This window comes from Indicator indicator, chromosome 20 (assembly GCF_027791375.1).
Source record: "Indicator indicator isolate 239-I01 chromosome 20, UM_Iind_1.1, whole genome shotgun sequence".
Taxonomy (NCBI): domain Eukaryota; kingdom Metazoa; phylum Chordata; class Aves; order Piciformes; family Indicatoridae; genus Indicator; species Indicator indicator.
In genome coordinates this window covers 14433091-14505179 of record NC_072029.1, presented here as the reverse complement: position 1 = coordinate 14505179, position 72089 = coordinate 14433091, and the positions used below count along the sequence as shown (strand labels likewise).

At 37.7% G+C, this 72089-nt stretch overlaps 2 protein-coding genes across 2 annotated transcripts in view; one reads left to right on the top strand and one right to left on the bottom strand.

Annotated features, from left to right (window-relative positions):
• RNF32 (ring finger protein 32) overlaps positions 1–5423 on the top strand; it is a 48375-nt gene extending 42952 nt beyond the window's left edge. The window contains 4 exon segments of the mRNA XM_054390100.1: positions 6–147; positions 2024–2091; positions 2094–2179; positions 5303–5423. Of these exon segments, the coding sequence (XP_054246075.1) occupies positions 6–147; positions 2024–2091; positions 2094–2179; positions 5303–5423 (417 nt within the window).
• A 6580-nt stretch (positions 5424–12003) lies between these two features.
• Positions 12004–67868, bottom strand: LMBR1 (limb development membrane protein 1). The gene is made up of 17 exons (XM_054390275.1): positions 67806–67868; positions 56614–56686; positions 54236–54275; positions 51744–51883; positions 45458–45561; positions 30094–30220; positions 29591–29659; positions 27877–27941; positions 26836–26908; positions 21626–21706; positions 20520–20596; positions 20184–20261; positions 19245–19318; positions 18929–19019; positions 17380–17446; positions 12960–13121; positions 12004–12355 (listed from the first exon to the last, which is right to left on the bottom strand). Exons 1-17 carry the CDS (start codon positions 67866–67868, stop codon positions 12273–12275), a joined length of 1467 nt encoding a protein of 488 aa, XP_054246250.1. The 3' UTR covers positions 12004–12272.
• Positions 67869–72089: the final 4221 nt, after the last annotated feature.

Genomic DNA, 72089 nt, shown 5'->3' with positions numbered 1-72089 from the left:
CTCAGAAATTAGGCCTATCTGAGCTGGCTTCCTTGCCACCAGCTGCAGAAGAACAGGTACAAGTAGGGCAGAGGTCCATACAGCATGGAGACTGCATACACCCTTGGGCAACATGCAGGGAAGAATTTGCACCTTGACCTCAGGTACATGGATAACTTGTGCATTTGTGTAGACTACATATTTGTATTTCTTTTTTTTTTTCCAGAGTTATGGCTAAAAGTCACTAGTTGGAGAAATAAAGGAAGAAAAGATTCAAGTGTAAGATGCCACTTCACGTTTAATAGCTGAGCACAGCTACCAGTGGCCAACTTTAAAGTATTTATACTTAACATAGCAGCTAAGAGTTGACAGTGTGTGCTCATTTCTGAAGTTATGGCAGCAGTGGAGAACATCAACTTTCTTCTCTGTTCTTGCAAAGGAAGTATAGGATATTTTCTGCTGCATTTAAAGTCTTGTTAGATATGTATGAGCCTAGCCTTCATTCACCAGAATGGTAAATATTCACTAATTACACAATTTAGGATGCATTTTGATTTCTCACAAGATTTTTTAATTGCAATTTAGTTCAATCTTTATTTTCTATTTGGAAAACAGAAGTAGTGCACTCTTAATACTCTTCTCTTTAGGTTATCTGAAGTACTTGCATTTTTACCTTGATGGGTTTATTCAATGCATGTGTGTAGGATAAGCACAAATGCATCAGGCCTTATTAGATTCTTTCATCTATCATCCTGAAAATATTAATCAAAAGGGACAAGTGACTGATTGAAGAGGAGTGCTGCTTCTGAGAGGTGATGATGGTAATTAGAAAAATTATCCCAACTGCTTGCAAGTTTCTTTCCACATTTTAGGGTTGTTTTTCTCTGCCAGTTGTCCTTTTTAATTTTTCTTGAAGGCTTTTTGCAGCCAAGCCTGTGATGTGAATCAAGGTCTTATAATAACCTTTTGCTCGCTTTTACATCGACATTAACTGAAGGTGTGCAATTGTCCATAGACAGGTGGGATGGATCTGGCAAAAGACCATTCTGCCAATTTCTGGCTAGCCTGAAAGTCTAAAGCTTGACAAGAGAGAGCAAAAGACAGCATTCATTAAAAAGGTTACTTCAGATTTGGTACAAAAAGGGAAATGCCTCTGGAATTCTTTTTGTCCTTGTGTTTCATTAGCTTTCCTCCTTCAAGGCAAAAAAAAAACCACTGTATCTGAAAGCTTTCCCTTCAGCTGGCTGCTAGCCATTAATCCTTTTGTGTTTGCCAGCTCAATAGTGCACACTACTTGTTCTGGTTTTCACTCCTTTTCCAGTTTTTCCTTCCTCTAAGAGCCAACTGGCTTTTTTGTCCAACTCTGTATCTTTTGTGAGGATGGAGATCATCAGCATTTGGTGGGAATTTAGGTCAGATAAAGGTGAATTTTTCTTGTAGACTGTGAACATGCTTTCTCTTTTTACCGGGGGAGGCAGGGGGGGAAGGTTGGGTTGGGTTTGGGTTGGGGGGCGGGGGGTGGGGGGTGTTGTATGTGTGAAATGCTGGATTTGACCGTGCATCACTTCCCAAAATTTAACATCTCTGTGGAGAAAAGGGGAAAATTAATCTGCTTTCATTTTAAGTCTTTCTTTTATAATCTTTTCATCCACTCAGTAACAGGTGGCACTTGTTGCTTTCTGCCAATCCATGTCTTGCTAACACAAAACTCACATACAGGTTGAAATTGTTATGTATTAAACAATTTCTGTAGAAGACTGATTTTATTCTCACCAGAAAGACTGCAGTAGTAACAGAGGCACTTTCAAGCAGTCAGAGTATTTCTTATCAGTGTCTTTTACTTTTCAGCTTTTAGAATGGTTTCATCTAAGAGTTGGTAGTTGGTTCGGTTAATGACATTTCATGTGAGTATGTGATGTACAAAATTCTCTTAGCATTTTCATCATACCATAAACATCAGGTAGAGTGTTCATGACTGATGAATACACTGGTTTTGCATCTGTAATCGATCCTATTTCATCCGTTCCAGTGATATCAAATATACTGTAAGCAATCACATTTATGTTTTTTCAGGCATGCCTGAAAGCCTTTGAAAAATTTACAGGTAAGAAGTTTTTTGTCCTGTGTGTAAAAACAAGAAGTGTCAGAGGAGAATGACACACGATGGGGCATGCCTGTTTAAAACAAAGCACACTGCTAGGTAAGCCTTACTTCTGCTACAGGTGTTGTGAGTGGACAAAAGTTACTTGTGAACCATGTTCTTATCTGACACCTGGTTTAGGGAGAAGCAGACTGACAGACGGCCCACGTTTCATCAGATGAGTGTAAGCCATGGGAAGGTCCCCATATAAAAGAGATTCCATATTTAGTCCACAGCACTAGGAAACCATTCTCATATGCAACAGTTCAGGATTTTGCAAGGATTAAAATGGGCACTACTTTATCACCTTCTATTAAGTTTTTCCATCTGGATTAGCCAGGTTTAAATGAATGCTGCACAACTGTGATTAAAGGATATTGCTTACTTGTCTTAGTAGTTTTCAAGTGGGAGTTGAAGATGATTTTTCTTGCTGTTCACTCCAACACTTTTGTGGTTTGGTTAACGAAAACACAAAAGAAATTTTTCACAAGGAACTATCCCTTTCTGGATGCTAAAAAGCTGTTCTAAAAAATTAATTTTGCCTCTCAAACTTGAGCTGTGCTTTTAAAATGTCCCTTCCCCCTAATCATTAGTATAATCAAATGGCATCACAATTGGGGGAAAAAAGAAAAAGAAACAACAAACAACAAACAAAAAGAAAAAGAAAATAAACAAACAAAAAAAAGAAACAAAAAAAAAATTTAATAATCCTGCTTCCTCTGCAAGGATCACAAAGGTTAAATGTCAAGTTTCATACAAATAAATATCCCAAAATAAAAAACAAGGTCTGAAATATGAGTACTGGGAAGGACACATATTAATTGTTTCAGAGTGCTACAGTAGCCCTTATTACACCCATCATTAAAATTTTTAATCATCTAGATCAAAGGAGATAAGAAAGGTCACTGAAACCAAAGCAGGCTACTTTTCAGCACTGCTGTACTCAGAAAGCAGGGTGTTGCTTCAGCATGTTAGGTAGCGAATTTCTTTGATCCTACCTATAAATGTCACTTCTGTATGTCATTTAATTGTGGTGTAGTCCTTTATTGGTGCAATTAAATCTTTTCAAATGCATTACATTATCTCCAGCTTTGCTAAAAATCACTGTGAAACGATGTACTTGACTTCAGTTTCTTCCTCTCCCCTCCGCCTGATTTCTCCCAACGATTTAAATTTAAATCTCCCCAAACAGTATAATGGTCCTGGAATTTGTTTAGTCGTTTGACTTCCTTTATCACATGGAGATGGTAAACATTCTGTTGCTAACTTGAAGTGGCTCCAAGCAGCAAAACTAGGAGGATATTAAACCAGTAAAAAGCTTATCAACTGATTCATTGATATGCTGTAAATTCCAGCCTTTTCATTTTACTTTTGAGGGTTGCCATAAGTCAACACATTAGTAAGCAATTTGCTGACATTGGACCACTTTAAAAGGCTTCCCTGTGGACAAAGTTCACCTTTGTTTCATCATTTTATTTTATCATAGTCTTGTGCTGCTGTACAGATGACTGATGTAGTTTTGCATTCCAATAGAGTGTTTCAAATAGCTATGCCATTCTATTCAAGTTTTAAGAAGTCACAGACAGAAGTAGAGAGGTTTAGAAATCAATTCAATTAATCAGTTTTAGTTGTTCAAAGGGGAAAAAAAGTTATTCAGTATTACACTTCAAAAACCAGCAGGATTTAATACTTAAACCTAGAACATGTTAACATTACCGAATTATTGACAATGTTTAATGTCCTTCCTGGTCACATTGATGGGTCACACTGATCTGCCAGATAAAAATTTAAGGTTAAATTTCAATTACACTCATTGCTTCCTAACCTTAGACTTTGTTTGGTGATGGATGGATATGGGTTGGGCCAGGTCACACTGCAGAAAATTCAGGAGTAGCTAAAGCAGATAGTATCTTAACAACAGGGGAACTTAAAAGATCACTGTCTCACACAGGAGGACTTTTTTCTCTCTTTTACAATTCCTGCTCAAGGAAGCTTATGAGAAGACTTTCAGGATCACATAGTGAAACAGGGAAGAGAAACACATGTGCAAGCTCAGGGGAACGATGGAGGGCTCCTCTCTGGTGAGGGAAAAAGGCACAGGGAGAAACAGAAGCCAGCAATCCCAGCTCCTCCTACCCACTGCATTCACCTCTCACTTCAGCAGCCTGTCCAAGCATAGTCTCATTCACAAAGACAAGCCAAGTCCTGGAACCCAACCACATATTGTGTGTTGTTCTTCACACTGGGTAAGGGTAGAGTTAAGAGAGAAGTTGCTTTTCCTCAGACTTTGTGGCCTGAGAGGGTATTAGAAAGCACTGCCATGGCCACTGTCACTTTCTCTTACATTCCCCTAGCTTTCTTATGAAAACTGTTTAGGTCTGTTCAAGTTTGATACCACTTTAAATGAAGACCAAATATAAATCAGGTCCAAAGCATTTTCAAACAGATCAACCACGACTTGACATTGAACAGAAACCATTGCGCCATTAGGTGCAATCTTAACCTGTTCTTCCTGAAGTCGGATTTTAAAAGGAAATCACTAAGAGCAGTTGAAGTTTCAAAGTGGGGTAGATTCAGCTCTAGAACCGAAGTAACAGTTCAGATAAAACTTACCAAGACTGTTACTACTTAATTAAATATGTAATCACAGTAACATATTACACTTAACCTGATTAAAAGTGTAGTGCACTAGTGTTTCACGTCCCCTTCAGGAAGCACATAGCATCATCATTTGGGATTGTTCGGAGGCCACAACCTGTAAATATTGAAGGAGGCCTTTGGTGGGACTTTTGCTTGTTTGGGTTTTTTTGTGGTACACATACCACTGAAGGTCAGTGTGCATGTTTGCATAAGACAGAATCTGACTTTTTCCTTTCTTGTCAGTGAACACTCACGAGGGGAGCACGATTACCCATCTGCTCTTTGCTCGACATAGAATACTCTCACACACCACAGAAGGAGCTGCTGTTCCCATATCACATTGTGATTTAAATACCTCCTCTATACAAGGGGGCTCAGGGGGTTATTTTATTAAGCTAATGCTGATATGTCAATTTAATATAACAAGGTAACTAAATCTGATTTGTACTGACATCCTTTCAATATACTGCTGTGTGAGGGAGCGCTTGAAAATTCAAGAAGTCGTAACAGGTCTCAGCATGAATAAGTTCATAAAATAAAAAGAATACACAGCTGTTCACCTTTGTTCCATCATACCCATCCTCAAGCATTTGAAGAGTTTTCCATGAAGAACATATTTGTCCTTTATGTCGCCCATTATCAAGAGAAAATCCTCAGCTGTTGACAGCTGTAGCTCATAGTGAACTGCCTCAGAGATCGGAGATGACAATTAGGGAACGAAAGGAGAGGAATGCAACTTCTCACACCAACTTCTGACAGGATAATTTAGAATGTCACTAAGATTATTTTTATCTTTCTTTGCTTAAAACTTTAGAAAAGCCAAACTCCATTATGAATCACACTAACTTTATTGAAAACACAGTAAAAAAAAAAAACCTCTTCCTACAAAACATTCAGTGTAACATTTGAAACAAAGGAAAAAACACACCACCACTGCTTTGCACAAAAAATTCAACCTAGCTGAGGCAGGAAGCACTGTCATTTACTTTTGTAACACAGCAAAGTATCCACAACTGAGAACATTACAAAACATTTTTTCTTGATGACCAAACTAAATCAGGAAGGGTTTGGTGGGGAGAAGGTACGTGCACAGAAAATAGTGCTGATGAAAGTCATACTAAAAGCATTGTTTTTCAGCTGTTATTTTACCTTGGTCTATGATATCCATGTGAAAGTTGAGCTCAAGACTGGAGAGTTTTACAGAGCGGTAAGCACAAGTCAGACCAAGAAGCCACGGCTGATTCCATCTCTCAGCCTCACACACACTTTAAGACTGTGTGCAATTGTACTTTGTTTGTTTGTTTGTAAACTGAAATCTTAACCAGTAGGAGAACCTGAAAGGGCATGATAGAAGACACCTGTTGCCACTCTTACAGCACCAGCAGCAGCAACATCCATAGAAACGCTAGTTCAGAACTGTATTTTTATTGTCACATCACCAAAGCCCATGTGAAGCTGATCCTGTGATGAGGTGGCCAGCAGCACTGAGAAAAGTCTGTCTCCTCAGCGAGAACTGTAGAGACAAAGCTTTGTGAAGACAAGAGTAATGTGTGTTTTCTACTTAGGTAACACTGGGTCAGGTTCCTAATCCCAAAAGGAAAGCAAAGGAAACCCTGCCATACTTTGTGTACAAATACATGTTCACATTTTAAATCCACAACCCAAACCTATCTTTGTTTTCTATCCATTTGTTTTTAAAGCAACAGAAGTCAGGCCAAACAACACAGAAATACTTTGAAAACAACCTTTTTAAAAAGTGGCTCAACTTTTTGTTCTATAAAGCCAGCCACGAGGAAGTTACTTATACAGATTTTGTGGATTGAAGTATTTTGGTCTGGGAAAGCTTATGGTTAAGTGAAAACAGAAGTCATGCACCAGGTAATTTTCTCGTAAAGCATTTAAACATACTCATCTTATTCACACTACCAGTACCACTGGCATGCCTCTCTGAGTGATCCTTTGATATGGAGATAGAAGGTTCAAAACATGCTCATACACAAGGTACATAAAACACACGAAGTCTCACTGTGGCACCATGCAAAGTTTGACCTCGATTGAAAGATAAAAGAGTCACACAGGGCTGACACCACAATGCTGCATCTCCATCTCCAGCCCAGTAAGGCTGCAAGGCCCAGCAGGAGCTGCAGTCAGTCTGCACACCACAAGGAAGAGAACTGACAAACGCTTCCACACACAGTCACCTAACTCCTCAGGCTGTCTGGATGAGCACACTGCTCTCTCGCTGAGAAGTGGATCAGTCTCCTCACACTACTGAAAGTTAAAAGAATATCTACATGCAATACTAAACCATTTTCATCTCACTCCAAATTTACATTGGCTCTTGGTTAATTCATTAGAGGCCCCACTCTACAGGCAGGATTGTTTCAATGGACTCTAGTGCTAAAAAAGAAGATTAAGGACAAATGAATGAAAAAAATACTAACATTTTCACAGTGGAAGAACATTTCTAACTAGGGAATGTCTCTGCACAGACTATGTGAGAAAATAAATACATTAAAATCAAAGCCAGTGCCCTGATACTTCAGTAGCCGGTATCTATGGAAGCACTGAGTATGAGGAAAGCAAAACAAAGCACTGTTCATGAAAGGAGCTTCATCCAGTGATGCTGACTATAAAACTTCATGTAATGGGGGGTGAGGGAGAGGTCTGAAAGCAACAGCAACACTTGAAGTTAGTATACAAGAAACATTTAGAAGCAGTGCTTCCCAAAGTGCTTGTGTAGGTACAAATGAGCAGTCAGATACCTAAAGCCTTTAAGAATTGAGATTTTCTAATTTCTATGTTATTTGAGGCCTTCATATGGACAGAGTTTTAAATAGTAGGATTCTGAAGTCACATTTAGTATTAATTCCCTGGAAGATGTTTTCTCCTTCCTAAGATCCTGACCAATATTGCTGGGCTTTAATTGTTAACATGAAATTTGCAGGAGATCCTCTATGGATATTGACCTGGGGGGACATAGCTCTATTAAAAAACAGGCAGCATTCTTGAGACAGGAAGGAGCCATTCCAACACAGAGTTATCTGCACAGAAACAACTAGAACAACCTTAGTCTCAAAAGAACAGAGCTGAAAGTGATAAGCTACTGTCCAAGAACATGCATGGGTTATCACCTGGAAACCCTGTCCCAGTAAAAAGAAACTCAATGCAGCAACTAGAACTGTGTGCAGCAGGCTGACAAACTGCACACCTTGAACAGAAAAGCAGCATCACAACTTTTTACGAGTGTCAGAGGCTGTTTCCTGGAGATGAGTGCACTGGGCAAGGCAGAAAGATGTGGCAGACATTACCACCATCTGGGTGGCAGCTGTCAGCTTAGATTGCTTTCCCTAAATGGGATGAATTCAAGAGGAGCATTTTTGTAAAGTTCCAATGCTGATAATGTGACAAAGGACTTGCCAGGTATTCAATGGTGAATTCAATACTCAAAAGCTCATGATTTCAGCTCCTGAAATGCACAGGCTGGGGAGGAAAGTTGCTGTATGCAATATTGTCTCAAGGCAGCACTAAAGTAACAACAAAAATACTAACATGCTTATTTCCTTAAAATATTTAAAGGTTCATAGTTCACATCAACACTTTAAGCAAAACTAAGCACATTTCTTTTGAAAGAGGTTATTAACAAGGCCATACTGTACTGTCTCTGCTTGTATTACTTCACTTAGATTTTTTTAATTGCTATTTTAAAAATCAGGTAAGATGTAAGACAACAGGATTTAGCTGTATTCCTGTATTGGGCATTTCAAAATCATAGGTGTTAGTCCACTAAGAGTAACACTTAGTTCCTGTATGTACACCACTTAAGCCCATCCCACTTCTGGAAAAGGAGGAAAAGAAAGAGGAAAGAAAATAACCTAGAACATTCTTTAAAAAATCAAGGGAAGTCACAGAAGGGAAGTCAATTGCTCTGTTTCTGGCTTATTCCTTTCTAATAGAGATTGTGAATTCCTTAAGAAAAGAGTGATCTTGTCTTTACCACACAGGAGTGGGCACAGGTGAGCACCTAAAGTAGCATCAGCAGTTGCAGAGGCAAATGGGCAAGCAGGAGATACATGGTGGGACAGAGGAGGGCTGCACCCCCCTATGCACTTGTCACTACTGATGACATGCTGGCAAGTGCCACACTCACAGGTGTATTTCACTAAACACATAGCTCCATGAGCTCCTGGCCTGCCCAGACTCTCCCTGCAGTACTCAGGTGGTACTTTGGAACCAGACAAGGAAAACAACTTGTCAAATCCTTTAATTTCTATGACACTCAGACAACAGGGTAAAAGGTATTGGAGGAACAGGACCAGAGATAAACATCACATTACAGACAGTAAATAAAGCTTCCTACAAATGCAAAAATACTGTTACATGTACAGAAACCATTATTTTTTATCTTAAAGTAGTAAGTACGTGTGCTTTATGCTTAGAAACCCCACACTACAGTTCTGCCACTGCATCTAATATTGTGCTACTGACACAGAATAAAGCCAAGAAATGGCGAACTTGAAAGACTTATTTGACATCTATTATTTGGTCTTGTGTGGTATCTAATTGAAGATGGATGCATTTATTTACTTTTTGCCTCCTAAGAAGTGAGGCAGATGTTAATGTTACTAAGATCAGCTGTATATACCTTGAAGGTATAGACCACCTGACTCTACATGAGTCAAAAATACTAGGAATGTATTGTCAACATCCATTAATGAATTACCAGTAGCTTCTACTTAAGTGACCATATGCTTCTGTGAAAAGTATATAGTGACCTCTATATTACACAAAGTATATTTGTAGCACTGTATCTGTAATAAGCATGTGATTTTCAAGGCCAAAGGTATATTTTAATGTGGACAGTGTCACAATATAAGCATCTGATTTCACAACAAAACACTGTCAGTAGTTGCACTGGGTACTTCTGAATTTCTCATCCACCTTGGAAACCATGCAGCATCTTAACCACTTCCATACTTCAGTGTAAAATCTTCACTAACGCAGCCTTAACCTGTACATCTCTGACTGCAGAACCCAGCAGATGGGGTGGGAACAGGCAAGGCTGTAACGTTTGTTTTGAAAAAAGAGTTTTCAAGTCTTCCCTGCCACTTCTGTGCTTACCAGCAGGATCTGTCTCTGCTCAATTTAAGCAACTGCTCAACTCACTTTGGGAAACCACACTCACATTATAGTCCTGTCTTCTTCTGTGTTCTTGGGTCACTAATGCCAGGTCAAGCATCTCTCCAAAAGCATGAAGAGCAAGATTTATGTTGGTTCACTCTCCTTAGATTAATCCTTAATTACTTCAGTTTCATAGAGTGTATTTAAATAACTGTCTTTAAATTGTAATAGAAATATTTTTATACAGCTAACTAGCTTCACACACCACAACTGACCAGCCCCATTAAGACATGAGGACAATTTTGGTCACACACAATCACTTGCATGGACAAGTGGATACATTTCAGTTATTTATAAAACTAACACATAATGCTACAAACTTGGAGAATACCTGAAAAATGCCACTAATAACAAATCTCTTGGTATTTAAATGTAAACACATTTTAAAACAACTTTTAATTAGAGCTCCTTGGTTTTGGTTGCAGAACTTTTGAGTCAGAAAAAGATTTCTCCCTAAAATGCCAGCATTAAATTCAAACAACAGAAAAGATACTTGTAAATCTTAATCAAATCAAGCAATTTTACTTTGTCTTCCAAGACTCAGTACATCAATAGTCACTTGAATAAGCCTTGAGTTTATACTAATCACACACATAAAAAATAACTCTACAGCAGTATTTACATTATGCCCCAGTTCAAGTGAGAAAAGGCAGCTGCAAGAAAAAAAAGATAAATCCTCATTTATATTAGAGCTTGATATTTGAAACACTCTAGACAAAAAAAAAAAAAAAAAAAAAAGAGGCTCATATTCACACATATAGCCATAAGGTCTACAGCCCACAGCAGCCATCTTGGGAGAACAGCCAAAGGGCTTCTGGCACAAGGTTCATCTATTTCAGAACCACATTGGAGAACCAGTTGTCACTGCTCCATCACATATCAGACCTCAAACTGCAGAGACACATACTTGTTTTATAGAAATGGGAGACAAACAGCAAAGTTATCTGCCTCACTACACTACGGGCACACACTTTCCAATCTGTTTGAAAATTACTTGTGACAGCAGGAAAAAAGTGCAACCAGATTTGAATACTTACTTGGGCTTTGGTTGGTGGTTTTTTCCTGTACTATAAACTGCTTAAAGGATTCCAAAGGCTACAGTAATGCTAAGAAAAGGGATGTTACCACCCACCAACACCATCCTGAATCTAAGGCCTCTGAGCAGTCCAACTGTAATGCCACAGAAGTTCATTCTGTCATGACTGAAGACACAAGTTTTACTTACCAAGCCATCTACATCATCACTATAAGCTTAGAATTTGATATCTACACATATAGGTCTATATACATGGTCATGTGTACATTAAAAACAGGCTACTGAAAGATACTGCATTATGCCACTGAACAGAAATCCTGGTAACTATCGTATAAATCCAGAGAAATAATTTAATTCAAATTAAAGAAGACTGTAAAAAACTGCAATTGCAGCCTCCTAGGCCTGTGCTACTTGCATTGATTACAAGTACTGCTTATACACAGTAGTTCATCAAGAATTTTACAGGGATGTACTTGGTAAGGTAAATGACCTCCATGGCACAATAGCTTACAGAACTGTAAGAGCTGTGACAGGGGGTCTACACAGCTTTTTTACAAAGCATACTAGGCTCAGATTCAACACTGAAGTTAATCTTCATCTTGTACTTCACTCTGTTGTCTGACTACCAGTAAAGCAACCTGGCATTTATAGCTAAGAACATAAAGCTGAAGACACTGGCCTTTGGCCTCCCGAGAGAGCTCCCTGCCACTAGAGTGTGAGCAGCCCACTGCAGCCAGCATGAGAGGGACTGTGATGCCTACTAGCGACTGTCAGTTTTAACATGTTCTTAGTGGAAGTGTTTAATCTACTTTCAAGGCTGCCTACTTCAGATAGTTTACATTTCCAGCAAGGGTCATATTGGGCTTCAAGTGTATTCTTTTTTTTTTCTCTTCTTCTTTTTTTTTTTTTTTTACATTTTTTTAACCAAGTCCCAAAGTTACTTTTTATAGCTGTGTCTGTAACACAGGAGGTATTGTGCATTCAAATGGTAACAAATTTATGTCTAAAGACGTAAGATTGTCAACAAATACAAAGGAATGGATCATTCTCTTCAGCTTCCAGTCTTCCAAGGCACCTTCTGCATTAACTTACTGGGAAATGAACAAGTAGAACAAAAGTTCACTGGATAGAACAGAATCTGATGTACCTAACCTCCTCAGAAGCACACAGCATGAAAAAAATGAGACAAGGTTGGACCCAAATTATCAACTAATAAAATTCATAGGAAAATGCTGATGAGATGACAGGAATGCATGAGGCTGATGATTCCAGCTCTTGACTGCAGGTGATTGTTAATCACAGTGTTTTCTGATGCCCGTTTGCAGACGGCTTTGTCTCCGAGTCTCTTGGATTGTTTGACAGATGAAGTTTATCTAATCCTGCAAAATATTACACAACAAAAGAAAAACTCTGATTCTCTCATCTTTTGTGCATACAGGTGTTCAGAAGAATGCATACAATCCAAATTCTCCTTTGTAATTAAGGACTTCGCATTTGCTGAAGACTAGAACTGACTTCCTAGCCTAGGTAAGAACTACTTCTGGGAAACTCCATCAGTTGTGCTCAAAAAAAAAAAAAAAAGAAAGGCATCACAACAAAGCAGACAATATTTCCACTAAATTATTTTCAGGGAATTAATAAATTGTTTTCAAGAAAAAAAGAAAAAAGCCAACCCACACACAAGTTGTGTTCTGGCATAACTGCGCGGTAGCAATGAGAACGTTTCTGTGCTCTAAAAAGGCTGGGGAAAAAAATCTAAGTGCAGATAAATAAGTACAGGGATGTGTCATTAAGATCAACATTGTACTTTAGCTCTGGACTCATCAGAAAATCTCAAAGCTATATATTCTCACCTTAACACAAACTTCCACCAGAAATGCAAGTTTTCTGTGAGCTGTAACACAACTTTAGCAGTAGCACCTCAAGGTATCAATGCTAGAGGAAGGAAATGATGTATGAACTAAATTTTCAATTCTGTCTTACCTAATGCCTTCAGGAGCTCTTCTCGCACAGCAGAAGTGAACTTTCTGACCAGACATAATGTTGTCACGATAGCAAAGAGCAAGTTGTAAGATAATACAATGTAGAAGTTGCCCAGCCAGTTAAACCTTCCAAAGTCTCCAAGCAGATCAAATCTGGTGATTCCTGGTAAAATTTCATTTAAGATTCACATTGAAATCTTGATTACATTTTTCAGGAAACAGAAATTTCATTCTGTTACTTTTTGCATATGGAAGCAAAAGTCTTTCAGACTTTTCTTTCAGACACACTATAAGACATATGGTTAAAGACACAAGACAATGTTCCCAAGATCATTTTCCACTTCACTGGCCACTATAAACTTACCAAAATATTTAAGTTTCCTAATAAAATGTTTGAATAATGTGAGCTGAGGTAAATTGTCTGTTCTAGACAAGACTCTTACTTTTGTATTTCAGTAAATATAACTAGGAAAAAGTCAGTTTTAGTAGGAAAAGTGCTTGAAATCCATTTCTACTAATTCCTTACCTAACCCAGAGAAGGCTGACAGGCCCCATGGGCCTTCTTATTAAAACGTACCAGTAGAAAAAAACCTTTCCACAAGAGCCAGAACATCTTACAGTAAATACTAAGCCTTTGTAAGTGTTTTTTTCCCCAAGTCCCTGTTTTTTTAACCAAAGTTTAAAGCCACCTTTGCAAATGCAGTTTTTCTCCCACATCTACCCACCACTATAGCCACAGAGCATTTGCACAAAAGCAAAAGAACTTGGCTGAAAGATAGTGCTGACAGGTCTTTTCCACAGTGGACCTCCTAATACTGACACTTGGGTTTTGTGCTGATCAAAAGCTAGTCAATCACTAAAGCTAAATGAGCAAAACTTCCCTGAAACACAGAAGTTGTCTGCAAGTTGTAGGGACCATCCCAGAAAGCAGAAGAGGAAGAGCCATATGTTGTTCCTTTGCTAGATCTGCATCAAGACCTGCACTGAATAAAGATGATAGGATACCCAAGTAACAGTTGTCCAGGATTGACGAACCATTATGTTCCCAAAAAACTTTTGGCACAATTGATGGCACTGATGCACACCCTCAGGGCTGAGATCACCAGGGCAAAGGAAAGAAGCTTACTATGACCCAGAACTAAAATGGCAGCAGCAAACTAGGCAGTCAGAAAACAACCCTGACTCTGAAGGCCCTGGAAGCAATTTTTCTATCACCTAATTTTGAAAGAGTTTGGGACTTTTAAGAACTGTGACTTTGACAGTGATAATCAATGAAGAGAGACAGAATTACAGGTCAGTTACCTTCCTTTAAAGGGCAAACTTGGCACTCATGGATCTCATTGTACTGTGATATCCAAGACTTAGAGCCAGCTGCCATGTTAACAGTTATGCATGCTTCTTATACCCAGCATCAGCCACTTAAACACAAAACATGGGAGTCAAATTTGTTATCTAAGGCACGTTTGTTATCTATGCCAAAATGAAGAAAATTAAAGGAAGAAGGAGTTTCAAAAGGTAATGAAAAGAAGTCACAAGCTGATCAAAATAGCAAGAGAGGCAGGGAGAAATATCAAAACCCAGAGAAGGTCTTAGCATAGAAAGAAGAAACTGGCTGACTGAATTAGTGGGTAAACAAAGGACAATAAACACAGAGCTGCTTTCACACGATGGCAAACAGTGTCCTTATCATTTCCAAAGAAGCAGTGTTTTAGTCAGACTGTAGTGCTACAGGAAAACTGAGAAAATCAGGTTTGGACATACAGGATTCCAGACCTTTCAAGGAAAAGAAACAAAACAGGTAGAGCACTGGGTAAAGAATTCTCTGGAGAATAGCCCTTGGCACAAAAAGATTCAGAAGAATAGCACAGGCCTCATAACGACAAACAAAAATGAAGCCAGACACTTCTACTAGAGCAGGTGGGGAAATGCTGTCCACAAATTTTCCTCTTACAAATAAAACAAGAAGTCACTGCCCATCAGAAAAGATCTGACATAGTATCATTTTGTGAATTTGGGGAAGAAAAGCGTTTAAAAGTTTTTGATGACTTTCTTACACAAGAAATGTACTCACCCCAGAGAATAAAACAGTTCCCAAGACTGTAATTTGAAAAACTATTCTCTAACTGAACAGAAAGCTACAGCTCTAGTGGACACAAACATGCCACCAACTTCCTTGGACGTAATCTACCAACTAGACTATTGCAGAATTATTCAGGTAAAAAAAAAAAAAAAAAAAAAAAAAAAAAACCAGATAAGCTATGCTTTTACACTGTACATACAAATAAGTTTCAAAGCACTGTTTACTTAACCCATAACATTAAAGAGCAGAATTCCAGGAAAACTTTTATATATTAGAAAATTCAATTTTGACTGCAATTCTTTGTTTCTGTATTCTTGGCTATTAAGAGTCCTGTTCCTACTTTGTTTCTCAGGGGATGCAGGTGGGAAACATTGTTTAAAAATTACTAAAAGGATGAAAAGTTATGGAACTAAAAATGAGTTATCTTAGGAAAATAAGTTCTTGTATTAAAAACTTTCCTGGAGTTCTAAAAGAATGACAGATTAGAGACATCACACCACCTCCATATCTAATGAGAATGCTAGGAAACATGTAAAAAATTCTTCTCTTACCATTCTTAAAACACAAAAAAGGTCAGTACATCTATCAGATGACCTGCTTTTCTACTTTTCCCATAATGATCAAGTCTAGTCTTTTCTGTACAGTCTTAGAAATTCACCTTTTTTTCACATGAAGTGAAAAGACTATGAATCTGCTTAACATATTTATTTCTTTTCATCTTTTCAGTGCCACAGGGCAGGAGCGTGTAGCACAACACATGTTGATATTTTTGCAAAGCACCACATGACTCACTGTACTCTAATACACTCTATTAATCCTGTTTGGACAGCTGTGACTGGGCATTTGTTAGCTGTGTGCTAATTGTTCCATCTTTTTTCTTCTTTTATTTATCTCTATGGCAAACTATCCAGGAATTTCATTTGTTAGTCTTTTTTTTTTTTTTTTTAAAGTGAGTTTTACCATTAATCTGTTTCCTATGAGACAACAATGCACCCAGCATGTATACTTGCTTTCACAGAATCCATTTATCAGCTGTTAATCTCATAGATCATTAACAATGAATTTTATTAAAAAAAAAAAAAACAAACAAGTGATGAATGCAGTAACTTAGTGGATACAATACTAATATTAACATTTGATTCTAAATCATTAATTTTTCATTTTATCTTTATCACACGGGCTATATTTTAAATACCTGAATGATACTTTTGCCTTTTGGGGAAGTTTTGTTAGAGATTTTTAAAAATCTCTAGGATGTGTGTTTTAAGGTTCAACCTTCCAAAATGGATTACAGGAATGGATTTTTTTGGTAGTTATTATAGAAATTATCTAGTATATTTAATAAAACTCAACACCTGAAGAGATAGAGAACATGAAAATATACAGTATAGTTTGCTGGAAAAAAAACATTAGCTGCTCTTCATCTGGTAGTATTCTGCCTGAGAAGAAAAATTAGCTACAGAACTGTTGGCTACACATTACTGGTTTGTGGGCCTGAGCTTGAACTCCTAAGCTTGTACTTCAATCTTGTACAGCCTGAGGTGAAGATTTTTGTTTTGTTCCTTTTAATGTTCCCAATGAAATTCACATTAGCTGCAAGTATTCTGCACTGCTTAAACATGTAACAGCCTTGCAATCTCACTTCAAGAATTCAAGCTGAAGATTATCTCCTTAAAGTGAAGATACTTCACTTAAAGTGAAGGTATCCTGTCTTTCCAACTGGTTGAAACAGTTTTTCCACTTCAAATGCTACCGCCAGTTCTTATCGACAAAATCAGAACTTCCTCAATTCTACAATGCCGGATTCTAAATTTTTGTATTTGAAAACAGAAGTAACAAAAAATGCAAACGAGTATTTTAGGGAAAATTAAAGAAGTAGCCTGGTACTACTGCTGATAAAACCTTCAATGAAGAGTCATTAACTGTTTTTAAAAAGACATTTGCACCTAACATCATCTCAAAATTTTATAGCCGAAATCCCCAAATGCATTTTTTTCCACAAAATATGAGCACTGTAAATGAAAAGTATTTTATACTGCTCTGAAAAAGCAGTCACCATATCTACTCTTCCTCAGCATCTCCTGTTTTATGTTTAAAATCTGACCTAAAAATAAATAAATATATATATATATTCTAGAAAATGTTCAGCCTCTTATTTTTGGAATGTATGCTCTACAGTTCATGTATGTTGAATCTGTGTTCCACAGCTCATGGTGGTATGGAAAAAAATGGCAAATTAAAGACATACTTAGAAAGGTACAATTCTTTATTTCTTGTTTGTTTTTTTAAAACGCACGTAAAACAACCTTTATTACAGTGCTTTATACTTCATTTCACTTACCTAGTGTCCTTGACATCACTGGTAAAGCAGAGCTCAGCACCAAGATTGAGACACAGTTTCCAATGATCTATTTGAAAATGACAAACAGCATTTAAATTATAAATGGGACATCTGAATAAAAACAAAGGAAAAGGTTACATTTTTCAAACTGAACCTAACGCCTTTTACAGTAACATACTGTTAGTCTTGCTTACTTCTGTCACACCTCTCCATATGGCATTACACAAGATAAAGATGCCCCAAGAAATGAGTTTAAAAAAAAAAAAATCAAATATGTAATTGTTTGCTTTTAATCAAAGTGTTATATATGTTTGGATTCCAAATAATTCAAAACTACCATGTTGTAAAAGCATCAACTGTTTACTTAATTCCTGCAAACTTTTCATAAAAGACCATTCCATGGGCTTAGCACAGAAAACTGGTACAAAGCTTAAGCTGATGTATGTAACTGCTTGCAGGATTAGCATTATTAAAAAAACTACAACAAAGAGTTTCCTTTCAACTGAATGCCTGTTGACTACTTTAAATAGTATGAAAAAATTCACAGCTGTTAGATTTTACTCTCATTCTTGTGAAGCCTTTATAAAGAGTAATTGAAACTTTCTCTCAAAAGGGATCACTTTTCTTCACCTCTAATTCTACCAGAATCCAAAAGGAAAAAAAAAATAAAACCCCACAACAACAGAAAATTCTCAAAAGCAGGTAGACATTTGTGCAATCACTGTTTCTTTCTACACTGTTCCTGGAGTGTTGTAAACAATCAATAGAAAACACTAAGAACATTCCAACTCCCTACTACCTATCTACTACAACCATTCTTTGTGTTTACCTACTTTCTCACTTCCAACAATTTAAGTAAATATGTCTTTACCCATTGCTTAATTAAAACAAACAAACAAAACCCCCAACACACACAGCCAATGAAACACATGGAAAAAAATAATTAAATTCAACATTTGTTCCTTGGTTGCTAATCACTTCTTATTGTCAGCTGTGAGAACATTTTGCCCAAAACCTAGGCATGTTCTTCCCTGTCAGGTAAGAGTGTTTGTTGTTCTGACGCCAATGCTAAATTGTAGAAAGTCAAATTAGCTTCAGACTGCAAAATGTAGCAGAACAGACCTCCCCACTTTTAGTTTAATTATTCAAATTTCAATTATTTTGTCTGTACTTTGTCTAGCAACCAAGTTCTTCAGATTTCAAACAAGCTCCCTGAAGTACAGTTAGCACAATCAAAGTTACTCATTAGCAATAGGTTTCCTTTGAAAAAAAAAAAGTTCTTTCACTAGCTTTTCTATAGCTAGTTAACAAGCTCTGCCATTCCTGGCTTTTTACAAGTGAATGGATGCCATCCAAACTAAACAGAGCACATCCTTTTTCCCACTCATTCAGCATTTTGAAAATCTTCCAGTTTGTGTTTACGCAGCTTACAAACAAATACTGATCACTGCAAATGAGCCATTCCGGGCAATTACTAGCTAAGAGTCAGTTTGTCTTGGGTGGGAAGAGAGAGAGGAGCGGGCTATCACCACCGCAGACTTTACCTTACCTTTGTCATAGTTGTGTCATCCTTCCTGGGAGTGAAATTTTCAAAGAAACGAAGACTGTAGAAGCCGACGACAGAGGACACCATAAGATAGCTGTGAGAATCAAGGGAAACAGAACCTCCAAGGAATGCAAGCTTCACTCAAGTTCTCAGCAGTCTCCTAAAAGTCTTAAGAACCAAAGAAACAAAAACACTTCGAGTGCTCCAGGACTGACCTGTCTCTTTATTCTTTCCAGGCAAATGTCTTAATAAATTACCAGTCTCCCAGAAAACTACACAGAAAACTTGTTAAGAGACAGAATTCTTAAAGAAAGGATACAAAATTAAAATGATTTCAAGCGCTGCTCCCACAAAACCAAAAGTGGACAGGGATGCATTTCCTATTCCAGGCCCCTACAAGAAGAAAAATAGTTTACATCATTTAATAAGATACATGCAGCTGTCCATACAGTCAATTTCTAACAGCACCAGAACCCCCAACAACTTACATGAAATAAAGCCTTTTCTCAATTCAGTATTTAAGGGGTATTCTGACGTTCTAACCTGCAAACCTCCCATCATATGCAACCGCAACCATATTAGCTAGTTGAGTGAAGTGGATTAATAAGGCAGAATATACAATAATTCACATTTTATGTAGGCTGCACCTACCCACCATGCTGCCTTTTATACACACTCAATTACCCCTGGAAACTAAAATGAGAGGTCTTAAAAGATGACACTTCTAGTTGTTCACAATTCCAAAAGCAAAGTGGCCAGCACTTCTAAACACTTTTTTATAGCTTTGCCAGCTCATATGCAGCTGGTACACAGGGGAAAGCATTACTAAGAAGCCGCTCATGATGAAAGAACTACTACTCTGTGCACTGCTCTTTACTTTCTTAAAGTATTTTTGCAATAAAGGAGAGGGAAAAAGTCATGTTCTCTAAGAACCACCCAAACCAATAATGGCTTTTCATATTGGTTTCTAACATAGTTTCTTAAATTGAACATTTCTAATCCATATAAAATTGGAGGCATGAGTAAAACGCAAACTCAGATTTACTGAGTTACTGGATCACTGCATCTTCATCAAGGTCCTGGACTAGTTTTATTGAGAACTCCCTGTAACACCACATGTAATAAATGCTCATGTGTGCACAGGACCCAAACCCAGAAGCAAAGTAAAGGTTGAGGCTCAGAAGTTCTCACTTACACTTTTGTAAAGGTTGCAAAGCTTTACTAAAGTTATAAAAATCATAAGAGAAATTTACTTTACCCCTGATCCCTTTGGCATTGCAGTCTCATCAACCAACAGGTAAAGAATGTTGAGAGCAACTAAGAGGACTGAGATGGACTATGAAGAAGTAGAAACAATTATTTAAAAACATTCCACATTTTTCAAATGCATACATTTATCCAAAACCAATTTCATTATGTTAAGTTCTTTTTAAATGCTCAGGAAAAGAGTATCAGTTTTGTTGCTTAAACAGGTATCACTCAAATTTTAAAACTATTGCCCAAATGACTGGAGAATTCCTCATTTATTTATTTTTTTTTTTAGGAAAAAGAAAAGAGAAGGAAAAAAAAAAAGAGAGAGCACAAAAATTCTTACTGTCTCAATCAGTAGCAATATCATAACAGCTGGATAGACCAAATTCCTTTCCCAAGCAGAAGCTTTTTTCCGCCTTTCTGTTCAGAAAAGAAAACCAGAAGCTTAACACCGTAGAAAATTTTAGAATAAGACAAGTGAAAAATTATTCAGTTCTCTATAAGCTGTTGTTCTAACTTAAGGTAGCAAAAGTAACCTTATCTTGAAGTAACACCAAGCAGCTCATAAAAATATCTGTTCTGAAGAGCTGTATAAAGCAGTGCCAAAAATATGAAGCCTCTTTAGAGAAAAGCTGAGGAGACAGAGAGCAACAGATTTTTCTTTCTTGTTTACAGGTATGTTTTACTGTAACTGTTTTTTTCCCCATCATAGAGCAGTTCTGCAAAGTTTAAAATTCACTGAATTCTAAAACATGCTGTTTTCTTGTGTATTTAAGTATGACCTAAAGGGACAGAAGGGAATTGCCAATATACAAATAGTATTTTCCTCTTATAACATAAGGCAAGACAGACAAAACTAACTCACTGGACATAACTACCATATCTAAAAAGAAAACAAGTTTTTCTCAGAGTCTTAGTTTTGTAAGTACACACTGATAAATGCAAAATCCTGCAAGTCTTTGTGTAAGTACGGAGATTCCTGTTGAGTTGCTGCCATTACCAGAAGTGTAACTTTTCAGTTTCAAAAGACATAAACCTGCTAAAAGCCTATCGTTTTTAAACACCCTTTGACTTTTATAGAAATAAATCAATAGAAATAAATCAAAAACAGAGAGGAAAGTAATGCTCTCAGACTACCCCCAAATAATCACAAGCATATCATTACAGATGAAAAGCCTGTGCTATTGAGCACCATGCAAGGAAATCAGGAGTGTTACAATTTCTCTAAAATTATGTTAAAACAAGATCCAATTCAGACTCCCTACTTAAATTTATTTGTTAGAGGGGCACATGCAATGCAACTGTAGAAACTGTGAGCATCTGCAAGGACTGCAAATGCACAAACTCAGACAAGAACAAACTGGAATCAATCAAGTGGCTGCTACAAGCTAAACACAGCATCTCCAAGCCATTTATTGCACAAGAAACAGCAGAAAAGAAGTGCAGTACCCAGATTCGTTTTCCTGCTTTTCACTTTTTCAAGCTCCCGTTCCAACTCTGCTGTCTGGTATTCCACTGTGGAAGATGCACCTTTCAAAACAGAAGACAGAACTTCGTTTAGGATGGGACTAACAACAGTACTGTAAAACACACTGTGACATTCAGATTTAGGAAGCATCATCACATTAACAGCTGTGGTGTAAAACCACAGTTATGTCTTTGAGATTCTTCAACTGCTTTTCAAAACAGGCTTAGTCAAGAACCCTCTAATTTTGTCTACCCAGAAAAAGTTCAACACATTAGAGGTTTCACAGCGTGCCCTTCTGTGATCCCTGCTTATTCTGCTGACCATCTGCTGCAAGTGAGAACTACGGCTAAGCTGTTGCAGAGGTCCAAAAAGCAAATACAGTGTGGCAGCCTGAGATAGAAGGGCTCAAATGTGTCATTCTTGTATCTCTGTATGATTCCATGCATCAGGATGTAAACAATCCATGGATGGCCAAACTAAGTAAGCCAGTGGCTAAGACCTCCAGCTTAAGCTTCTACCTCTCTCTCACCTTTTTCAGACTTTTTTACTCAGTAAACTGCATCCATACTTGCGACCTGCTTTGTTGACACATCTGCTCGCATTTGTTTGCCCGATTTGGTCACTCTCTGTGCTGCAGAACTCCCTCAGACAACCACAATCAGATCTTCCTCACAACCACCCGTGCAACCACATTCTTTCAGTTTCCTTTTTACAGTTTACAGCATATGCATGGTCACTGTCATACAACTTTAACTCTCTGCATCAGCTCAAAACTGACAACCATAACATTAACTCCTCTCTCCCTTGCTAATTTTCCGCTTTAAAGTTTCTCCTATCCCTACATGGGCACTAAGGAACACAGACCATTTTGCCTCTCCATTCTTCTCCTCCTCAGTCTCTCATTTTCGTCCAATCAACCATCTTTCCCAGAGCAAGCACATTGTAGTTTGTCTCCTTGATTCCAGTTCCTCTACAAACACTGCAAAGTGCTCAATGATACAGCTCTGCAATGCGAACTACAGATCCACTATTTCTACTTTAGCTTTTACTCTTTGCAGTCAGAAAAAGAAAAGGAAATATTTTTCCTAGACTAAGTTAGAAACACTCCATTCATCTTTGCTCCACCTTCATCCCTTTTATTTCTAAATAATCTCACCTAAACATAAGAGGACTCATATTTACTATGTCTATACCAGGCCAAGCTCACTCTGCAAAAAACACACTGTAACAGTTAACAGTTTAAGGTCTTAATAAACCCCAAGTCTTCCCTGTTACCTTCTTTCTTGATTCCAACTCTTCAGCTGTTGGCCATGCCCTACCCTTGGCCTCACCTTTGATTGTGGGGTACCCTGCAATAGCACCACACTCCAGATATTTGGGGGGTTTAACACTCTCTAATAAATGTCTATGTGATTAATAGTCTTGTGCAGGCTTTTTGCCTTTTATCTTGATCATTTGCATACAAAAGCTAAGTATCACTTAGGTTGCTGGCACACTGACACTACTCTACAGTCCAGTCCCACTATTTCTCTGTTTTCTGTTATCTGCTCATCCATCCAGCCATCTCAGTACAAGGTAAGAAGGTAAATTTCTCATCCCATCCAGCTCCTACATTCTCCACATTCCAGCACAGTGAGGTCTTACCTGAAAAACAAGATCTAAAAGAGTATTTCTTGAACTTTTTAAAATATCTAATCATTTTACTTCAAAGTATAAATATTGATTTGTTCAATGCAGTCAAATTATCAATGAGACACACAACTGTCTCAAATTTTGATTTTTAAATGTTTAATTGCATTCTTCTTTGACACACATTTCTGCTGTATGCAAAAATATACATAGCCTCTGGGCTATGACTAAACATTTATCTTTTGTATCAATGACATAATGTGTACATGGTAATATTTACAGAGCTTCAAATATACAAATATCTCAAATCCCAGAACTACAAACATTGTTCTGTAACAACTTCTACTAACTTGAAGTACCTGCAATATGAATGTTAGCTTAATGCCTCAGAGTTTTTTAAAAAAGTAATCATCACATGTAGTTTTTCAGAAAAAGTTGGGTTTCCTTAATAAAAAAGTAATTATCATTATAAAAATTGGCTTTTGTGCTGATGCATTCCTTCCAAAAAAGTCTAAACCATCTGTTTTATGGAATGACTAATTACTACAAGGTGAAAAGAAGGATCACTATAGAGCTCAGTGGAAAAGCTCTCAAGAACTTTAATGAAAGCAGTTGAAAAATTAAGCAGTTGAAAACTCCATTTAGAATATGAAATTATTTTCTTTTTCTCCATTATTGATTTACGGGTCTCTGAGGAAAAGCTTTATTCAAGATAAATGTTGTTGTTCCCCTCCTCACTATAAAAATCCAGAGCTCAAAACACTTCTAATCACAGGAGTCTTTCCACCCAAGCTGACATGATCACATTGGGTCCCTATGAGACACTTCAGTAGAAATTCTGAATTATATTTAAGTGCAGTTGTAGTTCCTCCTTAAAAAAAAGTTGCAAACAACAGGTTGCTCTACAAAAGGATATTTTATGAGAGGGAAAAGCAAAGTTTCAGATCAGTCAGAAGACTATTTGAAAAGGATGCAGCAAAATTCTTAAAAGCTCTATAACATTAGCTTCATTTCAAACAGGCACAAAGTTCAATGTCAGCGCTGTCTAGCCAATAAATCAAATTGGTAGACGAGACTTGTTTGGACTAGCAATGAAAAGTTAGAAGGGATTCTCCAAGAAAGCCACAAAGCAGCTCATTTAAGGTCAATTTAACGGTATTATTCTGTTTTTCTTCCAGCCCCGACATAAAATTTCAGTACCTCAAAGGAAATTGTAAGAGTATCTATTTGCATTCCCCCTAGGTGATTGGCAGTTCAACACCAATTAGTTCAAAATTACACTGTTACTAGCGTGCAATAAAAACAACACCTTTCATCTTTCTTACATAGGTAAGGATACCTTCAGAGCCAATAACTTTGATCAAGTAAGTATTTTTGATCCTACCCCACCCGTCTCTTTGGATTCAGGAAAACTAATAGCTAAAGGCAATTTTTTTCTTTTAATATAAAAAAGTCCCAGCTTTATTCTTTGACTCTAGGAGTGATGTGGGTACTGAAATATAATACACTGGAAACAAACATTTTCCCAAAGCCCAGTATCTCTTCAATAGATAAAAATACTAGGGTAGATAACATGATCAAACTTTCCCCTCCCTCCTCCTCCTATTTTCAGTTATATACTGCAGACATCTGAGGAGGAAGAAAATCAGTTTCCACAAAGAAGACATGCAGCTTCAAATTTATTTTCAAATATGAAGAACTTAACAGAAAACTCTATCAAGTGCATCACCACCACAGCAGTTACATCTACAGGCATCAAAAATGGCCCCAGCTCTCCTAGCTAAACCTTTTTCCCTCCTCTGGAAACACAGGCTTTACCCAGTTTTCAATGAGAACTGTGATTCATGTGACTCCCTTCCTAAGTCCAGGCACTGTCTGCGTAAACACTAATGAGGACGAGGCAAAACAGCAATAGAAGTGTGATAGCAATTACTCTACAAAATGAATTTATTTATTTTTTTAATAAATAAAATCAGCATTGACAAGCATCAAATACCACTTAAACCTGTGCTCTGGTCCCCTTCAGTTTTGATGAAAATTTATCTCTTTTTTTATGCACATAAATGGAGAATGTATTGCGATGCCACAGCATGGGAAGCATGTAGCCTAATACAACTGCTCCAATACAGCAACAAAAAAGACTTAATCTGTGTGTTAAGTCACACATTAGGGCATGAGTCCTCATAGCTGTTTGCTGGCATTGTTCATACGTATTAGAAAGACTTCTGGCAGAGATGATTAAGCTTTCCATGCTTGCCACATAAATAAGCATACTTAAAATTACTTAATTACAAAAACCCTTATAGAGAATCTTCTTGCACACACAACATATTACACCCCCTCCATCTACATGCCAGATCCAAGGTTAGATTTTTAGGGAGTTTTTTGGCTTAAGTCCATTAATTTTTCCTGTACTCCAAACTACAAGTTTTCCAGCATTCCTTCAGATGGTGGTGTCAATACCATTCCCTCAGCACGTGAAACAGAATTCAGTTCCCTCTCCTGTTACAAGGACATTTAAGCCCTGCCCCGTGTATTTTACCTCTCAGCATGAGTGGGGTTCCACTTTATGTTGAGTACTACCCAATCAGGTGAAAAAGAATCCAGTGTTTCAGCTAGTGGTCAGGGGAGCCACCCACACACATCCTAAGGCCAGATGTGGTTAGTAGATGCCTACAAACAGGTTAGGTCCACCTCTTGAGAAGTATCACTAAGTTGCAATATAAACTATTGCATAGATTTCTATGCAGAAAAACAGCAGCCAGCCATCACCTAAGGAACCCCATTCTCCACATGAATACTGGAAACCACTCTGCACTACTAACAGATATTCAAATAATTACTGGGTCTTTTTTCTGTATCACTTTTTCTTGTATCACTTTTCCTGCCATGCTGCAATACTTTCTCTCAGGAACCAAAGCTTCATACCATTTTTGAAATGCTTCAAAATAGAAACACCTTATCAAGAAGTGCAAAATTGTAATACTAAATACAAGAAATCTAGAACATTTGTATAATTATCCATTATTATTCAAAATTACTGATTTCCTCAAGTAGCTCCTAGACTATAAAGGACTGCTTTGATGTTTAAGAAATTATTACCTAAGATTCTAAATAATAATAAATTTAAACAGGAGAAAATCCTCCAAACAAAAAAAACAAAACTCATAATGCAGGAAGTTGAGGCTCTTGCTAATAGAAGTTAATTGTTCCTCAGACAAGGCTAATACACAGTCATTTACCAATCCAAACTCTTTTGCAATAAGAGTGGTGGGTCTGGTCAACTACTCAATTTGCTTTCTCAGTCTCAGAATATTCCCATATTAGAGATGATGAACATGTTAAGAATATAAACAGAGCAAACCACACAATTACATACAAAAGTCAATCATGACCACCACAGTAAGCAATGAAATGCAAGCCTGTAATGCTTGTTACATACTAAGATGTTGACATTTTCTGTATTGAGGGAAGAAGCTATGTAACAGGGAGATCAATACTCCTGACCAGAATCACTCTCCCCCAAATTACTGTATTAGAAGCAGTATCAGAACAAACATACCATTAAGCTTCCTCTGAATTGCTTCTTCCTCTAATGTAATGATATACATCTGCTCATCTAAGTCTTCAAGGATCTGCATTTGGAAACAGAAATATGAACTGAGTATCAGAGGCACTTGTTTTTCTGACTCTAGTCAGGTTCGTTTTGTTCTATTAACTTGTATTTAAAACAGTCTACAACTTTGCAATACTGATACAAATAGGAACTCCACAAAATATTACTCCATTCTGCTACAGATACTCTTTACTGTAAGTAAAATTTCTGTTAAGGATTCACCTCAGGTTACCACTCATGTTCAATTTCAGTCTAAAGAGACTTAGGAAAGAGGGCAAGGAACAGTATATCTAACCTATATTCAAACCATAGCAACCTACTGGCCTCCACATTCAATTAGATTTAAGCAAAAATAACCACAGATACTTTTTTTTAAAGTACATTAAAAAGTGATTTCTCACATAAGCCAGTATTTCAAGCTAATATAAATTGCTATTAGAGGCTAAAGCCAAATAAATCATGTCCATCTACCTTACTAACAGGTCCTTTGAGTTTAAAGCTTACAGACAACAAAACAGTATCTATTTATTTTGTATCTTCAGGGTTGAACTGACCAATGAAATGGACTGCAAGACCCAAGTGCACCCACATTTTAGTAAATACAAACTAGGAAATGTGACAGCAAAGTCACTTGTAAATGGTACAAACTTCTACCTTCCCTGAATTCAGTATCAGAACAGCAGAGTATCTGCATCTAAGTTCTTACAGACACTAGTTACTTATATTTCACCCATCTAGGTGTACCTTCAGGTACCCTTCTTGCTATTCAGCCTTAGTTTGGTCCTGTCTCCTCTGCCTCTGACCTCAGAACAAGCCCACACTTTCCAGGTATTTGCAAAACAGATGCAGTAAGCATAAACAATGCACAAATACTGACTACAGAAACTGATGGAGAGAGAATTAGAAGTGCAAGCATTCTATAAGAAACTCTTCCAATGCCATTCTACCTTCTCACAGCGTACAAGGACAATTTGTGTTAACACTTACTGTTGGCTTCACCAGCAATTGACCCATTACCGTAAACATCCGTGAAAGCCCCACTGGCGTGCATACTGCAGAGGAAGAAAGATAAAGCAAAACTTCAACTTGTGAGTCAAAGGCCAATTTTTATTTGGATGTTCAATGTACTACTCCACATAAAACCAAAGACAGTTTTGAAGATAACTGTAATGGCTTCAAACTCCAATAGGAACTTTAAAGCACTGTTATCATATCAGTTTTGAACAAGATGAGCATCTCTCCCCTCTAAAGAGCACAACTGATTTTTCTTTTCAACAAGGAAAAACATATAATGGGATATGTTAAGCTTGCTCTAAGTAATTATTTATTCAAAGCATGTGGCACCAGAGGCTATGTCTACACTAGTAAATTCATCAGTGCCAGGATACATTCCTGGGCATTAAGACTTGGTTGCCTACACCAGTATACTGATTAAACCATCTCTGGCATGATTTGCCCTGGGCCAGTTAGAACTTTCCCAAATAATTCTCAGGTGCAGTTCTGGAGTTCATGTAGTTCAGAAACCATTATCATGAGGCAGTATGTACACAGCTACATTCCCAACACTGTATCCTGCCCTTTCAGCTACCCAGATTTAGCATCTCAGAGGGCCTTAAATAATATCAGTGGTTTGCCTGTATAAATTGCAAATAACTCTTCCAAAAAATGATGTTTAATCCCAATTATTTTGCTGAACTGGTTTACAATAGCCCCAGAATACTGCTGTGTTTTCAGTTCTGCTGAAGTAAACTGCAAGACAGATGTAGGAAGTTTGTAAGCCAGTTTCCCATTAAAACATTCAGCAACTGCTGGGAATCACACCCTTGAACCAGGCTTTGTTGTTTTCTTAAACTTCCCCTTGTCCCTCCATTAAAGTGTATTTAAGAATCTCCACATGCAGAGAACCTAAGGAGACTTCACCAAGATTTTGGTGAGCAATCTTTCAGAGACAGATCTGCTTAGATTTAAGGATATTTCAAACTATTATTCTCCAGAATGACAGCCCTCTAAGTACTAGCTATAAACCTATAAACCTGGAGAAGAGGTGAAACCACGATAATCTAGAAGGAAGCTGTTCTGCCCCCATCTCAGCAATTTTCTGGAAATTACTTGGGGAGGGAAGGGGTCAGAGGTTGAAATAGTAAGTGGGATTTGGAGCCTTCCATCATTTTCTTATTCCCCTGAACATGGATGACTGAACTCTGGCTAGGACCTGTTGATACAGGTGGAGGTTTTTTACCGCCTTTGTTCTACCTGCAATTGTGGAACTGAGCTCCAGCCTACCCCAACACTAGCTGTGTGAGTAGGAAAGCTAACTGCCATGACTCTACAGGAGCATTCTCAATTGAAAACAGAAGCACAATTTACTGAATACAAGATAAACCAAGTGTCCCAAAATAACCTTCTCTCACCTGACCTCCCGAAGTCATTTTATTTTAAAACAGTGCTCTTCTTTGAAGAATGGAGTCCCTATTTTTCAAATACCCGCTTTAAAATGTTAGAAATTGAAATTTTGGGTGAGGTGTGAATTCCTCCAAATCTGAACATGTAAGACAGCATTTGCTCAAACTTCAGAACCCAAACTTAATAATGAAACAGAATTCACACTCTTAACCTTCACAATCTTGATTTTCACCATGAAAAACATTTCATTTAATTTTTAAAAGAAATACATAAAATCATTCATCAGGAAAATACTCACACAGAAGTAACAAGCATCCCATCAGTGATATACAGGAATATAAGTATGGGAGGTAGAATTCCCAGAGGTCTGTAAAGAAAATATTGAGCATAGCCTTAGCTTACTACAAATAGGCTGCTTACATCACAAACACAACTGAATTAACTTCTTAAGCATTCAGGACTGAATAATTATATTTTCAAGAATAAAATTAAGCATTACTCAGTTAAATAACCCTGCAGACACCTAAATCCCCAAGTACTTCAGCTTAAAAAAATATCTCCAGCTTTTACTTCCATTCCACTTAAATTACTTGTTTTTAACATACACCATGTCCACATGAGCATGGAACTTCTCAGCAAGGTAAAAATGGATTGAACACAAAAAATGGCATTGACTAAATTAATACTTTCTTCACAACTTGTGCAATACTCACATAGCATTTGCTAGAAACTCAATTCATTGACAACACTCATTTCCATAAATAAAATGAAACTAGTGTGGTGATTTTTGGAATTCCATACCATACAAAGACTCCATACTGGCAGCATCATTGTCTATAAGTGCTGAAGCCACCCATACAATTCCAAGGATAAGCAGCCCAAGAAGAATAAGCATTACAAGAGTTTCCAAAATGCGTGCTCTGATGCCCTGAAAGCAGAAGAGGGGAGACGGAGGAAAGAACTTTGAATCAAATGTTTTCAACATAAGAAAAATACAATTAAATAGTAGTTCCTTCTCCAAATTATATACTCACATTTTATCGTGTAGACAAAAGCAGAACATGTAATAGACATTTAAAAGGCAGTGCATAAAAAAGGAAGCACTTATGGCTTTATAGTGCCCAGATTGCATTTTTCTTCATAAAACCACAGAAAACTGTTTTAAATTGTGTATGCCTTACACTTCCCATTAATCTCATTATTCCATAAGGTATTCTTTATAGTATACGATTTTGCTCGAGCGTTTTTAAAAGATGGATTACTTTTCTAATACTTTCAGCAAAGAAAGTGGATTAGCAAATTTTTATCTATGATTCCAATCAAGGGAATGGAAAGCCAATTATGGCAAATAGCCAAATGGCCCAGCAAGCATTAAAGCCTGTGCAGGTACAATGCACCAATTTAGTTAAAATACATCCTTCACTGCAACTGCTTCTGCACCGTTCCTCACAGTCTTCAGAGCCCTCAAGTGTATGGTCAGAGTACTGCTTGCTCACACACTGCTGCAGCTGCTGGAGCTGCATCCAGCACCTCCCATCTTTGCTGAACGAACCACGTACTTCTTGCTTACAACAGACACAAATCACAGGTCTTCCAGGTTATACACCCCAGCATTTGCTCTTGAGTCTAAAAACATAACAACCCTCTAATAGTTGAGGGTCAGATTTGCAAATGTAAATATGCCACACAAAAATACACAGAATCTTTTTTTTTTTTGCTGGTGTTTTTAACACTGACTTTACTAATGTTCATCAAGAACTAATGAGATGCTTTCTTCAGACAATATTACCATTAGGAAATCATCAGACTGCTGTTCACATAATTTTATTTTTTTCATTTATATATCTCTACAAGCAAACCTAATTTCTTGTTTCTCACACATGTTCACCCCAACTTGGATATATTCCACTGAAAAATCTACTTTATAGTTAGAAGCAGAAAGTTCATTTTATTTTTTTGCCTACTTTTATCACCTCTTTCTTCACTGCTTAACACAAGAGGGTAATCTTCATGTGACATTTACCCTGAAAGTTATGCTCCCTACATAAGCTCTGCATCCAACCATAAGCACTGATCTCTTCTAGCACCAATTCCTCTCCACCATCAGTTGTCTGCAGAACAGCGAAAGCAGCACAAAAGAAAATCAGACAAAAAGAGACCTTCACAGAATTTCCTTTAAGGCTTAAGTAAGCAAATGAAGTCCAGTTCCACAATGGATCTCAAACATAGTTCAAATTAAGGTAGTACAGATAAGATATAAATTTACTCCAAGAATGTAATTGGTATATACTAAAAGTGGCTTTACAGTTGTCCGAAGTTACTAAAATGCTTTTGTAGTGCTTGAAATTAGCTTTCGATCTTCCATGAGTTATTTTGAAGGTAAGCATCTAAGCTAAATATATGAATTTAAGTTTAAGTAGCCCTATGTTTAATACTTTAGCTTTGAACTTGAGCAATAAGATACCAGGAAACAGATTACAGTCCAATTACTAAGCACTGGTACAGAGCCTTCACTTCACACACACAGAGCTTTCACTTCACACACGAAGAAAAGCCAAAACATTCCAAGATGCATGCACAGAGATCTGCTTCAAGCTTTCCAAAAAACCTTGAAGACTCCCTTCTTCTCCCCTCAGGCAGAAGAAATACAAAGCTACCTTCTGCATTTCTGAAAGTCTTAGCCACACAAAGTGAATTGCTCACTTTACTACAAGACACATACACAAATCTCATCCTCTCTGACTTCAAGTTTCACAGCAACAGATTCTTCTGGACAAACCTGGAGATTATTTCATTTCACACAGCAATCCAAGCACCAAATCCTCTCCCCTTGGAGCAACACAGTTGTCAAAACAGATAAACAAGGAATACATGGTCATGGAGATAGCCAACTGTAAATAACATCTTTTTCATATTAATTGCAAATGTTCTCTGGAGACAGGCAAGGTTAGGGCAAAACAAATAATTAATTCTCTCTCAAAAAAAAGATGACAACAGCATTGGCGGCAATGGACAGTTACTCAGTCATAACCATTATTTTTGGGCAAAAATACCATTGGAACAAACTCTGGGAAAAGCCAGTTAGCTGTCTCATGAGCCTTCTCCATTTTTTGCTTTCCACAACAGTCTGAATAATCTTTGATTCTCAGGAAATCAGTTTCCTGTTCTCACTAGATACACCTATGTGACGCGTTGACAACCCTGCAGTCTCATGTCTGCACTGGCAAGCGGGACTGACAGTTCACCCCAAGGGCAGAACAATTTGTGTAGCACACAGCACACACAATAAGATTCCCACACTGATGATGATTATTTTAAAATAGTAAAACAGTAATATTTTGAAGAATTTCAGTGAAGTGACTAGACAGACACATTCTGTCATAGGCACGAATGCTTAAAGCATTCAGGTAAATACTTCATCTCAACTGGGCACCCAGAAAACTGTGCCCTATCAAGACATTCATGTTCCAGGCACATTAGTTCATACTTACATACATCAGTGTATCTGTCAAACAGCTCCTACTGTAAGAAATGCATGGTTCAGAATTAACAGGCACATTTCTGGAGAATCACAGGAGAGCTGAGCTTTGCAGGGACCTCTGGAAGTCATATGGTCCAAACCCCTTGCTCAAGCAGGGCCACCTAGAGCTGGTTGCTCGGGACTGTGTCCAAGCAGCTTTTGAATGTTATCATTTGTAACATCACTAATTTAAGAGCTAAGTAAAAATGTCTACTCCCAACTTTGAGAATGGAAAGAATAGGTAAAGACAAGCAAGTTTTTATTTTATTTCAATGAAAGTAGAACTATGCAAATAAACCTTGAAATTCAATGATGAACTTTTTTTCCGGAGCAAAAACCTCTTCACTGACATTTTGCTTTTGGCTTAACATTTCTTCTTTGAATCATTTCACTTCTCTCCCACAACCCCATTATATTACTCAGATTTCTGAGATGAACCAAATGTCACAGCGTATCTGCATGGCATAGAAGATATTGCCACTTCTAGTTCATGTAATAATTGTTGTCATTTTAGAATCCATTTAATCCTTACATTTTGTGTGTGTGTGAAAAGAAGCACTAGAACCTGCCACATTCAAAACCAGCAGGGATCTCATCTAAAACTGAAGATTTCAAACCAGCTTGTAAGTGTACATTTACTGTTCATGATCACCATCGTATCTGTCTTTAGTACTGAATTACCAAATGACTACAATATGAACTAACATACAGCATAGGTACATAGGATTACTTCAAATTTCATCCCTGGAAGTGTTCAAGGACAAGCTGGATGAAACTTCAACAACCTGACCTACTGAATGGTGCCCCTGCCTTTGGCAAGGAGGTTAGAACACGATGATCTTTAAAGTCCCTTCCAATTCAAACCATTCTGTGATTCTATGAAATAAAATAATAAGCCAGCACTATATCTTGGTGTCAAACAAGTGACTGCATTTGAATCCATTGGAAGAGGTCTTTGATTCCTCATTGTCAGAGTGTAACAGGAAACAAATTAAACCTCTACCAACCAAATAAAGGAGGTGACCTACCCAGTAAGTTAAGTGTGCCCATATGTGTGTGTGTGTATGTAGAGATACAGGGGAAGTAAAGGGAAGAAGGTGGGAATAGTCACCTTTCACATCAGAGTTTCCAACTTGATTGTTTAATCAGGAGAAACTGCCTCCTGAGCTCCTATGATCACTGCTTAACATTCCTATGGAAACTGAACTGGCTATACTAAAGGAATGGGAAAATAATTTTTATTTTTAGCTTCTCATACTGTATTCAAGAAGAAAAATTTGCCCAAGTCTTCTTTCCTAATGTTTCTGACAAGTAAGAACAACGGAAATAAGAACTATAAAACTAACCAGCTTGCAGGAAGTTTCTCAGAAAGTTGTTCTAGATCTGTTTCCAAACCTGAATTTGATAACACAAATGCTACTTCATTACTAACAGAATGCATATATCACAATTAATTCACTGACTTAAGAACTATTTTAATGCAATTTCACATGCAAGTTAACCTGGTTTATGGGAGGAGGGATTTCTCTCCAAAGTATGGATTGCATAGTGAGGCACCAAAGGGTACCTCCAGGATACTGATGCAGTAAGGAAAAAAAGACCAGTCTGCATCTACCCCATGTTCTAGTATTCAAAGAACTCAAACCTACGAGGCAGACTAAAATGAATTATAAATGTCTATACAACTTATTAAGGGGAGTACAGTAGGAACAACCTTGATACCATTAACAATTAAAATATCAAACTCAGATTTCAGTAAGGCCTTAACTACACAGCCTTGAATAACTCCCATGCTGTAGACCTAAAACATGAACACAATCACAGCCTTCAGAAATAATTAAAAATGTTCCCCTCTACCTCAGGCTAAATTGTGTTGTTTTTAAGTATGGTGATAAGACAACTCCAAACTTGAAGAGTGAGCTTAGGCAATACACTTGGTTTATTTTCAGTAAAACAAGTTGACCCTTGCTGTAATTGTGTTAGCACATCAATCTTTAGGGGTTCTCTTGGTCAATTACTGCTGAAATGCAGGTTAAGTTACAGAGGTAACAAAAATTAAAAAAAAAAAAAACACAACAAGAAAAAACAACACACACCCTCAAAAAAGGCAACTAAAAACTACATCAAGATTTTTGAAATCTTTTTCACAGTGTTTCAAATACCAGATATCAAAAAGAAAATCAAAGCCTACACAAAATGTTATAAATAGGGAATGGAAATACATACTAAGGTGCTGGGGTTTTATACTTCCACTGCTATACACTGAGAATACTGCTGTGACTTCAGCTTACACTTGTGTGAATAAGCAGAGAAGAGTAGGAAAGAAGTAAGGAAAGCAAGAGGACCTGGAAAACAACATATTCATTGCAGGGTGTTATTTTCTTTCCTTAAGAGGCAAAATCCCTGATAAAACCATAGAACTACAGTTCTACCCCTACTTCAAGAAAAAACACTTCTTTGCTGGAGTGATTTTGATGAACAATTTACTAGCTCCTATAAAGTGGACATTTGTGGAACTACATCACCAATATATGCCATGGTTTGGCTTCTGTTAATTAATTCTATGTTTTAATTTGGCTGCAAATTGTGCAGGGAAAAATTAAAAAAAAAAAAAAAAAAAACAGAAAAGGCTAATACCAATGAAATCAAAATTACAACATGCTACACACAAAACCAGAGAGGTCCTAACAAAGTTTCTATGGCGCTGAATATTTGAACACAGTCCTGCTTGGACATCTTGACCTCTTGCAAGGTAGGTAAACATCACTTTTTACACCATGCCCTGACCCATGGGGAAAGCCTGGGAAACATTCCTGCAATCATAGCACATTTAAAGTACACATGAAGCCCATTGTTTTCATGTGACTAGAAGAGTCTTAGTAACCTTAAGATTTGTTCAGTGAGAGGCTGACTGCAACAAACATGCATGCCAACATCTGCAGAAACGAAACGGAGGCACTAAAAAAGAGTGAGAACTCCAGCAGGTATGAAGTTGGTGATTTTATGGATTAACTTGTTTCAAGTATTCTAACCATTTCTACGGTTAAAAAAACACATTCTGAACAATTGTTGTTCTCACCTATTCAAGGCAGTGCAGTGAATTTTTTTAAAATAAGCAAAGGAGATCCATTTTCCATCAGTCAAGATGGAAACATACTGCATTTAGCACACTGATACTTAGACAAGGGGTGATGAGGCTACCACAAATTACTGACTCAAAACCACCAGCTGTAGTTTTAAGAAAATGTAGTTCATTTTTAAAAATGTAGAATTCTCACAGAGTAAGATATGAGATTTTAATAAAGAAAGAAGATATTCAGGAATCAGATTCAAGCAATCAGGAAAAGTTTCCTTGCCCATGCAAGAAGCAAAGACTTCAGACTAAACAGTGCTGACTGTGTCTTCTCCCACTCCACCTCATCCCTCACAGAAACTTTCCAGCCTGTGGGGAATTTAACATAAAAATGAACATTTTTCATCACAACACAACTGTGTCTTAAGTTTATTTTTTTATGAGTCATTACAAATCTTAATTTTATCTTAAAATTCACAGTAACAAAACACTCCCATCAGTGATGATTCCCATCAAGTGATGATTCCCATCAAGTGATGATTCCCATCAAGTGATGATTACCATCAGCTGATTTTTGTGTTCATGTCTTCTCCCAAGTGATTCCATAGTAGTTACAATTTTGTCAATGGAGCAAGAGGAGGCAGATAAAACCATTTAATTGTATGGAACTGAAGTTATACATTACAGGTAACAAAATCCAAACATTTCAAAAAGACAGAAAAACAAGTTAAAGGAAGTTGATGAAAAAAGTCATAATGAATTCCTTGAGTATCAGACAAAAACATGTCCTATTAGAACTGCCTGTCAAGTTGGAAATAAAAGACCAAAAGCACTTAATAAGAGGTGAGGACAAATTTTTTAAAAATTCTTTATTAGACTGATGAAGAAGACATCTCTCCAGAGACACCTCTGCCAAAGAAAATTTAGGCCCTGTTCTCCAGTGTCCCAGAAGAGCATCCAAATCACAGCATTGTATTTTGGAGTTGATATCTGTCAAACTTTCCTTTTGACATTATCACATGCAAATAACTCACTGAAACAACCTAAGAAACAAGATGGACTCCTTACAGACTTGCATCCTCACGACTGGGATAAAAAACAGTTCTTTCTCCCTTTTTTTCCCTAGAATTAATTTAATTATCCAATACAAGATAGACTCTGGTGAGAATGATAACATGACATTCACTTATTGCCTAGGCAGGTAGGACACTGTTTTAAATACAATCCAAATCACTTAAGGAAAGAACATACGGCTTACTTTTCCACATCTAGGTGTGTATTTAACATGGACATACCGTGTATTAGAATATAGAATAGTGTATTAGAATAACATTCCCTCCAAAGGGACAAAAGGCATAGAAATTTTTAAAATTAGGAAAAGCTAGGCAGAATATCAGAGAAAATGCAAACACCTGCTACCTGGAATAAAATAACAACAGTCTACAACTATCAGACGTTTGTGACTACCCTGCTGCAACCTGCCCTTCTATCCTTTGCAGAAAAAATACTGCAGAAAGCCCCAGGATTATGTCTAAGCTCTTATTAAAGAGGACAGATGCAGATCTCTTCACATCACAGTAAAATCATACATCCCAAGTCTTTTGGGGAGAAGGAAAGTAGAAAATAAAGGATACACATAGTAAAATGACCGTCCTATTGCTGCCCCTTTCCCCTTCAAGTTTCCTCTGTTATTCCATTCACCAGCCCAGTCCTCACTAATTAGGTCTCAGATGCTCCACTCCCTCCACCTACCAAATTTCGCAGACTTTCCAAAGCCACCTGCAACAACAACGTGGGAGCTGTGGGATTTCTGACACTGAGTCTCCCTCTAATCGTTTAATTTTGGATTATAAAGAATCTTTCCTGATAGGAAGATAAATACATATTTTCCATCTTCTTTGTAGCTTGGCAGAGGATTACAGTAAGTAATGCAAAAGTAAAAAGAAAGACTTGAAATTTATGATTGTGCTTCTGGAAGAAAGAAACCAGGAAGATGGTTCCCAAAAACAAATGACACATGGAAGTACACAGGTCACTATTAAAGTTCTAAAGTAAAGAGAAATCTTAAGGGGTTTTTTTTGTCGCAATGTCTACTACTAACCCTCTGCAAGGGTGAGTAAGATCAAGAAGAAAACTTCCAGGACTTGGCCAAACCACCAGACTGCTCCATTTAAGAGGATGGGAAATCCCTCAGAAAAAAAAAAAAAGGCAGCCAGCAGTGGAAGACACAAAGATACTTAAAACAGATACAATGCTTTTTCATGCCCTCACTACCTGGTATCAGTAAAAGCAAAGACTAACATGAAAAATATTCACATATTCAAATCTTAAAATACTCCTCATGTGGAAAACAGCCATTTTGATAAAACAGATCACCATACTCAAATAAAAACAGCCACAGATCAAGTTAATAAAAGAAAGCCAAGTACTGGCATGGAAAATAGTTCACACTGCCTTCTTGAAGCCTCTAACACAGACATGCCAAATTCTTAGAGGTATCAACATTTTCCCATTGACTACAAGAGGGGGTTTCCAGATTCCCTGAATCACAGCCATTTCAGGGATCATGTATATGTGAATACTTCCATCCATCACAAAGGATAACACAATTTTCTAGTTTAAATATAATAAAATTCATATAAGTATTTCAAACTGACAATTAATAAAAAAAGATCTACATCTTGCAGTTTTTAGATCTATACCTATCATCTACCACAAACAGAAGGGTCTATAAAGGGCACTGAGAATGCTTCATGCAGACAAAATCTGAAAACTACTCATTTCTGCCCTCCCCAAAAAGTACCTTAGGGGAAAAAAAGTATTTTAGAACCCTGTACTTCAGTTTACATCAATGACAATTCAAGCTTAGTATTGGTAGCTGCACCATCTGTACACTTTACAAGTAGTAGAAGTATTTGGCATGTCTATTTTTACTCATGCAGTACTTTGCAAGTTATCCTAAAAGCAAATAAAAACTGTTTTTTCACTCAACCTATTCACTAAGAGAGCAGCAGAGAAACACATTCACATCGTATTCCATTTGCAGGCATCCAGCTACATGTTAAAGCTTTTAGCAAAGAACTGTGGAAATTCCACAAAACATATACATGCTAAATACAGCAGAAATGTACGACTTCAGAACAACACAGGAGTTGAGAAAACACAAGTTCAGCACTGCATTTTGTTCCTGGCTCAGATGAGGTGAAATAACTTATGCCCCAGTGTTAGCTTCTAAAACTAACTAGTTTTACAGATGACTCTACATACTCATAATGCCTCGGTCATCTAACACGATTTATCAGTGTGCTAGAGAAGTAATGGTTTATCAGTTACTAGAGAAGTAATGGTCAGAAAAATGTATGTTGAAGTAACACTTAAGAGTGGTTGGGATTTTCTTTGTACAGCATTTTTACCCATATATTACCAACAATCTTTGTTTCAAGTTTATTACTCTGCTAATTTCCATACCTCAAATATATGAAAATGTTGCAAGAACACAGACTACTTGACACATTTTGCTTTCCTATCTACGTTAAAGAGTTGGTCAAAAAAACTAATTATAATCTCAGTTCCATAAACTACAGCAAAAAAAGGCTGAATCACTGCTCAGCTAAGTCACAGAGAGGCAGGTAATGCAGAAAAATCCTATGCTGGATAAACTACACCATTAGCTTATCTCCTGTGAGCCTATTTTTTTGTAACTTATACTGAGGCCTCTTTAAAAGAGCTACATTCTAATTTATGGAAGCAACCAACTGACATTTAACTACTTCAATGAAACGGAGCACAGATCACATCTCATCACATCTTGATCCAATGTGTGCAACAACCAACATCCACTTACTCCCCCCTCAGCTGTCCCCAGAACTGTTACATATATTCAACAAATCATAGATCTCCTTATGGTAAAATCAAAAGGACAGATTTTGCATATGATGCCAACTGACTCAAGCAAGACGTTTTATCAAATGTTTTGTATAGCTACAAGAATCAAGTTCATATAAAGCCATGATTCCTCAGTCACAAGTTTGTCTTTCCAAGGACTGATTCTTGATTTTTTTTTAATATTGTTTTCATTGAAACATGACACAGCCTTAAGCTGAACATTTGTTATTTACCTGTCTTGTACAGCCTTTGCTCCTGAATGTCTAAATAGAAACATTTTTTTTTTTTTTTTTGCACATGCTTAGGTCTAGGCTTTGTAATACAAAAATTAATACAACTCTCTCAAGATCTTCTTGTCATGTAGTAATTTTTCCTGTTCTTACTGTATTTAACGACCCTTTGACTTACAGTCATTGTGAAAGGACAGAAAAACAGATGTCTCTGCAATACTTTTTACAGACAAAAGTATTTCCATCTCCTACTAATCTATAGTGCAGATATATGTTCCAACCACAGGTCCTCAAAAGCAGGCCATGCACTCAAGCAAATCTTTTCAGACCAATTTGCTGAAATACACCTGTAAGGTAAGAATTATTTTTTTCTCTCTTTACAGAACTGCAAATAAAGGACTGATGGTACAAAGCTACAGTTTCATCACGTTTGGGAGTTTGGTGTAGATACTTGTCAATGTGACATGTTAACAAGTATGCTATAAACCTTCTCATCTTCCATTTCCTTGCCATTCTATAACCTCTTCTCGAATTCAGGACTAGATATACCTGTCTTCTGTATCTGTAATTATAAACACACTCTACATTTAGCTGAGTACATACCATTTGTGAGACTTCAGCAAAAGCAGGAAACATACAAAGATTCAAAATATGGATGATTCTAAGATTTACCATTAAATACAGTCCTTAACCATTCACCTCACAGAGTATGTTATGGGATTGTGCAACTGTCAGTTAAGTATGCTTCTGTTTTAATGGGGAGGAAGAAAAACTCTGATGAAGCTACTTGCCAAATCAGAATCCTAGAATAATCAGGATCTGCTTTTAAACAGCAACAACAAAAAAAAGTCTAATAAAATTTTAAGTGGTGTCATTTTAAATTACTCCAGTTTAAAGAACTGGACTACATATCTGAATTTAAGATGTTACCTTATGTCAAAAATACAAAACCAAAGAGCTGCTTTTGATGTGACTGATTAAACAACTTTTGTCTCTGGTAGTACTACTGGAATGAGTAGATGGATTGTAATATAATGTACAATAATTAGTGTACATTACATACTAGTAAACATTTCATGGACATCAGAGCACTAAAGTCTCAGTTCATGCTGAATGATTTTATAGACAAATAAATATGACCTTAAATGCCAAATAAACATACACTGTTAACAGGGTACCTTGAGACTATTTGGTGAGCCATCACACACTGTGGCCCATGGGTAATGCAATTGGAGGTACATGCAAGCATAAAACAAAGTCAAATGCTGTTTTCAAGCAAGGTTCAAGACTCTTGCACTCTCCAAAGCCCTTTTCCAGAAAAATCAAGACAAACTTAAAAAATTGACTGTGTTTAAATAGAGATAATCTTATCTTGGAAAGGATTTTGGAGCCACTTTCCTCAGTATTTTTCATTATAGGAACAACTACTTTCCATAGAATCCTGCTTCAGATTAGCAAAAAAAGTTTCTGAAGCAATGGAAAACTTAAACTCTGTGTCTGCTCAATAAGTTAGCAATAGTTTACCTTTACAGGAAAAAACCAGCTCTTTAAATAATGCTAGTAACTGTATTTTTGCAAAGCTTCAACATTTCACTTTCTCCCCAGATAAGTAATTTTAGTTACAGAATGTGTTTAGAATCCTGCTCCAGTCAAAGCAGGGAAGAGAAGAAATTTGCCTTTCACAGCAGAAACCACTGCTTGGAATCCACCATTTTTAACTTGCACAGGCTAAGCTGCAACAGCTAAGACAGGCAGCACTTTGCAGTCCTGACAGCCTAATCTTTCTACAGTAGCAAGCACTACCCAATAAACTGTTCTGAATGCTGGCCCATCTCACCTGTCCCAAATGTATGAATAAACTGCTACATTTTTAAGTGGTGGTTTTATTAAAATAAACTCAATGAGAATTTGGAAAGAGGCATCAAGGAAAGGCAAGCAGATGGAGAGACTAGCTGACACAGAACAATAGCTGGTGAAATATTACTTTTATTTTCTGTAATAAACACCAAGATCAAAACATTATGCAAGTTAAATTTCCTTGAAAGGTTCCCAGCAGGAGTTTTCCTTTTTGTTTGTGCAGTACGCGATTTCCTCTCACCCACAAAAAACATACCAAGAATGTGCATGTGCCACTAACACTAAGCAGCACTTCCTTAATCACTCATTTCCAACAATTTATGGATGATCAGTGGCAAAAACGAGCAAAAATAATGAAAGCATGCAATGAAAGCTCATTGAGACAAACCGGCTTGGACTTCCTACTCATTTCTGTGTCTCTTTAAGATGGGGGTCTGATACAAATTAGCCACTGGGAAAAAAGTCATCTGGTCATAAAATACAGTACAGGGTCACTTTTATGTAAGTTTGCCAAAAGGGACATAAACCAGGACAATTTCAAACTGTGACACAGGATAGAAGTATATTAAAAAAATCTTTGTTCCTTCTCCATTGTGCTGTCATGTTGCTCAGCTTTATAGACATTCTGAGCACCAGCTCTGGCCTCTTCGCTTCCACCTGGTCCACCTAATTAATTAAGCAAGGAAGTTACCTCAAATTTTTGTACTATTTGTTTTTATTATCATGCACTTCTTTTGATGTTCCAGGAGTTCACCTCTTAATCCACAGACTCTGTGTGTTGTGTTCTGAACATTTTGGGATGTCTGGATAATTTGGATAATTGGTCAGGATGTTGCTGTCGCTCATGTTAAACTTTATGCCATGACTTCAAGTTCAAAGATCAGTATTAAGGTAAAATACTTCATAAAGCCTTTTTAAAACTCTCCACTGGTGATGATGCAATACCTAGTTATTCCAGTTTCTCACGGCGGTAAATTGCACTATTTGTATTTTCTTACAAGGAAATTACTCCTAAACATCTTTATCTTTGTCAACTTCAAACAAATACAAATTTCAGTTGAAGTTACATCAAGAGAAAGCGTAGTTTAAAGGTCAAGAAAAGGTATACCAATTATCTCCTCAAAAATGCTTGTCTCCTTCACAAAGCAGCACACATATAATTTTCTGTGCTGTTTGTTATCCCACATGGAAACATCAGTACCGTGAACTACAGATGCCCAACTGAAAACATCATAGTTTTGCAAAAGAAAAAGGAAGTTAATTCTGGTTAAGAAACATGGATGACAACTTTTGTTTCGTAACTGTACTACAGCATTTGAGAAGGCCAGTGACAAAGAACAGAAAGAGTATCTCAACAAAAAAATATAACTATGCACAGACTATCAAATGAAGAACAACTTAGAAAGATATTCTGAAGTTTTTAACAGCAGTGCAGGAGATGAGTTACTTCAAGTATCCCAGCAGCTCAGTTAACCACACCAATTAAGGTGTAACTCCAAACACTCCACAGCCTTCAAAAACCTAATTCACATGTGCATAAAAATACTCATGTGCATGAATTACCCACATGGCATATACCAGAAAGATACACATATACACACATGCATGCATTATACACCTCCAACATCGTGTTTAGAATTATTCCCCTGATAATATAAGTCTGCAACTGGCATTATGAATATAAACTACAGCAAGAAAGAGCACTTAAGCTCTTTAAAAGGGCATGGGCAATCCCCTTAGGCCCCAAGTGCCTTTTTTGAATTAACACAATGGTTTTAATTAAAAAACTAGGTAGAGATTCAGTTTGGTTTTCAATACAAGGCTGCATTCGTCCATGGCAAATGCCTAATTTCCGTATTTTTCCCTCCACACAATATGCAAGTCCTCAGTTGTTTTAAATTGTTGCCCTGGGGAATCAAAAAGAGTCTGCAAGAGGGGCTATGTGCCATTTAGAAGGCACACTAGCAACCAAAAAAAGAAGTAATAGCAAATCGGAAGATGGCTGATCAAGCCCATTCTGATTCATGAAACGCAGGCAGGGGGACAGTATTTCTTTATAAGAACACAGAAAAGTTATACAATAGCAACCCATGAGCTACCTGAAACATCATAGCTTGTAAAAACATCATGTCATGTTTCCAGCCATGTTGAGTGACTAAACATAGTCATCCATCCCCAAATCCTTTGACTCTGAACTCAGTTTGGTCATCCAAACTTGTAACCAATAATTGACAGTTTGGTCAATAGAAACTACCACTGCAGTAGCACCAAGTTGCTCTGAAAAGGCTACACCAAACAAGCATTTGCACAGCAGCTTGCTTAGGTCCTGCAGGTCCTTTCTGACACAGCTACAGTGCTCAGTTTTTGTATCACATTACTATCTCTGAATTAAATTTTTCCTTCACACTGTACTTTCCAAGTCTGTTTTGGTTTGGTTATTTGCTGTCCTCTGCTTTCTCTCTTAAGTGTCTACATGAACCCTAAAATCCCAAACTAAATGCAACACTTCAGTTGCATTTTCTCCAATTTCAACCAAGAACAAAAATGGGAACTTCACTGCCTCCATGCCAAGTTCTGTCAATGCAACCAGGAATTATGTTTTCCTTCCCATCGCAATCAAACCCTTGTTGATTTACTTCACATGTAATCCATGAATGACTCATAGTCTTTTGCACCTATTTTTAATACATTTCATTTTCCTGATTTCAGACCACTTTTCCAAGATGCTTTGCTTTCTAATAACTGTCATCCAAAGGGCACAGAATTCCCTCAAGTGTAGTATTGTTAAAAACAAAAGTGTAATCATTTGGATGATAAAGATTAATGACAATGCACTACAATTGGTCCCCAGACAATCATTCCAGTTTAATTTATTTGATATTTACAATGTGAAATTCATTTTACTGTGCCTCCCATTATAGCACTTTTTCACTGTTTCTCTGGTTCACATATTAATATAATTGTTAGCATTTTATTGTTCAGAAATTGCTTTGTCAAATTCCATGCTTCACTGAAATATTCAGCCCTCTCGACTACATTCAACTGAAATGACTACTTTTAGTTATTCTCTACCCATTTAAGACAATATATTAAGAAAACTGTTACTAATACTGACCACACAAACCTTTTTGGGGATGTTTGCAGTCTTCAAAATTATCAAATCAAGCTTTTTTTCTCTGCACCATCTGTTATTCAATCACCCTTACCATTAGTAAGAAGCCTGCACTTCTTTGCCCTGTTATTTTATTTCTTGTTTATTTATTGAACTGTCTCTCCTTTCAGCATCCCAGCGAAGTCATTTTTCAAAAAATAAAATCTTGATTAGAACATTTTGTTATAAAATAAGAGACAAGTCATTTTCTTGACCTCAGTATACTTGGCTTTTCAAGGCCCTTTTTCCCCCTCGAGCCTACTCACTGTACACATGCCCTTGCTTCACCTGCTTTGTGCAAAAGCACACATCTGTATGCACACATCCACATCAGCATATACAACCCAGTACCAAATCCTCCCAAAGTCGTAATTTCAGTTTCATTAGAAATGAGAGCTGACAACGGAATATATACTGTAATTACTCTGGATTTAAAAGCACTTTCCTACCTTTTTTAAGCCAGCAAAACCTTCTGATTCCAGGAAGAAAAAGGCAAAAGGCATCAACACAAACAAACATAGATTTGAAAAAAGAGAAGCAAGATTCCATAAACCTGCAACAAACGAGAAAAAAAGTTCCCATTAGAAGTTTCTCAGCTTTAAAAGTTAAAGGTATTCCATTTTCCTTCCTTAAATATAGAAGTACACTATACATACACATATACATAAAATTGCTAACAGAAGTTTTTATGAGTACATAGTTATGACAGGTCTGTTTCTCTGAGTAGTGATCTTCAAATGAAAACCCACTACAACAGCAGCAAACGTCTGAGAATCTTGGGAGCCAAACAGCCAACTCAGGTGGACTACTTCCACAGTATCCCACTGAAGGCTCTTTAGATAACCATTTTCAGTGTTTTCAGGACAAAAGTATTCTGCCACTATCAGTGAAGCTCACATAATTCAGGTGTGTGTATTTACTTTCTCCCCCATTTTCTCCTCAAAGGTAACTTACAGACATAGTGGATTTTAATGTGACATACAAATGCCATCATCGCCTCCAAATCAGAAGAGGGTATCATGGTAGCAGCAACAGCAGCCTTCCACAAAAGGAAGACTGGGCAAAAGGATAGCAATGGATGTTATCTCAACTTCAGTAAAGCTTTCAAAACCATCTCCCATAAGCCTCCTTAATAATGAAGTATAGACTAGGTAAATGGACTTAGGTGGACTGAAAATTGGCTGAGCTTGTAAGCTTAAAAGGTTGTGATCAGCAGTACAACGTCAGGCTGCAAGACAGTCACAAGTGGTACACCCCAGAGGGTCAATACTGAGTTTAACATCTTCACTAACTACATTGATAACGGGAGAGTGTATCCTCAGCAGGTTTGCTAAGAAACAATATGGGGAAGAGCAGTGGGCTGCCATGCAGATGAACCTCAGCAGGCTGGACAAATGAGCAGAGAACACACTGAAGACCAATTCACTCATAGGGGCTTTGTAGGAAAGGCCTTAGAGGTTTTGTTGGACACCAAGCTGACATGAGCCAGTAACATGCCCCTGCACCAAAGGAGGCCAACAGCAGGCTGTTGCCAAGCAGGCTGAGGTGATCCTTCCTCTCTGCTCAGCACTGGTGGCACACACCTGGAGCACTGTACCCCATTGTAGGTTTCTCCATACAAGACTGAGTCCAGTAAAGGACCACAAAGAATTGAAGCATCTCTCATGCAAGGAAAGGCTATGAAAGTTGGAGTTATTTAGCCTTGAGAAGGGAGGGGAGATTTTTCTTAAAGTATATAAATAACTGATGAAGAAGGGGAGAAAGAAAACAAAGTTAGAGTCTTCACAGTGGTATTCAGTGAATGGAGAAGAGGCAATGTGCATGAATTGAAAAACTGGAACACCCACTTAAAGGTAAGAAAGAAAACCAAAACAAACAAAAAATACCAGCAAACAAAAACACCAAACTTTTTCCACAAACACTGCAAGAGATTAACCATAAAGGTTTTGTAATCTCCATCATTCAACATCCTCAGAACCTAAATGGGCACTGTCCTGAGCAGCCTTCTCTAAGTGATCCTGCATTGGGTAAGGCAATCAGACTAGACTATATTCAGAGTATATTCCAAACTAAACAATTCCATGTTCTAGATGAAAAAAAATCAACTGACTAAACCTAGGACATCTGTAAGACACATGACATTTGCAGGAATGGAAGAGGTTTAGAAAACATCCTGAAGTGACAACTTATCTCCATTAAGGGCACCTGCTCTACCAAGATTTTCCAAGCTGAACATTTTCTGAAGAGCCAGTTCAGTTCAGGTGCTTAAACATGCACCAATCATCATCCTATCAAAAGCTGTGCAGGCTATGTTGTTTCTTCTTTATAAAAGCAATTTAGTATCTAACAGGTTTACCTAGTGTCACATGTTCTGCATCCTGCAAACATGAAAATGGGCTTAGTGCCCTGTCTCCCCAAAAATACACAAATTACCACAATTCTGGACTATATTGTATCACATGAAGTCCAAAAAAGAACATCTCTCATGGTAAGAAAAAATTGAACTAACAGCTTTGTTTATGTGTTTTATCTCATGTGCAGCCTTGTTCTCCCTCTTCTTTGAAATTGTCCATTTTGGAAAGTATTAAAGGAGGGAAAGAGACATTTAGTGGATGTCTGGAGAATTCACTATTGAGAGACATTCCTGTATTTAGTTCCAAACGCAAAATAGTTATCAGTTATCTTCACCTACACCTCCTTAAAAAATGCTTTCACCATATATACTTCCTTTTTCCTCATATGAAATTATTTATTCCAGTGTAATGAGAAATAAAAACAAGGGGGGAGAAGGAAGGTGGAGGGCCAAGAAATCTCCTTCAGCAGCTGATAGCACCAGGACACCAGGAACCAAACTTAGCCAAATAAGCAACAGAAAACAAAACAGGAACATTCCAAAAGATGGGTGAAATATAATACCCAACTGCTAAAGAAAACAGACTGCTAAAGGTGGCTAAACTCCAGTTAACAAAGAAGGGGATTTTTCCTTTTGAATTTGCTTAGCCAGGATTCTCCTGTTACCATTCAAGAAACATTCAGGCATAGCAACATCGGCAAGAATGCCACTAACAGCCCTTAGTAGGGGCACATTAACTCTAGAAGTCTGGGTATTTTTTTTAACTTTTTTTTTTTCCCCTCAGAAAATTAAGACTGTAGTGTTAGAGAAGAAAAGCTATCAGATAGAGGTGAAGGTCTTATTTCAGCAGTTTTGTCTAACTGAAGACATTCAGTTAGAGAAATGCAAAGCTGAATACCTGGTTGTCCTAATTAGAACGTGTATCTACAATGCAAAACTGTTTAGTATCTGTATAGTACGTACAGAGCATTCTAAAGGGAGGGGAAGTGGTGAAGTGGGGTAACTTTTAAGAAGTTAAAATACATTAGTAGCTGATAGGATGCCTATTTACAGAATATTAAGACATAGAGATTCAATAAGCATATAAAGTTGAGAGGTAGGAACAGTGCAACACTGCTGCTGACATACCTATACACTTTCCTCAAAGTCAAGAACATACTGGGACCTTTTCTTCTCCTACTGCATTTCTTATGCTGACTTGATAGATCAGAAATTAAATAAAATAGACCCATAAAAGGAATTATTTCTTACCACACTGATGGCATCATAAAATTACATGAGAGACACTTGCAGATATCAACATGTATAAAAGCTTTAAGCAGTCTACCGAAACATTTTAATTTTTTTTTTTTGCATTTGTAGTGACTAAGTATCAGTTAAGGACGTCAATAAAACATAAGAATTGAAAGACTCTTGGTCTGTGGCAAACAGCTCAGCAATTTCTCATCTTCCTGATTCTGGCAGTTTCATTACGTTTTACCCCCACCTGGTGGCTGTATGCAACAACGGCACAAGTGAATATCCAGCTGTCACAAGAATTTTGTAGTGGATCTAGGTGTGGACTTTCTGCCTAGCTTCAAAACTTAGATGCTTTTGTTTGGTTGTTGTTTTGGTTTTGGGGTTTTTTTTGTTTGTTTGTTTGTTTTCTACATAGCACAATTAATGCAACAGTCTACAGCATATAACCCTTCAGGTTACATTTCAGTACCTCAGGCTATACCTGTAACTGACAAATACAGCAAAAATGGAGTGTTTTAAAGCAATACAAGTTTTCCCATTCGATAACATTTGCAAACCAGCAAGCAAATTGTACATGAAGGCTATGCTAGGCAGTACTGTGGAGATATGAACATTTCCTGAATTTGGGAGCTTTTGAGAGCACTATCAGCTCTCAAATCTTCCGAGTGCATTTCACAGCTAACTTCAGAAGGGTATTGTAACTAGGTTTTCATAGAGCAGGGCAAAGCCACTGTGCAAATCCAGTGCGTACCACAAGAGGGACCCCTTCCCAAGCTAATGTTTTTTTACTAGCGTTCACTGATCTTTGTCAAGTAACACTAACAAAAGCCTGTGCCCAAAGGCAAAAATCTAATCTTTCTGAAGTCTTCACAGCAATTGTGGTAAATCTTGGTTTAGTTCGGCTATGCCTACAGCCACGCCTATCTCTAGCACAAGCTTTGCAATACACAGTCAAACTTGGAAGCATCAAGATGCTGAATTTACTTTCTCATTCACTGTTACTGTTGGACTTACGAAATACAAATTACACTGTGTATGAATTAAGAGGTACTTTAAAAAGATTATCACATTAAAATCATGTGATGATGGTCACTGGAAAGTTCAAAGGCCTTCCTATGCAACAACTACTTTTCCCAGCAGTTTTCACTCTGGAGAAAAAAATTCTGAATTAATTATTGTATCATTTTCACTCTCTGAAATATTTTATTGTAGTTTCTCCAAAGCAAATTCAGACATAGAAGAATTCTTTTCCACTTTTTTTTTTTCTGTTTGGTAGTAAAGAATATAAATTTGTCCAGGCAGCTAAATTAGCAATCCTCCATGATGTGGAACAGAATAACTCAGCTAGACAGAACCTCTAAAATCAAGTATTTTGATCTGCTGCTTAAAACAGCTAAATTGCAGATGCGATGAGGTTGCTCAGGGCTTCAGCCAGCTGAGTTTTGGACAGCTTCTAAGGATTTAGATGTCCCAGTCTCTTCAGACAAACTGCTCCAGCATTCAACCACCTTCACTGAGAAGAACTCTTGTTTAACGCCCTGCAAACATTGCTTCTTGCTTCTCGCTGTGTGATCCAGAGAAGAAGCTGGCTCACCAGCTGCAAACGCAGCCATGCCCTAGCTTTCTTAATTTCACACCAGGATATTAACCCAGATGATATTTCTACATCACTCCTGGGCAGTTCATCCCTATTTCTACTTTCTGTACACATATTTTTTGGCTTTGAGATGAGTTCACCATTAATCCAAGACAACTTCCAATTACACCTGCTCACTTTCTTGCACAGCAAGGTACATCATCACAGCTCTTAAAAATTATCTGTGAAATTATCTGTCTCTCCTGGCTTCCTTAGTCTTCAGGACATTCTCCAATAAGGTTCCACATACACATTTCCTGAAGAGGATAAAGTCTACTCTCTCAAAATCTCAGGTCTTTATTCTACTGTTTACCTTATTCACTTTTCTCAGGTCTTGAACTACTCTATCACCACAGTCAGGGTCACTATTGACCACCACACCTATAGTCAGCTCCTCCTTATTCAGAGGTTAAAAGAGAAACATTAGTAACTAAAAAAAATAAAAATATCTTTTACTGTCCAGATAATAAATAATAAGTTTCAGAAAGATGACAGCCAATATGCATTATTTCCTGTCTTCACCTATTCCACTTATTGTAAATGTCTTTAATCTTAAAAAAAATAAATTAAAAAGCACCCAAACCTCAAAACCAAAAAACTGCATCCCTGCAAGTTAGTAGTGCAATGTATCATTAGACATTTACTGTACATTTCTCAGGGGAAAAAACCTCCAAATCTCTTCACAAGAACACAAAAAGGAGAGCACAGTTAATGTGCAAATTATTTACTCCAGATTAAATAAACTGTTTTGCACAGAGAAGGTACTATCTCCTTTTTCCAGCCAAATCTACTAAAGAATGTCCTGTTTCCACCAAGTATTTCCCTTTGACACACAGAAGTGTCCAACATATTTTCAAATATTAGTGTCCACTATACACATAGTTGTAAGCATGTTAACCAATTTGGAAAGCACGCAAAATTCACTCTGCCAAGCATCAAGGCATCACTGCTGCAAGTACAAGTAATATTTTCTTGCATCTTGTTTTCCTTGCAATAGTTTATTTTTACTGTGCCTCTCTACCACACTCAATATACTTCTATAATTTTTCTTGTTTACAACTAAATTATTAACACCTGAATTTAACTACCTAATCCCAATTGCTCATAACAAGCAAAATTCTTAAAGCAAATTTTTATTTTGAGAATAAATCTGTATGTATCATCATAAAGAGATAGGCTTCTGAATCTTGCATTAACACAGAAGGAAGGAGTTTGAACAGTGTGTTCTCAAGTTAGCTCTAACAGCTCTTATTCTATATTAATAATCAAAGCAGTGAATTTGGTTCAACTCCATCAAGTCTGTGTAATTCCTTTTAAAAAAATAAGTAAGAGAACAGTTAAGACAGACTTTTCTGATGTACCACAGAGCAGCAAAACCAACCAGCCAACAACACATTAACAATTCAATTAGCATCTAAAATGAAAAGGGAGTCATTAGTTTGAAAATCAGAACATATCTGTGAATATAAAATGAAGACATTTTAATTACATTACGCTGAGTACTAACCATGAATTAGTGAGCCATTTAACCACTGAATATAGTAGTTTTGTGGAAAAGAAAGCAGGATCTCATTGCTGATTATTGAGAAAGGTAGAAGCAGGACTGCACCAGCTGAAACTGCTAGAGTGAAGGTGCTCAAGAACAGCCTGAAATTTAAAGAAATGTACCACTGTTACCATCAACATGCTCTGAACCGGGGGGGGGGGAAGGCAGAAAGGCAGTTAACCTGTCTATGATCAGTGTCTGAAGGCAACACATTATTAAACTGGAAAGGGGCAGGAGAAATTGTGATTTCCACAACATTTCACTTCCAAAAAGCAAATTTCAAATATCAAATACTTTACAGAATGCAGTAAGAATTAGTTTTCACCAACTAGCACAATTATTCTTTTGGGACTTGCATGCATTCAACTCTAGTGCCAAACATCAGCTAAATTATTTGAGTTCATGCAGTATCTTTCTTTAGTCTCCTAATTTTAGCTTAAATTTCCCACATGCATACTCAAAATGAAAAACATTTCCATTTCTACATTGGTTACTACAAGTTTTTAAAGCCAAATAACTTCTTAATGTGTGAAAAATGAGTACAATTATACATATTTTAACACCAAACTAAACATGTGTATGTATGTATGTATATATAGCTTTTCTTTGACAAGGTAGTTATTCAAGTATCAGCTCAAAGCTTTCATGATAGTTTTAAAGGAAACGCAGAGAAACTATCAGAGTTAGTTGAAATATTTAAGCTTTTTTTTTTTTCAGATCCCAAATACAATCTACATCAAATGCCATCTTGTGTATTAAAAAGAACTATGGTCTTCAAGAGAAACAAGACAGACCTAATCCAATGCTAGAATTAAATTGGACATAAAACTGATGACAAAAAAGATAAGCTTACATAGATCATTCCTACAACAGGAACGTTACTAAGTTACTTACAGAGATCTTACTTTTCCTTAACACTCTACAAATTCCTTCTTCATTCATGTAATAAACTCACAGAAAAATGGCTGGGTGATTAGTTTTGTTGGTTTGGTTTTTTATATTTTATGGTTTTGTTGATGGTTTCTGAGGTATTTTTTTCTTTTATTTAAGGACGTTTAACTATTCTAAGCCAGAATTATGAAACTTCTGACAGCCTTTCAAGGTGGCTTTGTTTTCTCCCCATACACACCTCTCAAGTCCTGGCAATTATGCTATGCAAACAAACATCCATCTGCATTGGTTTGACAGTTACTGTTTTTTGGAAAAAAGCAGGCACAGTTAAGGACAAGAAATCTTGAAAGAACAAGTATTTTATATTTAATACAACACTTTTAATGAAAGGCCATTACTCTGATGGAAGTGCTAACCAGGTCTTACACTGGTTTTGCCTGAAGAATGTATTTACAATTTATATTTGTTGGAATTTAAAACTAAACTAGAAGGCAGATGCAGGGGGTAAAGCAGTTAACAAGACAAATTTTACTCCTTTGGTATCAGAAAACTAAGAACCAGGCTAAGACCACAGCTGCTATGAAAACCATTCAATCTAGAAGAGCTTTTACTGTTAAAAGAGCCTTCACTGCAGTCTTAGAAGCAAGGAAGAGATGCTCTTCCACTTGAGAAGGAAGGCTTAAAGTATGCATTTCTCTCTAGATCTGAAGCAGACCTTGTGGCAAGTATTTCAAATTCATAAAAAATATTGGTACCAGATACTACTGGGAGAAGCACACCTAGGATTTACATCATCTTTGTACCTCCTCTTTAAGCTTGCCACAAATGCACAACTAAAAGTGAGCAGCTTGCAATGTACTCGGCAGTTTCCCAGGGTACAAGACAAATCAATAAACCACTCAACGAGCTCTCCAAGAGGATGACAGTACCACCATGGAAGAGCTTAGAACACTGTAAAAAGCAAGGAGTGAGTTCACATAGTTCAGTAAATCATATAACTGAGAGGGCAGCTCACAAATGTTCTGTAAATCTTCAGACATACTGGAAAAGGAGAGATTAGTATCTAGCTTTACAAAGAAACAGGAGGAGTTGCTGGCAGATCAACAGGTCTGGCAAGTGCCTGTCTTGCATTTGTTTTTCTTTTTTAAGATGATCAAATACAGATGTCTGCTTCAGGGTGAGTTAACTAGACTTCCACTGACTGCAGGGGGAACTTAAATAGCCACCTCCCATATAAGCACCTACAATTTAGAGAACTAAACTTAAGTGCAGGTCGTGCACTGAATTCCACCTCTTGCATCAGGTACTCATGCAATATTCTGGCCAGCCTCACGCTCATCAGAAAAACCACAGGTGAAAAAAATCTCTAGACCAAGCTGCCTTGTATCTTGTCATGCCTCTTGTAATACAAGATGCTAGTTGATCAAATATTTTTCCTCTGCTCTCTAGCAATCTATTTGCTGACATATTTAAAATAGTCTGTTATTCATTTGGAAGCATACAAGATTCCTATTGTAACAACATATTCAAGAAAAAAAGTCCTCCCAGAGAGCTATACATACGATATTCTGTTAACAATGGCATCTTCATCCTCTTGCTCATCTGAAAATTAAATTACAACAGGTTATATTCAATACTTACTCATCTTTTCTCAGACTAAAATGTATATACAGATTGGAATAATTTTATCTTACAATTAAAATTTAAAAGTACTGGATCAATTTATTACCATCACTATTTTAAGAATGTTCCTACCAAAAATTACTCCTTTTGTTGGTTTGTTTTGTTTTGCAAGTCTGAAACTCTGATTTTCAATCAATGTAACTACAAATTTATTTCACTTTATTTAAATATACAGATCAAAACTTCTTGGAAATATCTTTGAGACAGCTCTATGGCAAATAAGCTTTTGACTACAACCACCACAGCTGCTGCTTGGAACTGTCCCTTTGGGCATCTCTGAAACCACATAGAGCAGGCAAGCAACAGGGAAGTCTTAGGGTTCATACTAACCACTATAAATCGCTGGAAAGATGTTTATTTTTTGGGAGTAATGTATTTTTTAAACAAAAAAGTATACCCAGAACAGTAGTGGAGACCACTCAGTTGCTTCCCCTTATTTATTCCTCCTCCCACTTCCTGGGGACTTGGGGAAGACAAACAAGTTGTTGGATTTAAGATACCATGGCTTCCCCTGGTATTTCTTATTTTTTACCTTTTTTCCCCCCTTATTTCTCAATTAAAAGTCCAAATTTTTTAAATATTATCAACACTTAACTCAGAAGTCAATCACTAACATCGCCTTCATTTACTGTTTATATCTTTCTCTACATACATCTGTACAATTACATATGCGTTTCTACATCTGAAATAATTTTAGACTCATCCTTCTTTTAAGCCTCCCGGGTTTTCCATGAGAGATAAGTCAAATTTATTTTAAAATCTAAGAATAAATAAAGCCAGGTGCTTCAAGTTCTTAAGAATCATGCACACACCTGAAATGAACATGTAGCCACTGACAGAATGATATTTTGAAATTCTTGTGTGAAAGTACATTGAGTTATTGTTTCTGGGGTTTTTTGATAGGAATCTCCTGGTGTTTCAAGAGACAAAGTCAAGGTCTCTTATGACTCACTTTGGCTAAAGAGCTTGTTGTAGAAACAGTAAACAGTTTGTCCTCAAAGAATTCCAGATGTGCTAACTCTTCAAAGTTTGCCTAACTGAATGCTCACAAAGCATTCACAAAGTCAGGACAGCTGCAGAGCTGCTCCTCACTAGCTGATGAGATCAATTGCCAAAAAGGTAACAGAAGTGTCCTTATATCCAATACTGTTTGTCAGCCTAGTTCCCATTTCCTGTTCTTTCCCATGTCTAAATGGAGAAGTTTTGTAATATCCAAAATACATAACCACAACCAGAATCTGTCTTATTCACCTGTATAACTGCTTCCTAAGTTTAAAGAGGTGCATTTTAAAGGTATTTTTTAAAGAGTTTACCATGAATTCAGCTATGAAAGCAACTCTATCCTAATACAGGTCACTACAGCTCAGCAGTTTCTATTGAAATTCAAAATGCCAGGGTTATCATGAATAAGAATGCTTCTCAAGCATGACAACTGACTAAGGTCAAGGATAACCTCTCAGGAGACAAAGATTCTGCCATTTTATACAGATTTTTATGCTGCTTGCCTTTAGAAGAAATATGGAAGAAAATTACAGGGGTTCCTACAGACCAGTTTCAGACACAGTGTTTCTAAAAAAATGCAGGGTTATCTCAAGTATCAGCTGTGAGGTCATAAGGAATAGGCTAAGAACACTGAAATAACTATATCTGAGCAAAGCAGGATTTTTAGAAAAAATCCACTACTTCCCTTCTGTGTTACTGGCAACCTTTTCACTTTGCCAGCTAAAGCTCTGAATTTCATTTTGTGCTACAACCAAGCCTGAAGTTATTCTGGAAAAGCTGATGGGATCTAAAGAAAGAAGGACAGAAGCATCTACTTGAAATTCTCCCCTTTCTTCCCTCTCTAAACAGTTAAAATTTAGGCTGCCATGGAGCCACAGCAGAACTATTGCTAACCATGGCCATCCACACCACCTCTAGAAGACCCACACATTCTCTCACTCAACCACGAGCACCATGAGACTGATCATTTCCTGAGATGCCTCAGTGCACTCACTTCCCTTGGTTAGCAGTATCAGAAGGCACACTGAAGGGAGATGCTGATATCTGGTGGGTCAGGAACAAAGGGAGAAGATAGAGGGCATGACAGCAGCATGGACAATCAAATCAGTCCAGGCTGCTATAGACCAGCAGCCTGAAAAACACTTTTGGTCAGAGATCCAGTTCCTCCACTTTCCTTGTGGAGGCAGAGAAAAAAAGAATCACCTAGTCACTTGAAAAATATCTTTTTTAAATATATTAAAAAGTCTCTGCTTACCTGCTTTCCTTTTGTATCTTGTGATTATGAAGTAGGAAACTATGTAGAGAACAGCAAATAGGAGAAAGCAGATCTGAAAGAACAAAAAAATGGACTTATTAGGTTGTGAAGAAATGCCTGGATTGTAATAAGAATAAACCAGAAAATTCACTATCAAGAATTTAAATCTTAATTCAGATGAACAAAAGTGTATTCTATGTAACACTTATGTTTTATATCTTTTTCATAGAATCACAGAATGTTAGGGGTTGGAAGGGACCTCAAAAGATCATCTAGTCCAACCCCCCTGCCAGAGCAGGATCAGCTAGAGCAGATCACACTGGAATGCATCAAGACAGGTTTTAAGTATCTCCAGAGAAGGAGACCCCACAATCCCCCTGGGCAGCCTGTTCCACTGTTCCATCACCCTGACAGTGAAAAAATTTTTCCTCATGTTTACATGGAACTTCCTATGCTTCAACCTCCACCTGTTGTCCCTTATCCTGTCATTGGGCATCACTACAGAAAGCTTGTCCTGTCAGTGTCAGAAAATGCAATGGCAATGCTGAAAGAGAATCCTTCTCCAAGTTTCTAGTTCCTCTGAAAACTAGACCAAGGCTACAGAAAGAGACATCTAATTTTAGGCATCCAATTTGAAAATCAGGTATCACATATATGGGGTCAGTAAAATTCTTTAAAAAAAAAATCTGTTAGACCCAAATAACATTGCCCTTGTGTAAAACAAAGATACAGTTAAGTTCAGTTTTGCAGTAATTTTTCTTCTTGTCTGAAATAAAAATTAAGCCAATCTTGTCTGTATCTTTAAATAAAATAGATGACCTCTATTCTAACTGTGATAGCAAGGTCATAATGAAAATGTGGGTCTGTATTTATAAGCTGCTACTGAGATAAACAAGGTATTTTGAGGGCACAGTAGATGAAAGCTGTCTCTTAACAGGAACAGTCCAATGTTGTATTTCTAGTTTTAGTTGACAGCTACTTTGCAACTCAGCAATAAGGTGTAACTATATATCTTGGTGTAATTATCCCTCTACTTCTGCCAGAATTGAGAACAACTTTATCAAATATTTATGAAGTTTACAACTGAAAATTCACAGAGTTCTAAACTGATCAGCAAGAAAATAAGTAAATTTTAATCAATTAAAGCTTTAGGATTTGAACAAAAGAGGATCATAAATAGGAGGTCCTGAAACAAGTCAATAAGTTAACTCAAGAAATATTACCTCAGTCTCAATTTATACTTAGTGAAACCTATGATCCTGAAGTCTCTAGCCATGCATTCTGAATAGCTTTCTAAAGGGAGTAGCAAAAGCCAGAAGCCTAACTATTTTTAAAGTGGAACCCTGTTAAGCTGGGGGAAAGGAATGTATTGCTCACAATAGCAAAAGAATAGATTCTACTGCTCTGTCATGGTTCTTATTCCTCGTACTGCTCTTTGTTTCACAATATTCTTGTATTGCAAAAAACTCCAGCCCTTGTTTGTACTTGTTCTAGCATCAGTTCATGTTTGTCAGTTACAAATGGCTGGGCTCATCTGCAGTACAACAGGTAAGGCCCTATGGATATGCATGACAGCACTAAGCCTTTCTTTCTGTACTAAAAATACTGCAAATACTCACCTGTGAATCACACCCTAGTAACTCTGCATTATTCTCCAATCACTGAATCCATCCACTCTGTCCTAAACACCTGTTTCCAAGACAGCAGAGCCACCCTCAAGCTACAGCTTGGGTTCATCACATCTTTTTTTTTTCCTTCTTTTTTAAAAAACACGCTTTAATTTCATACTACATCTACTACTTTGAGGTAATTCAGTCCTTTCTGGTCCATGTTTTAACCCTGCTTTGTACTGACTACACACCAGACACATCAAGTGAGGCTGCTTCTGGAGGTGCATTGCACTGCATTCTTAGGTACCTTATATCCAGCTCTTCCACAGAGTCATACTTTTGGATCTGTCATCCAAAGTAATCCAAACATGATCCAAGTCATACTTTTGGATCTGTACCAGACAGCTCTCAGCTCCTGTGAGAATGGAGCCGGAGATAAACCACAGGCATTTCAGTTTGCAAGTATGTGTATCTGAGGGCTGGCACTGAAGAGTCTAGCATTACACACAAGCAATAAGGGTCTGAACTAACTCAAATTACGTTGTACTTATCCCACTGAGTTAAAGATCAGCTGACACTTGTTTGTCCATGTGGATTTAGGCACTGAAATTCATGCCTTGGACTGATAAAGCAGCATCTTCTGTTGCTAGTGCTAAAGCTACACTTTAATGCTAAGAGAGAACATGCTCAAAATGCATGATTCTCTTTTTTCCCATATGCACAAGATACAATCATCTTTCACAACTCTAATTTGTGTGTGTGTGTGTGTGTGTGTGCACCAAAAACTACATTTTTGTGTAGTGAAAGGCTGACAGCTTCTATCTATATAGCACAATATTCTTCCCAACTGCTGTGCATGAGACAGCTGTAGTTCATACTAGGAAAAAAGCAAATGGCTGCATTGTGCAATAATTGCTCAGTGCTTGGCAATCACTGTGACCTGGCAGAAAACCCTCCAAAGTGCATCTTGGGCTGTATTACCAGAAGCAAAGCCAATAATCATGGGAAGTAATTATCTCTCTCCAGTTGGCATTCATCAGGTCCCATGTAGTTGCTGCATCTAGTTCTGAGCCTCTATTATAAAAAAGACATTGATAATTGCAGCAGGGTAGAGGCCACTCTGGGTAACACCACCTTGCAGAATACATCTAAGAACACTAAGAGTTGTAAACAGACTGTCACTGTTTTGCTTGACTGGTTACTACCTACAGTGTTGCACTTCTGGGTTTTCACTTCTGTAATGGAAAACAGCTAAACATAGCACTGTACACTCTTACTGCTATCATGCTGCTAATATATTTTAATATGCATTAAAATGCCATATGTAAGCTAAAAAGCTTCTTCCTCCTATCCCATCTGGCAACTACTTTTCTTCACTCACGGACAGGGTGGCAGGAATAAACAGCAAGAAAATACAGGTGAACACAAGCACTTCTGCTTGGTCTATTTCTAGTAACTCATTCCATCTGTTTTGTATGTGTCAACAGCATGTTACCTAAAACAAACTATGCACAATAAAGAAAACTAAAGTTTGTAGCTACACTCTGTGTTTGACCTTGGCATTCATAATACCATCTGCTTTGGGAATCTCATTTTCCTCAAAATTAGGTCTCAACCATTTATTCTTATAAACTCTGCACTCTGTGGTTAGGTTAAGTGTATATTCTAGTCCAGCCAGTCTTACACACTTTGCATGACACACAAAATTCAAGTTTGAGAAAACACCAAATACATCTCCAGATTCCGGATCAATTTTACTCATTAACATAGCTCTCCACACCTATGATTTCCCCCCACATGTATGGTCTCCTCTCAGGGCTCCTCCCTGGCTTAAGACATGTGCAAGAGGTTGACCCACTTTTTTTTTTGTTGGTTGCTAAGCCATAAAGAAATCACAAGTGGTTCAGAGGCTGGGTGTCTACGTTTGGTCATCTAAGAGAAAAGTCCAGAATCTAACAGAAAGTATGGAACACTCAGAAACATATTCATGTGTTCAGATGCAGATAAAAATTAGTCTCTATAGCACTTCAGAAGGTAGCTTCTGTACTTTCTATCTTCACATGGAATTTACCAGCAACAGAGACCCACTTCAAACTCTGAAGTAATTCAAATCAGTATGAATTTGTCAGCCTTTACATTCCCTTCTCCATACTTAATGGAATGCACTTATGTTGCTGGGTATAGGGAAAAAAAAAAAAAAAAAAGTTAGGGCACCTCCACATCCCTTAGTAATAGGGCCCAGTTTAGGGTACTGCATTCTGTGCACCATACTATACTCTCAGTCTCTCAAAAAATTACTACAGGTATTTTTCTTTGACCAGGACTGGATTTAGCAATGCCATTAAAAATGGATTCAAGAATATTTGTCAGCATTAGTGCAATATTTTAAAACACCCTCTAGAATTAACATCCATAGCATCATCCTTGATCACACTAACATTCTGCCATCGAGTGAAGGGATTATTCCATGTTTCCCAGTCAGGCTATAATAACTGGTTATATTAAAACTTCACAGAGTCACTCCCTTAAATACTCCTTTCTGGAAGAAAAACAACCTCAAAGGTCTCATTAATGCTAACTTGGCAAACAATTTATTTGTATTAAGACATCTTCTTTGGGTAATATTAATTTCCAGGGTGAGATGCTTAAGTATCTTAGGAGTCACAACTAACGAATTTTCTGCTCCTAATTTATCAAAATCCTCTTTCTTATCCTCTCATGCATATACCCTGTAGAAATTTTAAGTAGCACATATTTATTTATCACCACCACTCCCAAAACACAAGCTTACTTAAACTGCAGTTCTTGTGTGTTTTCATAATTACACAGATTCTCTACTGGATATAAGTTATTACAGGTCTTAACCTCAGCAAATATTTTAAGACACCCTGCTATTGTCAAATTTAGCACACACTCATCAGCATCAATTCGTCCTATCAGCTTGCTATGATAAAAATGGAAAGTATAGTTAGGTAATGGTTGCCCATTTTAAGTGCCTACTCAGGGTACTTAAAATCAACAGTAAAACTGTGAAGCATCATGTTTGGATTGCAACTGTGGAGCCTAACACTAGAAATCACATCACTATAAGCCAAGAAGGTAAGGAAGGGATTTCACATGGGTATACTGCTTCTAGCCTTTGTATACCATCTATAGTATTTGCTGTGGAGAGCACACACGATTTAGAAATAGAGGAACTGAAACAAAGTTCCATAGAGCAGTATTGCTCCAGTTAATCAAAAGTTTCAAAAGCCAAGTTATTATCAAAGTGCTTAAATATTAAAACAGTACAAAGTACTGGCCTCCTTCTTGGAACCATGTTGATGGTAGTAAGAAACAACTTTTTATATATTCAGTTAATCAAGAAACTAGAAACCTCTGTGTGGGAAGCAGCTCAGCAAGACGATACATATACAACAGCAAGCCAATGAAACACCAACATGAGTTTTGTCACCACCTTCATGAGAATAAATCAGGCCACAAAGAGCAATGGATTAAAGCCTCTGGAAGCTTTGTCTCATGAATGACTAATCAGGGGGTTACAGCAGTAACTTATTCCAGGTCATCTCTGCCTAGCTGTATGTTTACCTTTTAGAGTGATGCAACAATCAAGGCTGTTAATTATTAGATGCACAAAAACATAAACTACAATCACGACTTTCAAAGGCTCTCTTCTTCCTGTGTTATAACTTATGTAAATTCTTGCACAGGACAGGAGAAAGCGCTGCAGTTAAATAAATAAACAAACACTTACATAACCTTAAAATAAAAGTAGTAAGATTATACTGAATTAAATGTTTTCTTTGGATAGTCATCCTTAACCCATATTTCTCCTGTCTGCTTCACTCACCCCTCAAATCTCCTCAACATCTCTGGAACCACTTCCTTCCAGAGGGTCTTATGCTCATAATTTACTCACACTCAGCATCTCTACATCGCAGCAAAGATAGAGACATTCACTACTACCACAAGATCTTACAGTTACATCCTGCCATGTTATCCAGTCTCTCCACTACATAACCAACTATCCAGACAAAACCCAGGCTGGATATTGTCTGTGGTCTTATAATAAATAGTTGGTTTTGTCTGCTATCAGTTTTCTCACTTTTCATTGTATTTTCTCAAATCTAATTTACACCTTTATCGAAATTTTCTTAAACAGATGTCTGTACCTTCCATGAAGTGTGTCACCCTTTTGGTCAACTGCTACCGCAAAGAAACACATCATTACTCAAAAGGAATTATTTTGAACTGTAACTAACAGCAACGTTTTACACTTCAGCCTTTCATGCTCATATTATGTAAACGGAAAAAGTGGAACTCTCCAAAAGCTGTTCCTGTTTTGGGAATAAACATCTCTCTATCCACTTGTCTATGCCAAGTATGTGAAGATGCCTATTGATTCCAGATGGATCCAGCAGTGCTGATCCTCAAGACTAGCAGCCAGAAAATGACTCATCACTTCTAAAAGTTCAGTACAGCACCCATGTTTACAAGTAAAGGTATTTTTTTTAAATAACACAATGAAACCAACATTTTATATATGCAATTATGTTAAGTGTGCACCAATTCTGTCATCCTTATATCTTATACTACTACCACAACTGCTCCTTTATTGTTACGATTCTTTTCCAAAACATATAAAAAAAAAAAAAGGCAAAACTGAGAAACCTAAGCAAATTTATTTTTAACTTGCAAGAAGCCATTTAAGCTACTCCTCACGTTTTCAGCATATGGATAAAAATAGTTGAAAGGCATCAATTTTATTGAACAAAAGATAAACTTGCATAAATATTCAAATAAAAATATTTCAGTATTTGTGATAAATTTGTTCTTAGTAATCACCTCTTCTTCTAATCAGCATTTTCCTCCTGGTCCACTATCAGAACATCACTGCTTCTGGCATTAAAAAGGGTCTATGAAGACAATAGGTTTTGTCTAGGGTGTAATATTTAAGGAAGCAGAACCAGCCAGAAGCAAGAGCACAGGACCAACATAAGTACAGTGCTCAAATCAGCTTTTTCATTTTACATTCCTATAGGGGAAAAAAGCCCACAGTAACCACACTGTACTAGTTCACACACAAGAATCCTGAACACTTCCCCAAAATAGGATGAGGATGTTCAAGAAACATATGGACATGGCACTTTGGGATATGGTTTAATGGCCACGGTGGTGTTGGGTTGATGAGTGGACTCAACAATCTTAGAGGGCTTTTCCAACCCAAACAACTCTTATGACAGAAGATACAGAAAGAAATCAAAGAAAACAAATCCAGAGATATTCATGTAAAGTTCCTAACAAAAATCAAAGATATGACAGCCACACTACCTAAAAAGGCCTTTCTAAACCACTGGAAATTGGGTTTTGATTCAGATTTACACATAAAATAACCATCATATCACCTGTAACAAAAAACACCCATACAAAACAAAACCTAGTATTTATAAGGGTATGGGGAAAAAGTATCTTCTTGAGGAGGGGATTGCATTAAGCAGCAGCAAAACTAAGTTTCTCCAAGTATCTAGTATTTGAAACCTACACCCCCAAAAATATACAGCCCTTCAGATGGCAGCGTCTGACACTAATCATAAAACTACATATTAGTCCAGTTCAGCAGCTGCCTGGACTTGCATAAAGCAATTAGAGTTATAAGAGCACTTCTATATAAACTTATTCTGTCAGGATTGTCTTTTTTTTTCTTTCACAACATACTAAATATAATTAAGTCATCTGCAAATATACTTAGCTTTCTAACTAGTAATCCTATTATCACCAGATCATTTTCTTCCACAGTTTTCCTTATACTACAAATGCAATCACTGTGTATTTATTTTGCCAAGGAAACCTCATAACCAAGTGTATGAGCATATTTTTACAAACTCAAAATCCTACATTATGCAAATGGAAAAAATCAGAAGTAGATCTAAATTTTTAAAACACAAACTATTATTGTAGAATAGAAGACTGAAATTAGGGGGGAAAAAAAAGAGCATAAGAATATCCTAAAAAGTAAACCCAGGGGAACAAAGAGTGAGCAAACCACAGCACTTACTTGATTTGCATTTGAAATAAGCAGTTTACAGCAATACTAATGGAAAATGGAACACTTTATAATTATAGTGTATAAACAGACATAATAAGAGGACACAAGGGAGAAACAGTTCCCCAAAAGCTTGAATACCTTCCATGGCTGTGAAAGATCTCAGCAAACTAAAGAAAGGCAAACCAATTAAGTGTTCAAAAGTAACAGATAGTATCAAACCAGCACCGAACATTGTCTGGCCTTTAAAACTCTTTCACGGAATGTTGATCAAGTACAGAACACAGATGCTCTTCTACATTTTGTAGCCAGCTGAAGCTGTTTTTCAGAAAGATTACCCTTTCAGTTCAAAGCAAGTATGACTCGCTTATTGAAGTCAAGGCTCTCACTGACTTAGAGCAAACTCATGGCTGAGCCATGTTCCTTACGCTGAGTCATCAGTTCTCAATCTCCATGTTTACCGAATCTGAATTTTTAAAGTTCATCCATGTCTGAAAGAGTCTGGGTGTTTTAGGTAACTGTTCCAAACAACGGATCCTCAGCACAGCAGTTTCACATTTGAAGACCCATGCTGAAACTAAATTAGGAAGTTACCCCCCATTAGTAAAAGACCACCCTCGTGAAGCAACAAAATACAAGGAAGATTTCTCACAAGCAGGCATTCTCTTGAAAAAAAAAAATAACAAAGCAACAGGTAGCATACAGGCACTCCAAAAAAGGCCTAGTCTGACTTAAATTGATCATTAAATCAGAGACGGTCACCTCAAAAGCAGATGAAGATTTTTTAAATCATCTTTTCCTTTTTCTACTCTTGCTTAATCTATAATGGCGTGAGAAACATTTGGCTTTTCAAGGGAGAATTAGCACAAGCTGGCACCTCGAGAAAGACACAGGCACCACCAGCAGAAGGATAACCCAAGTTTATGGAAAACTTTGCCTAAGCATTACACTAAAGTTAAGCTTTGTGTGCCCTTAGTACTCCATCAGAAAGTACAATCGAGAAATTCTCTATCTATTCAAAGACAGTAAAGAAACTTTGTAAAATGAAAACAAAAAGGAGGGTCTTTTCAACTACAACTTGATTTCTGTTCTCTCATGAATGCATCATTTTAGCTTCCAATAAAGACCTTGAGACACAACTAAGTCTCCAAAGAAAATACCACCAGATTCCATGAATCTCACTTTTCTTACAGGCCTATAGAGGTTTCTACCACCCTAGCACTACACAACAAATGTCAGATCTTTCTGTTAACTGCTCCACAACCCCCAGCCCACCTGCAGCTGGAATTAAATCTTGTACACACATCAGACAGCAGAATATGTTCCCTCCTCCAGCTGGGGGGATGATGATTATACCCACTACCCACACAAGTGTCTATTTGCATATTTTAAGAAATTATGTTCACTGTGTGACTTCATAACCAGCAAGGGTAGGAATTACTAGGAGGGGACGTTAACATAATGTACATGTAAGCAACATACTCTGTGCACTTCATTATGCTTAAACTAACTGCAAGTGTAATCATATTTTCAGTATGTGTCTCCAGCTATGTATGTGAGAGTCACTAGGAGGTTGTACACTCAGCAGTGGATGGCAGCAGATTATGCACTCATAAAACTCTGCAGTCTCCCAACATAAAGACAAGATCATAACTGTACCAATGCATGGTTTAATAGGCAAAATTGTTATTATTATCCCCACTGATTAACATAAATAGCCAGTCATCAATATTAAAGATCAAAGTACAGTTTCAAGGGCAAGAATATTCTGTCTGCTGTCCAAATAAAGCAATAGTGAACCCCTAAATTGTCAGTTATTGAAGTCTTACATGATTTCTTACACGACTATACCAACAGGAAGAGTCACCAATTGCTCTAGAGGGGTTGAAAAAGCCTTAGAGAAGCAGCTGCAGTACAGATAAGTTAGTTTTTTAAGTATTTTATAGACCTTCACTATTTGTAACAGTACCTAGAGAGGCTTCACACAGACATTCCTTCAGACTCAAACTCTCTGCACCCTGCTTAGTACAAAAACACACCAGGCAGCACACAAAGTATCAGAACATGACTGTGGTGGATGTAAGTAGGAGATAATTAGCACACGAAGATATACAAATGGAAAAACAGATGCTAACATCCAGAAGAGACACATCATTTGTGTATGTATACACCTGTCTTTTTGTAGCACAAAGATTAAGATAATGCTTAAAGACTTCCTTGCAAAGAAGCATGTCTCTTTTTATGCATCTCCACCAATCACAGCTCTCATGACTCACAGACATCCACTCACAGAAAAGAGAAGTACCAGAAAACTTCCCAAAATAACAATCTCTTTACATAAACTTGTCTTGAACTCTTCAGAAAAAAAAGTCCCAGAAATACAACACTTCACCAAAAGAAAGAAGGTCTTAACGTAAGAATTTATAAAATATAGAAAAATAACACACTGGAGATTCAACCAAGACTCTGTTATCAAATAACCTAGCCACAGGTCTACATAAATCAGTTAAGAGTAGTATTTAATATTGTCTCCCAAGAGAGATGAAAAACACTTGAAGCTAAATTATGAACTCATATTTTAACTCCAGAAATCCATTCTTTCTCAGACGGCAGAAACTGAAAGAGAATGCAATTACACAGCTGAGATAGGATAGCACGTGCATAGAAGACAACGTTGCATGTCTCCTGTGTGAAGTGTACATTTCCTTCCTGGAACTGAAGCAGTTGTCACCTCTGAAATAGCCCTCAACACAATTAAAAGGCAATCAGCAAGAAAACCCCACAAGTTCTCTCCATCTGTACATAAGATGTAGTGTTGCACTTGAGTGGAGAAGGCTGAGGAAGATGGGACAGCACATGCACGTCTTATGTGCTCTGCATCGCTCCTCTTGGCGCGCACGGGGCTTGCAGCAGCACTGCGAACGACATGACGGGTTAAGGAAAACATGAAGGTGACACACATCCGTTGTAAACAGTGCAGCAAAACACAGGAAGATCTTGGTATCGTTAAGCGACAGCACCAAATCCATGCACGCCTTACAGTAACAAGGCTGCACATTAACGTTGAATGTTGGACACATAATGCAAAAAAAAAAGTATATTCAGAAGCACACCTACATTCTGCGTGTACACACGGTATCTCCCCTTTCCAGTGAAGGTGCAGGGAAAGATGAAAAGTCATAAGAGGGTAAGAGTTGGGCCGGCCCTCATGCCCCTTCACACTCAGCCCGGCGGGAGAGATGTGGATACAGCAATGCCTACACGGGACGGCGAGCCGAGCCGACCTGGACACGGGAGCTTGGACAAGGGGCAAAGCAGCAGCGAAGGGCTCGCAGTGGAAAGAGAGGGACTACCCCACGGACTGAGGGACGGAGCCAACAGCACGGCGGGGAGGCAGAGGGTCCCGCGGCAGCGCGGCCTCCGGGACACCGCAATGACAGGTCAGGGAAGAGGGCGGGAGGGGGCACCGCGCAGCCAGGGAGCTGCGAGGGAGTCTGAAAGAGGCGTCCGCGGGGCGCCGCGAGGGCGGTGTCGCTTACTGTGTACTCCCGCACTTGGCTGTGGAAGTTCTGCTCACGGATCGTCACCTCGTCCGCTTCCATCCTTCATAGTCCCGCGGCCCCCGCGCGCAATGGCGGCCGCCGCCGCCGCGCCTGCTCCTGCTCCTGCCCCCCCGGCGGCAGGCGGCCCACCATGGCCAGCGGCAGCGCCGATTGCTCCCCCGGGCCCTGGCGGCGGTGGAGGGACCCCGGCGGCGGCGATCACGGCTGGCTCCGCCGCTCTGTCACCGTCCGGTGGGGCGCGGAGGAGGAGGAGGAGAAGGAGAAGGAGGAGGAGAGGAAGGAGAAGGCCGACCGCACCGCCTCAGCTCCTCCTGTTGCGTCACCACGCAGCGTCCCAGCGCACACCACGGCCCCGCCACCACCCGCCCGAGGGACAGGAGGGGCTGGCGGGGGCGGAGCCAGCCCGTCGGAGGGGAGGGAAAGGGGAGGGGTTTGGCGCAGAGGCGGGGAGGGAGGGGGCGGGGTTACGCGAAGGGGGCGGTGTCAGTGGTGGGCTGGGTGCGAAAGGGGCGGGCCTTGGGAAGGAAGCAGGGGGTTACTGTATTAACCTGTATGGGAAGTTTGGTGTCCCTTTGAAGACCGGCGGGGAACAGGAGGAGCGCTGGTGTGGTGGGAGCAGGGTGCGGAGTGGAACGGAAAAGTTGGAAGGGGCACCAGCAGGGGCGGGCATGGAGGACAGCGGCAAGGCAGGGCCCAGCCCGTCGGGGAACCCCTTTCCCACTTAGAGAGGTCACCAGAGCAGTCCTGACCCCGGGGACCGCCTGCTCCCACCCAAGAAGGCCTCTCAGAAGCTGGGTGTGAACATGGTCGGGGAACAGGAGAGCCACGGGCAGTCCCTGAACTCGGGTAACAGGGGGGAGTCGGGGGGTGGTGTGGTCTAGTTGATCCTCCCTAAACTCGGTTTTCCCTGTGAATGCATCAAAATTTCAGGTTTGAAAGATTATGCTTAAAACTTAACTTAAAGTTTATGTTTCACTTGTCTGGAGCAACATTCTGTCTTTGGGCAATTTCTGCTGGCAAAGCGCTGGTTTGGTATTTGGGCAAGCGCCGAAGTACAATGGCAGTCTCCCAGTTGTTCCCTATTCCCTCTAGGCACCCCGGCAATTTCCTTTGTTTCTGAATTTGCAAGTAGATTAATTGTCTAAACATACACAAAAACTATTAAACTAGGACACACTATAAATAATAGATGGTGATTTAGCAAATCAAACACTTTAACCAAATATGCAACATTATTCCAAGCAAGTTTCAGAAAATATGCATCATTACTTCCTGCCTATTTACATCTATTGATAAATTATACATGATACCCATGGCAATTATAATTCAGATTATAGTCACCTATTCTTAAAAGCAGATGGTGAATTATTTATTAAATAAGTAAAAGTAGTCTTCGAGTATCTAACATGTTTCTTGTAGTACTGAATGGATGTAGAACTTCATTCAGGTTAATTATGGCTGCAGTCTCACGTTTGTTCTTTTGATACTTGTGAAGTTACAGACAAGGTATTTGCAGGCAGAATAACACCAGGGTATGAGATTCAGAAATGTCCACACTCTCTTCTGAAGTCCACTGCTTGAGGAGAGAGACTTTCTAGGTATTCACTGAGGCTGTAGAAACAGGAAAAGACCATTAAAAGCAGACACGAAGCAGTATAGATGACAGTTTTCAAGATGCTCCTTTGGAAAAGCTGAGCTACTTTACAGCTATTTCCTGCACAGCCCTAGGTTGTCTCTGATAGACAATATTATTACTCATCCATTATTTTTTTCCAACTATTGCCACTTCCCTTCAATCACCTTTTATTTTCATGTGTGCTGAAAATGGTGAAAGCATCCATAGCTGCCAGTGTAGCCATGATTGAAAACTTACTATTTCTCTTCATAGCATGTTCAATATTTAATTAGCATCTGTATTAAACATTATGCCTCATTTCTGATTTGGATTTTACTGCTTTCTAACTGTAGTTCTTATTCTGTCCTTCCCAGCTACAAGTAAGACTTTTAATACTTGGTATTTCCTGCAAATCACAATTCACCTCAAAATCTCCTTTTGAGTCAGTAAAAATTATTTACTCTAAGTACATTTGCTCTTTAAAGATCTTTTTCTACCATGAACATTTTTTTCCCCTGAATTCTCTCCAGACTTCTAATATACTTATTAAAACACAGGCAAAACATCTGAAAGCAGTAATCTAGGCTCAGTTTCAGCAATTCTATGTACAGATGTAAAATCACCTCCTTATTTTATGCTCCCTAGTACAGATAATTTTAGCATTACATGGGAAAACAACACACAGCTTCAGAGGTGAAAAACACAATTACTTTCCAGAAGCAAGTGGGATGTGCAGTTGAAGAAACTTGTGTCTGGCTGTAAGTAAAAGGCTTCCTTGTGGCAGAACGGAAGTAAGATCAAGGGTTCTCTATCTTTGTTATGGGTTGCCATGTCTACTTATATAGAGAAAAGCCAATTTTAGGGTCATTTTAATCCATATGCTGTAGTAGTCATTTTATTGAGTTAGAAAATAGTGGCTATCTCTGAACTTTGCTTATATCAACCAGCAGCAATTCAGAATTTCCGTTCTGGATCAATGCTCTCCAAATATAGTTCTGGTTCTGTAGGTAGGACTTCAATTCCTTGTTCCTAGTGCACTTGACTGAATTCAAGCCTCTTTTGTTTTCTACTTCCCAAACATTTTGGATTCCTCTGTATAATTAGCTCATTTTCGTAATTTGCCATTCTGTTATTTCCAGTATTTGCCAACTTTTTTGTGCCATCTGCCAGTAGTATTACCAATGATTTGTTGACCAGAATAAGTATATCCTTTCCAAAAAAGGGCATTTCCATTCATGGTGGGGGGAGAGGGGGAGTATCCAAATCAATTTTCCCTCTAATTTTTCCAATCTTTTGGAACTTCCTGATGCACTAAGCACATAATATTTATTTTACTGGTTGTGAGTGTTATGTTTGCCCATATGGAATATGGGCAACTTTGCCAATATCATGAGTTGGTTCCATGGCAACATAGCAGGATCCAAATTAGTTATTTGAGATTGTAGCCAATATTTTTTGTTAGCAAATACTTCTTAGAAGCTTGTTGGTTTACCACTAGTTGAATAACAGTACCAGCATGTCTCTGAAACCAGTGTCATAAATAATTTTTCTGTTCTTGAAGAACAGATGCTTTCTTCAGTCCTGTGCTTTCTCTTCAGTCTAGGTTTAGTTCCCATTCTTACATACTACCACCTAAAGTGACTCTAGCTCATGCTCCACCTCAGAACATGCTGCACAGGCTGTATAGTATAGTCTCACCCATCAATGTCTGTGCTTTCTCTGTGAGTTTTGTTGGCTGTTTACCTCTTATTGTTTCTCTGTCCTTTTTGAATATTCTCCTTTGATTTGTGAGCCATTACACCTCTTAGTCTGCCAGTTTATAATGATCATAAAAGATGTGCCCATGCATTAGCTGTATTATAAATGATGAAAATGCAAATATCCACCCGGATTACCAGTTCCTGGCTATGTAACATGGCTGTACTCACTGTCTTTTAAAAAAGAAATCATTCATCTGCTGGACCATCTGTGCTCATTCTGAACTATGCCCAAGTTATTTTTTGTTAGTTACACAGTCTCAAGAAATGTTTACAATTTTTTGAGAGGGTAGGTTGCACTGCCAAATCCTTAAGCGATAAAACCCTATTTTTGGTATCAGTTAAATAATTTTATTTTTCTCTCTTAAATTCAGCATGTGACTCATGATGACTAAGATGACTGCACTGTTAAATACCACACATAAGGCATTTCAAATATCTATCCAGTATTAAACCACAACCATTTTTCAGTCTGGTTGACAAAAATCACATTGTATAAATTTAATCTTTGAAAGTAAGCCATAGAACTTTTATGAAGGACTTTTATCCAAAATGCTAGAAATTTTAAAGGAAATAAATCATCTTAATTTCTAAAATTAATAGGTGCAAGATTTATTCTTAAATCATGGATACTCCTTTCTAATTAAATTCAAATGTGTTTAATGCATCTCAGAAGTGTTAAGATAATAAGTAGTCCTTTTCTGGAGCTTAACATCCTCGATCCCTGTCAATAATTATATTGGGTGACTAATAAAATATGATGCCAGACATTTTTAAAATCTTTATCTTCCTCCTCTGTCTCATTAGCAAAATGAATGGGTTTGCTCCACAGGCACCACATAATCTGGAGAAGTCAATGTTGTTCAAGGACATTGCAAATAAATTTCA

Excerpts from the sequence above, each read along its gene's own strand:
- LMBR1 (XM_054390275.1), bottom strand. The coding sequence starts at position 67,868 with ATGGAAGCGGACGAGGTGACGATCCGTGAGCAGAACTTCCACAGCCAA. Across the intron at positions 56,687-67,805 it reads GCCAAGTGCGGGAGTACACA|ATCTGCTTTCTCCTATTTGC; the intron begins GTAAGCGACACC and ends TTGTTCTTTCAG. Across the intron at positions 29,660-30,093 it reads CAGTATGGAGTCTTTGTATG|ACCTCTGGGAATTCTACCTC; the intron begins GTATGGAATTCC and ends TTTTCTTTACAG.